We start from the raw sequence: 72,089 nt of genomic DNA, 5'->3' as shown, positions 1-72,089 counted from the left end.
TATGTAGACTGTTGTCTCCTCATTAGGGTCTATATAGACTGTTGTCTCCTCATTAGGGTCTATATAGACTGTTGTCTCCTCATTAGGGTCTATATAGACTGTTGTCTACTCATTAGGGTCTCAATAGACTGTTGTCTCCTCATTAGGGTTTATGTAGACTGTTGTCTCCTCATTAGGGTTTATGTAGACAGTTGTCTCCTCATTAGGGTTTATGTAGACTGTTGTCTCCTCATTATGGTCTATATAGACTGTTGTCTCCTCATTAGGGTTTATGTAGACTGTTGTCTCCTCATTAGGGTCTATATAGACTGTTGTCTCCTCATTAGGGTTTATGTAGACTGTTGTCTCCTCATTAGGGTCTATATAGACTGTTGTCTCCTCATTAGGGTTTATGTAGACTGTTGTCTCCTCATTAGGGTCTATATAGACTATTGTCTCCTCATTATGGTCTATATAGACTGTTGTCTCCTCATTAGGGTTTATCTAGACTGTTGTCTCCTCATTAGGGTTTATGTAGACTGTTGTCTCCTCATTAGGGTTTATGTAGACTGTTGTCTCCTCATTAGGGTCTATATAGACTGTTGTCTCCTCATTAGGGTTTATGTAGACTGTTGTCTCCTCATTATGGTCTATATAGACTGTTGTCTCCTCATTAGGGTTTATGTAGACTGTTGTCTCCTCATTAGGGTTTATGTAGACTGATGTCTCCTCATTATGGTCTATATAGACTGTTGTCTCCTCATTAGGGTTTATGTAGACTGTTGTCTCCTCATTAGGGTTTATGTAGACTGTTGTCTCCTCATTAGGGTCTATATAGACTGTTGTCTCCTCATTAGGGTTTATGTAGACTGTTGTCTCCTCATTATGGTCTATATAGACTGTTGTCTCCTCATTAGGGTTTATGTAGACTGTTGTCTCCTCATTAGGGTTTATGTAGACTGTTGTCTCCTCATTAGGGTCTATATAGACTGTTGTCTCCTCATTAGGGTTTATATAGACTGTTGTCTCCTCATTATGGTCTATATAGACTGTTGTCTCCTTATTAGGGTTTATGTAGACTGTTGTCTCCTCATTAGGGTTTATGTAGACTGTTGTCTCCTCATTAGGGTCTATATAGACTGTTGTCTCCTCAATAGGGTTTATGTAGACTGTTGTCTCCTCATTAGGGTCTATATAGACTGTTGTCTCCTCATTAGGGTTTATATAGACTGTTGTCTCCTCATTATGGTCTATATAGACTGTTGTCTCCTCATTATGGTCTATATATACTGTTGCCTCCTCATTATGGTCTATATAGACTGTTGTCTCCTCATTAGGGTTTATATAGACTGTTGTCTCCTCATTATGTTCTGAATATACTGTTGTCTCCTCACTAGGGTTTATATAGACTGTTGTATCCTCATTATGGTCTATATAGACTGTTGTCTCCTCATTATGGTCTGTATAGACTGTTGTCTCCTCATTATGGTCTATATAGACTGTTGTCTCCTCATTATGGTGTGTATATACTGTTGTCTCCTCACTAGGGATTATATAGACTGTTGTCTCCTCATTATGGTCTATATAGACTGTTGTCTCCTCATTACATTTACATTTACATTTAAGTCATTTGGCAGACGCTCTTATCCAGAGCGACTTACATATTGTTGAATTCACCTTATGACATCCAGTGGAACAGCCACTTTACAATAGTGCATCTAAATCATTTAAGGGGGGGAGGGGTGAGAAGGATTACTTTATCCTATCCTAGGTATTCCTTAAAGAGGTGGGGTTTCAGGTGTCTCCGGAAGGTGGTGATTGACTCCGCTGTCCTGGCGTCGTGAGGGAGTTTGTTCCACCATTGGGGGGCCAGAGCAGCGAACAGTTTTGACTGGGCTGAGCGGGAACTGTACTTCCTCAGTGGTAGGGAGGCGAGCAGGCCAGAGGTGGATGAACGCAGTGCCCTTGTTTGGGTGCAGGGCCTGATCAGAGCCTGGAGGTACTGCGGTGCCGTTCCCCTCACAGCTCCGTAGGCAAGCACCATGGTCTTGTAGCGGATGCGAGCTTCAACTGGAAGCCAGTGGAGAGAGCGGAGGAGCGGGGTGACGTGAGAGAACTTGGGAAGGTTGAACACCAGACGGGCTGCGGCATTCTGGATGAGTTGTAGGGGTTTAATGGCACAGGCAGGGAGCCCAGCCAACAGCGAGTTGCAGTAATCCAGACGGGAGATGACAAGTGCCTGGATTAGGACCTGCGCCGCTTCCTGTGTGAGGCAGGGTCGTACTCTGCGGATGTTGTAGAGCATGAACCTACAGGAACGGGCCACCGCCTTGATGTTAGTTGAGAACGACAGGGTGTTGTCCAGGATCACGCCAAGGTTCTTAGCGCTCTGGGAGGAGGACACAATGGAGTTATCAACCGTGATGGCGAGATCATGGAACGGGCAGTCCTTCCCCGGGAGGAAGAGCAGCTCCGTCTTGCCGAGGTTCAGCTTGAGGTGGTGATCCGTCATCCACACTGATATGTCTGCCAGACATGCAGAGATGCGATTCGCCACCTGGTCATCAGAAGGGGGAAAGGAGAAGATTAATTGTGTGTCGTCTGCATAGCAATGATAGGAGAGACCATGTGAGGTTATGACAGAGCCAAGTGACTTGGTGTATAGCGAGAATAGGAGAGGGCCTAGAACAGAGCCCTGGGGGACACCAGTGGTGAGAGCGCGTGGTGAGGAGACAGATTCTCGCCACGCCACCTGGTAGGAGCGACCTGTCAGGTAGGACGCAATCCAAGCGTGGGCCGCGCCGGAGATGCCCAACTCGGAGAGGGTGGAGAGGAGGATCTGATGGTTCACAGTATCGAAGGCAGCCGATAGGTCTAGAAGGATGAGAGCAGAGGAGAGAGAGTTAGCTTTAGCAGTGCGGAGTGCCTCCGTGATACAGAGAAGAGCAGTCTCAGTTGAATGACTAGCCTTGAAACCTGACTGATTTGGATCAAGAAGGTCATTCTGAGAGAGATAGCGGGAGAGCTGGCCAACGACGGCACATTCAAGAGTTTTGGAGAGAAAAGAAAGAAGGGATACTGGTCTGTAGTTGTTGACATCGGAGGGATCGAGTGTAGGTTTTTTCAGAAGGGGTGCAACTCTCGCTCTCTTGAAGACGGAAGGGACGTAGCCAGCGGTCAGGGATGAGTTGATGAGCGAGGTGAGGTAAGGGAGAAGGTCTCCGGAAATGGTCTGGAGAAGAGAGGAGGGGATAGGGTCAAGCGGGCAGGTTGTTGGGCGGCCGGCCGTCACAAGAAGCGAGATTTCATCTGGAGAGAGAGGGGAGAAAGAGGTCAGAGCACAGGGTAGGGCAGTGTGAGCAGAACCAGTGGTGTCGTTTGACTTAGCAAACGAGGATCGGATGTCTTCGACCTTCTTTTCAAAATGGTTGACGAAGTCATCTGCAGAGAGGGAGGAGGGGGGGGAGGGGGAGGAGGATTCAGGAGGGAGGAGAAGGTGGCAAAGAGCTTCCTAGGGTTAGAGGCAGATGCTTGGAATTTAGAGTGGTAGAAAGTGGCTTTAGCAGCAGAGACAGAGGAGGAAAATGTAGAGAGGAGGGAGTGAAAGGATGCCAGGTCCGCAGGGAGGCGAGTTTTCCTCCATTTCCGCTCGGCTGCCCGGAGCCCTGTTCTGTGAGCTCGCAATGAGTCGTCGAGCCACGGAGCGGGAGGGGAGGACCAAGCCGGCCTGGAGGATAGGGGACATAGAGAGTCAAAGGATGCAGAAAGGGAAGAGAGGAGGGTTGAGGAGGCAGAATCAGGAGATAGGTTGGAGAAGGTTTGAGCAGAGGGAAGAGATGATAGGATGGAAGAGGAGAGAGTAGCGGGGGAGAGAGAGCGAAGGTTGGGACGGCGCGATACCATCCGAGTAGGGGCAGTGTGGGAAGTGTTGGATGAGAGCGAGAGGGAAAAGGATACAAGGTAGTGGTCGGAGACTTGGAGGGGAGTTGCAATGAGGTTAGTGGAAGAACAGCATCTAGTAAAGATGAGGTCGAGCGTATTGCCTGCCTTGTGAGTAGGGGGAAGGTGAGAGGGTGAGGTCAAAAGAGGAGAGGAGTGGAAAGAAGGAGGCAGAGAGGAATGAGTCAAAGGTAGACGTGGGGAGGTTAAAGTCGCCCAGGACTGTGAGAGGTGAGCCGTCCTCAGGAAAGGAGCTTATCAAGGCATCAAGCTCATTGATGAACTCTCCGAGGGAACCTGGAGGGCGATAAATGATAAGGATGTTAAGCTTGAAAGGGCTGGTAACTGTGACAGCATGGAATTCAAAGGAGGCGATAGACAGATGGGTAAGGGGAGAAAGAGAGAATGACCACTTGGGAGAGATGAGGATCCCTGTGCCACCACCCCGCTGACCAGAAGCTCTCGGGGTGTGCGAGAACACGTGGGCGGACGAAGAGAGAGCAGACAGGAGTAGCAGTGTTATCTGTGGTGATCCATGTTTCCGTCAGTGCCAAGAAGTCGAGGGACTGGAGGGAGGCATAGGCTGAGATGAACTCTGCCTTGTTGGCCGCATATCGGCAGTTCCAGAGGCTACCGGAGACCTGGAACTCCACGTGGGTCGTGCGCGCTGGGACCACCAGATTAGGGTGGCCGCGGCCACGCGGTGTGGAGCGTTTGTATGGTCTGTGCAGAGAGGAGAGAACAGGGATAGATAGACACATAGTTGACAGGCTACAGAAGAGGCTACGCTAATGCAAAGGAGATTGGAATGACAAGTGGACTACACGTCTCGAATGTTCAGAAAGTTAAGCTTACGTAGCAAGAATCTTATTGACTAAAATGATTGAAATGATACAGTACTGCTGGAGTAGGCTAGCTGGCAGTGGCTGCGTTGTTGACTTTGTAGGCTAGCTGGCAGTGGCTGCGTTGTTGACACTACACTAATCAAGTTGTTCCGTTGAGTGTAATAGTTTCTACAGTGCTGCTATTCGGGGGCTAGCTGGCTAGCTAGCAGTGTTGATTACGTTATGTTACGTTAAAAGAACGACAATAGCTGGCTAGCTAACCTAGAAAATCGCTCTAGACTACACAATTGTCATTGATACAAAGACGGCTATGTAGCTAGCTAGCTACGATCAAACAAATCAAACCGTTGTACTGTAATGAAGTGAAATGAAAATGTGATACTACCTGTGGAGCGAAGCAGAATGTTGACCGGGTTGTTGACGTTCTATTCGGTAGACGTTGGCTAGCTGTTGGCTAGCTAGCTAGCAGTATCTCCTACGTTAAGGACGACAAATAGCTGGCTAGCTAACCTCGGTAAATTAAGATAATCACTCTAAGTCTACACACTCTAAACTACACAATTATCTTGGATACGAAGACAGCAAAGACAACTATGTAGCTAGCTAACACTACACTAATCAAGTCGTTCAGTTGAGTGTAATAGTTACTACAGTGCTGGTATTCGGTAGACGGTGGACGTTAGCTAGCTGCTGGGCAGATAGCAGTGTAGACTACGTTAGGACGACGAAATACGATAATTACGCAATTATCTTTGATACAAAGACGGCTATGTAGCTAGCTAAGAAGAAATTGCTAAGGTTAGACAAATCAAACCGTTGTACTATGATGAAATGTAATGAAAAGTTATACTACCTGCGGACCGAAGTGTAGATGCGACCGCATCTACACTTTGGTCTATATATACTGTTGTCTCCTCATTAAGGTCTATATAATATAGACTGTTGTCTCCTCATTGGGGTCTATATAGACTGTAGTCTCCTCATTAGGGTCTATATAGACTGTTTTCTCCTCATTAGGGTTTATATAGACTGTTGTCTCCTCATTAGGGTCTATATAGACTGTTGTCTCCTCATTAGGGTCTATATAGACTATTCTCCTCATTCAGGCCTATATAGACTGTTGTCTCCTCATTAGGGTTTATGTAGACTGTTGTCTCCTCATTAGGGTTTGTATAGACTGTTGTCTCCTCATTAAGGTCTCTATCGACTGTTGTCTCCTCATTAGGGTTTATGTAGACTGTTGTCTCCTCATTAGGGTTTATGTAGACTGTTGTCTCCTCATTAGGGTTTATGTAGACTGTTGTCTCCTCATTAGGGTTTATGTAGACTGTTGTCTCCTCACTAGGGTTTATATAGACTGCTGTCTCCTCATTAGGGTCTCTATAGACTGTTGTCTCCTCATTAGGGTTTATATAGACTGCTGTCTCCTCATTAGGGTCTCAATAGACTGTTGTCTCATCATTAGGGTTTATGTAGACTGTTGTCTCCTCATTAGGGTCTCTATAGACTGTTGTCTCCTCATTAGGGTTTATGTAGACTGTTGTATCCTCACTAGGGTTTAAGTACACTGTTGTCTCCTCACTAGGGTATATATAGACTGTTGTCTCCTCATTAGGGTTTATGTAAACTGTTGTCTCCTCATTAGGACCTATATAGACTGTTGTCTTCTCATTAGGGTTTATGTAGACTGTTGTCTCCTCATTAGGGTTTATGTAAACTGTTGTCTCCTCATTAGGACCTATATAGACTGTTGTCTCCTCATTAGGGTTTATGTAGACTGTTGTCTCCTTATTAGGGGTTATATAGACTGTTGTCTCCTCATTAGGGTCTCTATAGACTGTTGTCTCCTCATTAGGGTCTATATAGACTGTTGTCTCCTCATTAGGGTCTATATAGACGGTTGTCTCCTCACTAGGGTTTATATAGACTGTTGTCTCCTCATTATGGTTTATATAGACTGTTGTCTCCTCATTAGGGTCTATATAGACTGTTGTCTCCTCATTATGGTCTGTATATACTGTTGTCTCCTCACTAGGGTTTATATAGACTGTTGTCTCCTCATTATGATCTATATAGACTGTTGTCTCCTCATTATGGTCTATATATACTGTTGTCTCCTCATTATGGTCATTAGGGTTTATATAGACTGTTGTCTCACTCATTAGGGTTTAGGGTTTATAGACTGTTGTCTCCTCTGTTGTCTCCTCACTAGGGTATATATAGACTGTTGTCTCCTCATTAGGGTCTATATAGACTGTTGTCTCCTCATTAGGGTTTATATAGACTGTTGTCTCCTCATTAGGGTCTCTATAGACTGTTGTCTCCTCATTGGGGTTTATGTAGACTGTTGTCTCCTCACTAGGGTTTATATAGACTGTTGTCTCCTCATTAGGGTCTCTATAGACTGTTTTCTCCTCATTAAGGTCTATATAGACTGTTGTCTCCTCATTAGGGTCTATATAGACTGTTGTCTCCTCATTAGGGTCTATATAGACTGTTGTCTCCTCATTGGATATCTAAACATATTGGTCTCTAAATCCCTGCCTCAGCACAGTTAGGAAGACTCACGGCGCCGGACTGAACTAATTGGCTCATGGGTTGACTGACTGGCAACGAACACAACCCAAGAAGTGTCAACTCATATCGCTGTCTGTCTGAAATGGCATCCCTGTACCATATGCTGCACTAGCCGGGCCCTGGTCTAAAGTAGTATACTATACACTGTACTAGTTGGGCCCTGGTCTAAAGTAGTATACTATATACTGTACTAGTTGGGCCCTGGTCTAAAGTAGTATACTATATACTGTACTAGTTGGGCCCTGGTCTAAAGTAGTATACTATATACTGTACTTGTTGGGCCCTGGTCTAAAGTGGTATACTATATACTGTCGTAGTCGGGCCCTGTTCTAAAGTAGTATACTATATACTGTACTATCCGGGCCCTGGTCTAAAGTAGTATACTATATACTGTACTAGCCGGGCCCTGGTCTAAAGTAGTATACTATATACTGTATTAGCAGGGCCCTGGTCTAAAGTAGTATACTATATACTGTACTAGCCGGGCCCTGGTCAACAGTAGTATACTATACACTGTCGTAGTCGGGCCCTGTTCTAAAGTAGTATACTATATACTGTAGTAGTCGGGCCCTTGTCAAAAGTTGTATATTATATACTCTACTAGCCGGGCCCTGGTCTAAAGTAATATACTATATACTGTACTAGCCGGGCCCTGGTCTAAAGTAGTATACTATATACTCTTACTAGTCGGGCCCTGGTCTAAAGTAGTATACTATATACTGTTCTGGCCGGGCCCTGGTCAAAAGTAGTATACTATATACTGTACTAGTTGGGCCCTGGTTTAAAGTTGTATACTATATACTGTACTAGCTGGGCCCTGGTCAAAGTAGTATATTATATACTGTACTAGTTGGGCCCTGGTTTAAAGTAGTATAATATATTCTGTACTAGCCGGGCCCTGATCTAAAGTAGTATGCTATATACTGTACTGGCCGGGCCATGGTCTAAAGTAGTATACTATATACTGTACTAGCCGGGCCCTGGTCTAAAGTAGTATAGTATATACTGTGCTAGCCGGGCCCTTGTCTAAAATAGTATACTTTATACTGTACTTGCCGGGCCCTGATCTAAAGTAGTATGCTATATACTGTACTGGCCGGGCCCTGGTCTAAAGTAGTATACTATATACTGTACTAGTTGGGCCCTGGTCAAAAGTAGTATACTATATACTGTACTAGTTGCGACCTGTTCAAAAGTAGTATACTATATACTGTACTAGTTGGGCCCTGGTTTAAAGTAGTATACTATATACTGTACTAGCTGGGCCCTGGTCAAAGTAGTATACTATATACTGTACTAGTTGTGCCCTGGTCAAAAGTAGTATACTATATACTCTACTAGCCGGGCCTTGGTCAAAAGTAGTATACCATATACTGCACTAGTTGTGCCCTGGTCAAAAGTAGTATACTATATACTGTACTAGCCGGGCCTTCGTCAAATGTAGTATACTATATACTGCACTAGTTGGGCCCTGGTCTAAAGTAGTATACTATATACTGTACGAGCCGGTCCCTGGTCAAACGTACTATACTATATACTGTACGAGCTTGGCCCTTGTCAAAAGTAGTATACTATATACTGTACTAGCCGGGCCTTGGTCAAAAGTACTATACTATATACTGTACTAGTTGGGCCCTGGTCAAAAGTAGTATACTATATACTGTACTAGCCGGGCCTTGGTCAAAAGTACTATACTATATACTGTACTAGTTGGGCCCTGGTCAAAGTACTATACTATATACTGTACTAGTTGGTCCCTGGTCATAGTACTATACTATATACTGTACATGGTTTCAAGGCAGCTTAGTGACCAGTACCAAGTGGTGACAGTTTTGCCTAGTGGTTAGAGCATTTGACTTAACTGAATTTAACTGAAAGGTTGCAAGATCCTATCTCCAAGCTGACAAGGTAGAAATATGTCATTCTGCTCCTGAACAAGACAGTTAACCCACTGTTAGTTAACCCACTGTTCCTAGGCCGTCATTGAAAATCAGATTTTGTTCTTAACTGACTTGCCTAGTTAAATAAAACAAAAACTCACAGCAAGAAATTAGTCACAGAATCATTCCCCTAACATGCTGCATAAATTCTCCTAACCTCCTCCGAAAAAGTCAATTCCGGTTATAGCTTTATCAAAGTGATGTGTTTTTAGGGAATCTCATATGCAAGAATGCATACAGGGTTCTCTGAGACATGATTAGACAGAGAGTGATTTCAGTCATGTACTGCACACATCAAAACCAAGGACAGTGGAATGTTTCGGGTTTGTTTTGTGTTTTAGGAAATAGTAGTGTAGAATGTGAAGTGTATTAACACCCCCAACTCTATTTGGGGTCCATAAATAGGTGGATATTAGACACTTACTCTCCTAATGTAATGGTAATAATAAGCTATTTCACAACTCTAAGACAGGGTTATTTTAAAGTGGATGTATTTATTAACCAATACATATAATTCCAGTATAAAAAACCTGCTCTTCAAACAGAACAGATGAATTAAACATGTCCAATGAGGATAAACAAATCCAACATCCCTGATTTGGGGGACTGGAAATGATGCAGACAATTACATTGACAAAAGAAACAATCTGCAACATTGAAGCTGTTCTAAAATGATGTCATAATAAATACTAAACCTCCACTTCCTTCACGCAGTAATACACCTTCTATCAAATCATTAAACATCTATTATAAACATTGTTCACAGCATATTGTATTGTACACAGCACACATTGTACAGCACACAGTCTCTAACCTTCACCCATCTGTCTGTCTGTCTGTCTGTCTGTCTGTCTGTCTATCTATTCATAACTTCCTTATTCTTTCTTTCTTCCTCAATCCATTTAATATCTTATTTTTATTTCCTCCCCTTCCATCCTTTATGATTAATACTATAATTTAACCCTTATTTTACCAGGTAAGTTGACTGAGAACATTACACATACCCAAAGTCAATCAAACACAAAGCATATGAATAATTGGTTCAATCTTGCTTCATTATGGAAAATCACCGGTGGGTCCTGTTTTGTGAATTAGCTTCATTACTCAATGAGTATCTCCTGCTCTGAGATGGGAAAATCCAGTCTTCTTTCTCTGCTCTTCGTCTTCTTGGTTTACAATACATTGTGCTTCATCCTCCTCAGGAAATTCTGTAGTTTGAGCCTCAGGCCACAATGCCTTGATGGAGAACTAGAGGACATGAGAGAGGGGGGAAATAAACAGGAGGAGAGAGAGAGAGAGAAAGAGAGAGAGAGAGACAGAGACAGAGACAGAGACAGAGACAGAGACAGAGCAGAAAGAGAGACCAGAAGATACAGAACTAAATGTTAGGAAAATCAGAGAACAGAGGAAGGTTTCTCCTAGTTTCTAAATCAGTCTATCAATCCATCCACCTTTGCCTGGGGTACTCACCATGTGTACTGTGTAGTGGTCTGTGTCTGTCTGTTAGCTCCCTTCCACTCTTCCTCCTCTTCCTCCTCCTCCTCTTCCTGTTGTCTGTCTAGTATCTGGTCCCAGATCTCAATGTTAACCCACAGCGACCCCGGCAGGGTGAGGCTGGGCTCGGTGCAGGTGATCCAACGGCACAGGGGGCAGCAGACTGTCAGTAGGCCGCTTTGGAGCCTGGACATCGCCTGCAAGCACAACCCACAGAATGTGTGCTTACAGTGGAGCATCCGAGGGATCTTCTCCCTGCGAGAGTAGAGCTGGAGGCAGACACAGCACTCCATGTCCTCACTCATCAGACCCATGGCTGGCTGGCTGGGGTGTGGATGGACGGATGGATGGATGGCTGGATGGATGGATGGAAGGATGGACGGCTGGAGAGCAGAGGAATTCTGGACGGAGTGTCAGTGTCTTGGCAGGAAGACGTGGGGTTTAAACGCTGGTCTGAGGTCAGTGTTCCCCTTGTGGTTTATTAAGGTCCAGGTTTGGACTTGATGAGGATGAGCTGATCCTAGATCTGTGCTTAGGAGCGTAGGTCAGGAACCTGCACAAGACATTAAGATGTTAAATTAGACTCAGTGACTTCATCACTGGCACTATGTAAACATATCTAATGTGATAACGTATCTTAAATCACCAGGCTGTCAGGTTTTTCTGATAAGCCATGAAGAAAAAAATATCTTGAAAAATATCACACACATTTATAACATCCATAGTTATCAGATATAGACAAAGCTTTTCACTTTTATCATTATCAATGAGAGACAATATTTTACTTACAGATTCTAGAAGATTTTCAGCACAGCGACCAACTATCCTATGACAAAACTTTGTGTGTGAGAGAGAAGAGTGTGTGTGCTCCTATTTTAAGCTTTGGGGGAGGAGACAAAATGTAGTTATTTTCCCAGAAAGGGCGGTCTCTCACCTCCTCAACTCTCAGGTGAGGAAGGAAAGTTCCATGGAACGAGTTAAACACTTCTAGGTCACTTCTATAGCATAGTAGGACACTTCAGGAGAATTGCCAGGGGCGTGTAATAACATTTTCACGGCAGGTGTTCATGTCTACAAAGGGCAAGTACACGGAGTGTACAAAACATTAAGAACACATGCTCTTCCCTTGACATAGACTGAGTGTACAAATGGTGTTCCTAATGTTTGGTACACTCAGTGTAAGTCCAGTTTATGACGGATCGATATTTGTAGGGGAATTTTCACTAGAGAGGGGGAAGCACTTGTACACCCCTCTCTGTGGACTTGTAGAACCCTCTCTGTGGACTTGTAGAACCCTCTCTGTGGACTTGTAGAACCCTCTCTGTGGACTTGTAGAACCCTCTCTGTGGACTTGTAGAACCCTCTCTGTGGACTTGTAGAACCCTCTCTGTGGACTTGTAAAACCCTCTCTGTGGACTTGTAGAACCCTCTCTGTGGACTTGTAGAACCCTCTCTGTGGACTTGTAGAACCCTCTCTGTGGACTTGTAGAACCCTCTCTGTGGACTTGTAGAACCCTCTCTGTGGACTTGTAGAACCCTCTCTGTGGACTTGTAGAACCCTCTCTGTGGACTTGTAGAACCCTCTCTGTGGACTTGTAAAACCCTCTCTGTGGACTTGTAGAACCCTCTCTGTGGACTTGTAAAACCCTCTCTGTGGACTTGTAAAACCCTCTCTGTGGACTTGTAGAACCCTCTCTGTGTACGTGCCTGGTTATTGTTGAACTTCTCCTATGACCCTTTAATGACTCACTTATCTTACAGTATATTGTTTTCCTGTATATTGTGAATGAGGTTTTTTATAGTGTATATGGATCCCAGGACTCCATGGAAATGTCAGGTGGTAATGAGTGAGTGGGCTGTCCAGTTTTTTACCATAAACATTGATGAAGTGATGGATGAATGAAACACCAATCAGGAGAGTTTCAGGCTGCTGTGTTGTTTTAGTTTTAAAGTCACGTGTTTCTAATAAAACCAAGTCACAAATTCAGTGGAAACCTTGAAAACAACCCCCTAACCAGTCAATTAGAAAACAGTCTCCCTGTTGACACCGGGTTGTTTTTAAATTGACAATTTATGACGGCTCTACTTTTTGTTCAACTGGAAATTCCAGGTGAAACACGCTTGTCTATTCACCATGTCAGCTAAGTGCCACGCACGCACAACAGACACACACAAACAAACACTAAGTATAAAGAACCACCAAACATTTGTTCTTTAAAATCGCATGCGAAGCAGGTTAATATATTCCATGAAAGAAACATACAATTTCACGTGAAATAAGCAAGAAATCTGGGTGTAACTCACAAATTAATTCCTATCATTAAAGGGCCAGAACAAGAGACTGAAAGAGCTTTGTCGAAGTCTTCTGCTAGTTTCTAATGGTTATTTTTCTGCTTTTTGGAGTCACGAGTAAGCTGCACACTAAAGCAACGTGAGCTAAATGACAGTAAATGATGAGTAATTCTGTTAGCCAGGAACGGTAACCAGCTCTAACGTCAGCCCTGTTTGGTAACACAGGGACTTTGTCCCAAATGGAACACTATTCCCTACATAGTGCACTGCTTTAAAGGCAAAGGCTCTGCTCAAAAGCAGTGGACTACATTTAGAATAGGGATCCAATTGGGACACACCCAGGGACAATAGAGCTGCCTATTTCTCTGAAAGACACCTCAAGGCTACAATTATCAAGAAAAGTTAAGAAAAACAAACCAAATAGGAGCTGTAAAATATACATATTAAACACAAAGATTATATATAGGGTCTATATAGACTGTTGTCTCCTCACTTGGGTCTATATAGACTGTTGTCTCCTCACAAGGGTCTATATAGACTGTTGTCTCCTCACAAGGGTCTATATAGACTGTTGTCTCCTCATTATGGTCTATATAGACTGTTGTCTCCTCATTATGGTCTATATAGACTGTTGTCTCCTCACAAGGGTCTATATAGACTGTTGTCTCCTCACTAGGGTCTATATAGACTGTTGTCTCCTCATTAGGGTCTATATAGACTGTTGTCTCCTCATTATGGTCTATATAGACTGTTGTCTCCTCACAAGGGTCTATTTAGACTGCTGTCTCCTCACTAGGGTCTACATAGACTGTTGTCTCCTCATTATGGTCTATATAGACGGTTGTCTCCTCATTATGGTCTATTATAGACTATGTCTCCTCTTTAGGGCCGATATAGACTGTTGTCTCCTCATTCGGGCCTATATAGACTGTTGTCTCCTCATTAGACCCTATATAGACTGTTGTCTCCTCACTAGGGTTTATGTAGACTGTTGTCTCCTCATTCGAGCCTATATAGACTGTTGTCTCTTCATTAGACCCTATATAGACTGTTGTCTCCTCACTAGGGCCTATATAGATTGTTGTCTCCTCATTCGAGCCTATATAGACTGCTGTCTCCTCATTAGGGTTTATGTAGACTGTTGTCTCCTCATTCGAGCCTATATAGACTGCTGTCTCCTCATTAAGGTCTGTATAGACTGTTGAGTTGTAGCTATACTAGTTAGCTAAGTCTTTTGGATATCTAAACATATTGGTCTCGAAATCCCTGCCTCAGCACAGTTAGGAAGACTCACGGACTGAACTGATTGTATCATGGGTTGACTGACCGGTTGACTGACTGGCAACGAACACAACCCAAGACGTGTCAATTCATATCGCCGTCTGTCTGAAATGGCATCCCTGTACAGTATGCTGCACTAGCCGGGCCCTGGTCTAAAGTAGTATACTATATACTGTACTAGTTGGGCCCTGGTCTAAAGTAGTATACTATATACTGTACTAGTTGGGCCCTGGTCTAAAGTAGTATACTATATACTGTACTAGTTGGGCCCTGGTTTAAAGTAGTATACTATATACTGTACTAGTTGGGCCCTGGTCTAATGTAGTATACTATATACTGTACTAGTTGGGCCCTGGTCTAAAGTAGTATACTATATACTGTACTAGTTGGGCCCTGGTCTAAAGTAGTATACTATATACTGTACTAGTTGGGCCCTGGTCAAAAGTAGTATACTATATACTGTACTTGCCGGGCCTTGGTCTAAATTAGATATTATATACTGTACTAGCCGGGCCCTAGTCAAAAGTTGTGTACTATATACTGTACTAGTTGGGCCCTGGTTTAAAGTAATATACTATATACTGTACTAGTTGGGCCCTGGTCTAAAGTAGTATACTATATACTGTACTAGCCAGGCTTGGTCTAAAGTAGTAGTCTATATACTGTACTAGCCGGGCCCGAGTCTAAAGTAGTATACTATATACTGTACTAGCCAAGCCCTGGTCTAAAGTAGTATTCTATATACTGTACTAGCCGGGCCCTGGTCTAAAGTAGTATACTATATACTGTACTAGCCAAGCCCTGGTCTAAAGTAGAATTCTATATACTGTAGTAGTCGGGCCCTGGTCTAAAGTAGTATATTATATACTGCACTAGTTGGGCCCTGGTCAATAGTAGTACACTATATACTGTACTTGCCAGGCCTTGGTAAAAAGTATTATACTCTATACTGTACTAGCCGGGCCCTGGTCTAACGTAATATTCTATATACTGTAGCAGTCGGGCCCTGGTCTAAAGTAGTATACTATATACTGCACTAGCTGGGCCCTGGTCTAAAGTAGTATACTATATACTGTACGAGCTGGTCCCTGATCTAAAGTAGTATATTATATACTGTAGTAGTCGGGCCCTTGTCAAAAGTAGTATACTGTATACTGAACTTGCCGGGCCCTGGTCTTAAGGAGTATACTATATACTGTACTAGTTGGGCCTTGGTTTAAAGTAGTAAACTATTCACTGTACTAGTTGGGCCCTGGTCGAAAGTAGTATATTACATACTGTACTAGCCGGGCCCTGGTCAAAAGTAGTATACTATATACTGTACTAGTTGGGCCCTGGTTTAAAGTAGTATACTATATACTGTACTAGCCGGGCCCTGGTTAAAAGTAGTATACTATATAATGTACTAGTTGTGCCCTGGTCTAAAGTAATATACTATATACTGTACTAGCCGGGCTTGGTCAAAAGAAGTATATTATATACTGCACTAGTTGGGCCCTGGTTGTCAGGACCCGGTTACGAACCTGGGTCTCCGGAGTGAGAAACAGTCACTTAACCAACTGAGCCACGAATAGTCAGCAGAACCCAGAAGATGAGGCAGACACAGCAGTACTTAAGACGGTGTATTTAATAAAGTAAAAAGGAGAAGTCCTTAAATACAAAAATGGCAAATCCAAAAGGTGGTAGGAATAGCACAAAAAAGCCTCAAGAGATACTCAAAAACCAAAAACAGAATTCCACAAGAGCATCCACCGGAATCGACAAGAATACACAGAACACTAGGGCTGGGTGCTAACATACAAACACAGAGCACAGAACTGAGGGAAACTAAGGGTTTAAATACAATCAGGGGAAACGAGGCACAGGTGCAAATAATAATGGGGAACAAGGGAAAAAACATAAGGTCAAAAAGCACAATGGGGGCATCTAGTGACCAAAACCCGGAACAACCCTGGCCAAATCCTGACACTGGTGAATAGTAGTATACTATATACTGTCCTAGCCGGGCCTTAGTAAAAAGTAGTATACTATATACTGTACAAGTTGGGCCCTGGTCAAAATTAGTATACTATATACTGTACTAGTTGGGCCCTGGTTTAAAGTAGTATACTATATACTGTACTAGCCGGGCTTGGTCAAAAGAAGTATACTATATACTGCACTAGTTGGGCCCTGGTCAATAGTAGTATACTATATACTGTCCTAGCCGGGCCTTGGTAAAAAGTAGTATACTATATAATGTACTAGTTGTGCCCTGGTCTAAAGTAATATACTGTATACTGTACTAGCCGGGCTTGGTCAAAAGAAGTATACTATATACTGTACTAGTTGGGCCCTGGTCAATAGTAGTATACTATATACTGTACTTGCCTGGCCTTGGTCAAATTTAGTCTGCTATAACTGTACTAGCCGGGCCCTGGTCAAAAGTAGTATACTATAATGAATAGGGTCCATTTCAGACACAATCTGAAGTGTATTAACACCCCCAACTCTATTTGGGGTCCATAACTAGGTGGATATTAGACAGTTACTCTCCTAATGTAATTGTAACAATAAGCAATTTCACAACTCTAAGACAGGGTTATTTTAAAGTGGATGTATTTATTAACCAATACATATAATTCCAGTATTAAAAACCTGCTCTTCAAACAGAACAGATGGGGGACTGGAAATGATGCAGACAATTACATTGATAAAAGAAACAATCTGCAACATTGAAGCTGTTCTAAAATGATGTCATAATAAATACTTAACCTCCACTTCCTTCACGCAGTAATACACCTTTTATCAAATCATTAAACATCTATTATAAACATTGTTCACAGCATATTGTATTGTACACAGCACACATTGTACAGCACACAGTCTCTAACCTACACCCATCTATCTATCTATCTATCTATCTATCTACCTACCTACCTATCTATTCAATTCAAGGGGCTTTATTGGCAGGGGAAACATGTGTTAACATTGCCAAAGCAAGTGAAGTAGATAATATACAAAAGTGAAATAACCAATAAAAAGTTTCAAAACAATAAAGACATTACAAATGTCATATTATACATATGTGTACAGTGTACAGTGTTGTAAAAATGTACAAATGGTTAAAGTACACAAGGGAAAATAAATAAGCATAAATATGTAAATATGTAAATATCTATCTAAACATTGTTCACAGCATATTGTATTGTACACAGCACACATTGTACAGCACACAGTCTCTAACCTTCACCTATCTATCTGTCTGTCTGTCTGTCTGTCTGTCTGTCTGTCTGTCTGTCTATTCATAACTTCCTTATTCTTTCTTTCTTCCTCAATCCATTTATTATCTTATTTTTTATTTCCTCCACCTATCCATCCTTTATGATTAATACTATAATTTAACCCTTATTTTACCAGGTAAGTTGACTGAGAACATTACACATACCCAAAGTCAATCAAACACAAAGCATATGAATAATTGATTCAATCTTGCTTCATTATGGAACATCCCCTGTTGGTCCTGTTTTATGAATTAGCTTCATTACACAATGAGTATCTCCTGCTCTGAAATAGGAAAATACAGTCTTCTTTCTCTGCTCTTCGTCTTCTTGGTTTACAGTACATTGTGCTTCATCCTCCTCAGGAAATTCTGTAGTTTGAGCCTCAGGCCAAAATGCCTTGATGGAGAACTAGAGGACATGAGAGAAGGGTGAAATAAACAGAAGAGAGAGAGAGAGACAGAGAGAGACAGAGAGAGAGAGAGAGAGAGAGTAAGAGAGAGAGAGAGAGAGTAAGAGAGAGAGAGAGAGTAAGAGAGAGAGAGAGAGAGAGAGAGGAGAAAGAGGGACCAAAAGATACAGAACTAAATGTTAGGAAGATCAGAGAACAGAGGAAGGTTTCTCCAGGTTTCTCCTAGTTTCTAAATCAGTCTATCAATCCATCCACCTTTGCCTGGGGTACTCACCATGTGTACTGTGTAGTGGGCTGTGTCTGTCTGTGAGCTCCCTTCCACTCTTCCTCCTCTTCCTCCTCCTTCTCTTCCTGTTGTCTGTCTAGTATCTGGTCCCAGATCTCAGTGTTAACCCACAGCGACCCCGGCAGGGTGAGGCTGGGCTCGGTGCAGGTGATCCAACGGCACAGGGGGCAGCAGACTGTCAGTAGGCCGCTTTGGAGCCTGGACATCGCCTGCAAGCACAACCCACAGAATGTGTGCTTACAGTGGAGCATCCGAGGGATCTTCTCCCTGCGAGAGTAGAGCTGGAGGCAGACACAGCACTCCATGTCCTCACTCATCAGACCCATGGCTGGCTGGCTGGGGTGTGGATGGACGGATGGATGGATGGATGGTAGGAAGGAAGGAAGGAAGGAAGGAAGGAAGGAAGGATGGATGGATGGATGGAAGGAAGGAAGGATGGATGGATGGATGGATGGACGGCTGGAGCGCAGAGGAATTCTGGACGGAGTGTCAGTGTCTTGGCAGGAAGACGTGGGGTTTAAACGCTGGTCTGAGGTCAGTGTTCCCCTTGTGGTTTGTTAATGTCCTGGTTTGGACTTGATGAGGATGAGCTGATCCTAGATCTGTGCTTAGGAGCGTAGGTCAGGAACCTGCACAAGACATTAAGATGTTAAATTAGACTCAGTGACTTCATCACTGGCACTATGTAAACATATCTAATGTGATAACGTATCTTAAATCACCAGGCTGTCAGGTTTTTCTGATAAGCCATGAAGAAAAAAATATCTTGAAAAATATCACACACATTTATAACATCCATAGTTATCAGATATACACAAAGCTTTTCACTTTTATCATTATCAATGAGAGACAAGATTTTACTTACAGGTTCTGGAAGATTTTCAGCACAGCGACCAACTATCCTACGATAAAACTTTGTGTGTGAGAGAGAAGAGTGTGTGTGCTCCTATTTTAAGCTTTGGGGGAGGAGACAAAATTCAGTTATTTTCCCAGAAAGGGCGGTCTCTCACCTCCTCTACTCTCAGGTGAGGAAGGAAAGTTCCATGGAACGAGTTATACACTTCTAGGTCACTTCTATAGCATAGTAGGACACTTCAGGAGAATTGCCTGAATAAAATGTGTGTAATAAAATAAAATAATAAAATTTTCAGGGCAGGTGATCATGTCTGTACGTACACTGAGTGTACAAACATTAAGAACACATGCTCTTTACTTGACATAGACTGAGTGTACAAATGGTGTTCCTAATGTTTGGTACACTCAGTGTAAGTCCTGTTTATGAAGGATCAATATTTGTAGGGGAATTTTCACTAGAGAGGTGGAAGCACTTGTACAACCCTCTCTGTGGACTTGTACAACCCTCTCTGTGGACTTGTAGAACCCTCTCTGTGGACTTGTAGATCCCTCTCTGTGTACTTGTAGAACCCTCTCTGTGGACTTGTAGATCCCTATCTGTGGACTTGTAGATCCCTCTCTGTGGACTTGTAGATCCCTATCTGTGGACTTGTAGATCCCTATCTGTGGACTTGTAGAACCCTCTCTGTGGACATGTAAGTCCTCTCTGTGGACTTGTAGAACCCTCTCTGTGGACTTGTAGGTCCTCTCTGTGGACTTGTAGAACCCTCTCTGTGGACTTGTAGAACCCTCTCTGTGGACTTGTAGGTCCTCTCTGTGGACTTGTAGAACCCTCTCTGTGGACATGTAGGTCCTCTCTGTGGACTTGTAGAACCCTCTCTGTGTACTTGTAGAACCCTCTCTGTGGACTTGTAGAACCCTCTCTGTGGACTTGTAGGTCCTCTCTGTGGACTTGTAGAGCCCTCTCTGTGGACTTGTAGGTCCTCTCTGTGGACTTGTAGAACCCTCTCTGTGGACTTGTAGATCCTATCTGTGGACTTGTAGATCCCATCTGTGGACTTGTAGATCCTCTCTGTGTACTTGTAGAACCCTCTCTGTGTACTTGTAGAACCCTCTCTGTGTACTTGTAGACCCCTCTCTGTGTACTTGTAGACCCCTCTCTGTGTACGTGCCTGGTTATTGTTGAACTTCTCCTATGACCCTTTAATGACTCACTTATCTTACAGTATATTGTTTACCTGTATATTGTGAATGAGGTTTTTTATAGTGTATATGGATCCCAGGACTCCATGGAAATGTCAGGTGGTAATGAGTGAGTGGGTTGTCCAGTTATTTTACCATAAACATTGATGAAGTGATGGATGAATGAAACACCAATCAGGAGAGTTTCAGGCTGCTGTGTTGTTTTAGTTTTAAAGTCACGTGTTTCTAATAAAACCAAGTCACAAATTCAGTGGAAACCTTGTAAACAACCCCCTAACCAGTCAATTAGAAAACAGTCACCAGGTTGTTTTTGAATTGACAATTTATGACGGCTCTACTTTTTGTTCAACTGGAAATTCCAGGTGAAACACGCTTGTCTATTCACCATGTCAGCTAAGTGCCACGCACGCACAACAGACACACACAAACAAACACTAAGTATAAAGAACCACCAAACATTTGTTCTTTAAAATCGCATGCGAAGCAGGTTAATATATTCCATGAAAGAAACATACAATTTCACGTGAAATAAGCAAGAAATCTGGGTGTAACTCACAAATGAATTCCTATCATTAAAGGGCAAGAACAAGAGACTGAAAGAGCTTTGTCGAAGTCTTCTGCTAGTTGCTAATGGTTATTTTTCTGCTTTTTGGAGTCACGAGTAAGCTGCACACTAAAACAACGTGAGCTAAATGACAGTAAATGATGAGTAATTCTGTTAGCCAGGAACGGTAACCAGCTCTAACGTCAGCCCTGTTTGGTAACACAGGGACTTTGTCCCAAATGGAACACTATTCCCTACATAGTGCACTGCTTTAAAGGCAAAGGCTCTGCTCAAAAGCAGTGGACTACATTTAGAATAGGGATCCAATTGGGACACACCCAGGGACAATAGAGCTGCCTATTTCTCTGAAAGACACCTCAAGGCTACAATTATCAAGAAAAATTAAGAAAAACAAACCAAAAAGGAGCCGTAAAATATACATATTAAACACAAAGATTATATATAGGGTCTATATAGACTGTTGTCTCCTCACTTGGGTCTATATAGACTGTTGTCTCCTCACTAGGGTCTATATAGACTGTTGTCTCCTCACAAGGGTCTATATAGACTGTTGTCTCCTCATTATGGTCTATATAGACTGTTGTCTCCTCATTATGGTCTATATAGACTGTTGTCTCCTCACAAGGGTCTATATAGACTGTTGTCTCCTCACTAGGGTCTATATAGACTGTTGTCTCCTCATTAGGGTCTATATAGACTGTTGTCTCCTCATTATGGTCTATATAGACTGTTGTCTCCTCACAAGGGTCTATTTAGACTGTTGTCTCCTCACTAGGGTCTATATAGACTGTTGTCTCCTCATTATGGTCTATATAGACGGTTGTCTCCTCATTATGGTCTATTATAGACTATGTCTCCTCTTTAGGGCCGATATAGACTGTTGTCTCCTCATTCGGGCCTATATAGACTGTTGTCTCCTCATTAGACCCTATATAGACTGTTGTCTCCTCACTAGGGTTTATGTAGACTGTTGTCTCCTCATTCGAGCCTATATAGACTGTTGTCTCTTCATTAGACCCTATATAGACTGTTGTCTCCTCACTAGGGCCTATATAGATTGTTGTCTCCTCATTCGAGCCCATATCGACTGCTGTCTCCTCATTAAGGTTTATGTAGACTGTTGTCTCCTCCTTCGAGCCTATATAGACTGCTGTCTCCTCATTAAGGTCTGTATAGACTGTTGAGTTGTAGCTATACTAGTTAGCTAAGTCTTTTGGATATCTAAACATATTGGTCTCGAAATCCCTGCCTCAGCACAGTTAGGAAGACTCACGGACTGAACTGATTGTATCATGGGTTGACTGACCGGTTGACTGACTGGCAACGAACACAACCCAAGACGTGTCAATTCATATCGCCGTCTGTCTGAAATGGCATCCCTGTACAGTATGCTGCACTAGCCGGGCCCTGGTCTAAAGTAGTATACTATATACTGTACTAGTTGGGCCCTGGTCTAAAGTAGTATACTATATACTGTACTAGTTGGGCCCTGGTCTAAAGTAGTATACTATATACTGTACTAGTTGGGCCCTGGTCTAAAGTAGTATACTATATACTGTACTAGTTGGGCCCTGGTCTAAAGTAGTATACTATATACTGTACTAGTTGGGCCCTGGTCTAATGTAGTATACTATATACTGTACTAGTTGGGCCCTGGTCTAAAGTAGTATACTATATACTGTACTAGTTGGGCCCTGGTTAAAGTAGTATACTATATACTGTACTAGTTGGGCCCTGGTCTAAAGTAGTATACTATATACTGTACTAGCCAGGCCCTGGTCTAAAGTAGTATTCTATATACTGTACTAGTTGGGCCCTGGTCAATAGTAGTATACTATATACTGTACTAGTTGGGCCCTGGTCTAAAGTAGTATACTATATACTGTACTAGTTGGGCCCTGGTTTAAAGTAGTATTCTATATACTGTACTAGTTGGGCCCTGGTCTAAAGTAGTATACTATATACTGTACTAGCCAGGCCCTGGTCTAAAGTAGTATTCTATATACTGTACTAGTTGGGCCCTGGTCAATAGTAGTATACTATATACTGTCCTAGCCGGGCCTTGGTAAAAAGTAGTATACTATATACTGTACTAGTTGGGCCCTGGTTTAAAGTAGTATACTATATACTGTACTAGCCGGGCCCTGGTCTAAAGTAGTATTCTATATACTGTACTAGTTGGGCCCTGGTCAAAAGTAGTATACTATATACTGTACTTGCCGGGCCTTGGTCTAAATTAGATATTATATACTGTACTAGCCGGGCCCTAGTCAAAAGTTGTGTACTATATACTGTACTAGTTGGGCCCTGGTTTAAAGTAATATACTATATATTGTACTAGTTGGGCCCTGGTCTAAAGTAGTATACTATATACTGTACTAGCCAGGCTTGGTCTAAAGTAGTAGTCTATATACTGTACTAGCCGGGCCCTAGTCTAAAGTAGTATACTATATACTGTACTAGCCAAGCCCTGGTCTAAAGTAGTATTCTATATACTGTACTAGCCGGGCCCTGGTCTAAAGTAGTATACTATATACTGTACTAGCCAAGCCCTGGTCTAAAGTAGAATTCTATATACTGTAGTAGTCGGGCCCTGGTCTAAAGTAGTATATTATATACTGCACTAGTTGGGCCCTGGTCAATAGTAGTACACTATATACTGTACTTGCCAGGCCTTGGTAAAAAGTATTATACTCTATACTGTACTAGCCGGGCCCTGGTCTAACGTAATATTCTATATGCTGTAGCAGTCGGGCCCTGGTATAAAGTAGTATACTATATACTGCACTAGCCGGGCCCGGGCGAAAGTAGTATACTATATACTGTACGAGCTGGTCCCTGATCTAAAGTAGTATACTATATACTGTAGTAGTCGGGCCCTTGTCAAAAGTAGTATACTGTATACTGAACTTGCCGGGCCCTGGTCTTAAGGAGTATACTATATACTGTACTAGTTGGGCCTTGGTTTAAAGTAGTAAACTATTCACTGTACTAGTTGGGCCCTGGTCGAAAGTAGTATATTACATACTGTACTAGCCGGGCCCTGGTCAAAAGTAGTATACTATATACTGTACTAGTTGGGCCCTGGTTTAAAGTAGTATACTATATACTGTACTAGTTGTGACCTGGTCTAAAGTAGTATACTATATACTGTACTAGCCGGGCTTGGTCAAAAGTAGTATACCACATACTGCACTAGTTGGGCCCTGGTCAATAGTAGTACACTATATACTGTACTTGCCGGGCCTTGGTAAAAAGTAGTACACTCTATACTGTACGAGCCGGGCACAGGTCTAAAGCAGTATTCTATATACTGTACAAGCCGGGCCCTGTTCTAAAGTAGTATACTATATACTGTACTAGCCGGGCCCTGGTCTAACGTAATATTCTGTGTACTGTAGTAGTCGGGACCTGCTCTAAAGTAATATACTATATACTGTACTAGCCGGGCTTGGTCAAAAGTAGTATACTATATACTGCAATAGTTGGGCCCTGGTCAATAGTAGTATACTATATACTGTCCTAGCCGGGCCTTGGTAAAAAGTAGTATACTATATACTGTACTAGTTGGTTCCTGGTTTAAAGTAGTATACTATATACTGTACTAGCCGGGCCCTGGTCTAAAGTAGTATTCTATATACTGTACTAGTTGGGCCCTGGTCAAAAGTAGTATACTATATACTGTACTTGCCGGGCCTTGGTCTAAATTAGATATTATATACTGTACTAGCCGGGCCCTAGTCAAAAGTTGTGTACTATATACTGTACTAGTTGGGCCCTGGTTTAAAGTAATATACTATATATTGTACTAGTTGGGCCCTGGTCTAAAGTAGTATACTATATACTGTACTAGCCAGGCTTGGTCTAAAGTAGTAGTCTATATACTGTACTAGCCGGGCCCTAGTCTAAAGTAGTATACTATATACTGTACTAGCCAAGCCCTGGTCTAAAGTAGTATTCTATATACTGTACTAGCCGGGCCCTGGTCTAAAGTAGTATACTATATACTGTACTAGCCAAGCCCTGGTCTAAAGTAGAATTCTATATACTGTAGTAGTCGGGCCCTGGTCTAAAGTAGTATATTATATACTGCACTAGTTGGGCCCTGGTCAATAGTAGTACACTATATACTGTACTTGCCAGGCCTTGGTAAAAAGTATTATACTCTATACTGTACTAGCCGGGCCCTGGTCTAACGTAATATTCTATATACTGTAGCAGTCGGGCCCTGGTATAAAGTAGTATACTATATACTGAACTAGCCAGGCCCCGGTCGAAAGTAGTATACTATATACTGTACGAGCTGGTCCCTGATCTAAAGTAGTATACTATATACTGTAGTAGTCGGGCCCTTGTCAAAAGTAGTATAATGTATACTGAACTTGCCGGGCCCTGGTCTTAAGGAGTATACTATATACTGTACTAGTTGGGCCTTGGTTTAAAGTAGTAAACTATTCACTGTACTAGTTGGGCCCTGGTCGAAAGTAGTATATTACATACTGTACTAGCCAGGCCCTGGTCAAAATTAGTATACTATATACTGTACTAGTTGGGCCCTGGTTTAAAGTAGTATACTATATACTGTACTAGTTGTGACCTGGTCTAAAGTAGTATACTATATACTGTACTAGCCGGGCTTGGTCAAAAGTAGTATACCACATACTGCACTAGTTGGGCCCTGGTCAATAGTAGTAAACTATATACTGTACTTGCCGGGCCTTGGTAAAAAGTAGTACACTCTATACTGTACGAGCCGGGCACAGGTCTAAAGCAGTATTCTATATACTGTACAAGCCGGGCCCTGTTCTAAAGTAGTATACTATATACTGTACTTGCCGGGCCCTGGTCTAACGTAATATTCTATGTACTGTAGTAGTCGGGACCTGCTCTAAAGTAATATACTATATACTGTACTAGCCGGGCTTGGTCAAAAGTAGTATACTATATACTGCAATAGTTGGGCCCTGGTCAATAGTAGTATACTATATACTGTCCTAGCCGGGCCTTGGTAAAAAGTAGTATACTATATACTGTACTAGTTGGTTCCTGGTTTAAAGTAGTATACTATATACTGTACTAGCCGGGCCCTGGTCTAAAGTAGTATTCTATATACTGTACTAGTTGGGCCCTGGTCAAAAGTAGTATACTATATACTGTACTTGCCGGGCCTTGGTCAAAAGTAGTATACTATATACTAAACTAGTTGGGCCCTAGTGTAAAGTAGAATACTATATACTGTACCAGCCGGTCCCTCGTCAAAGTACTATACTATAATGTATTAGCCGGGCCTTGGTCAAAAGTAGTATACAATATACTGCACTTGCTTGGCCCTTGTCAAAAGTAGTATACTATATACTGTACTAGCTGGGCCCTGGTCAAAAGTAGTATACTATATACTGTACTAGTTGTGCCCTGGTCTAAAGTAGTATACTATTTCCTGGTCAAAAGTAGTATACTATATACTGTACTAGTTGGGCCCTGGTCAAAAGTAGTATACTATATACTGTACTAGCTGGGCCCTGGTTTAAAGTAGTATACTATATACTGTACTACCCGGGCCCTAGTAAAAAGTAGTATAATATATACTGTACTAGTTGAGCCCTGTTCAAAAGTAGAATACTATATACTGCACTCGCCGTGCCCAGGTCTAACGTAGTATTCTATATACTGTATTAGCCGGGCCCTGGTCTAACGTAATATTTTATATACTGTAGTAGTCGGGCCCTGGTCTAAACTAGTATACTATATACTGTACTAGTTGGGCCCTGGTTTAAAGTAGTATACTATATACTGTACTAGCCGGGCTTGGTCAAAAGAAGTATATTATATACTGCACTAGTTGGGCCCTGGTTGTCAGGACCCGGTTACGAACCTGGGTCTCCGGAGTGAGAAACAGTCACTTAACCAACTGAGCCACGAATAGTCAGCAGAACCCAGAAGATGAGGCAGACACAGCAGTACTTAAGACGGTGTATTTAATAAAGTAAAAAGGAGAAGTCCTTAAATACAAAAATGGCAAATCCAAAAGGTGGTAGGAATAGCACAAAAAAGCCTCAAGAGATACTCAAAAACCAAAAACAGAATTCCACAAGAGCATCCACCGGAATCGACAAGAATACACAGAACACTAGGGCTGGGTGCTAACATACAAACACAGAGCACAGAACTGAGGGAAACTAAGGGTTTAAATATAATCAGGGAGAAACAAGGCACAGGTGCAAATAATAATGGGGAACAAGGGAAAAAACATAAGGTCAAAAAGCACAATGGGGGCATCTAGTGAACAAAACCCGGAACAACCCTGGCCAAATCCTGACAGAATCCCCCTAGGAATGGCTCCTGACGTTCCTACCAGCTCTCTCAGGGTGGAGGGCCCTGAACTGACGAATGAGGTCAGGGTCCAGGATGTCTTTGGCAGGAACCCAGGAGCACTCCTCGGGACCGTAGCCTTCCCAGTCCACCAGATACTGCCAGGACCGCTGCACCCGGCGGGAATCCAGTATCCGATGGACGGTATAAGCCTGCTGGCCTCCAATGACACGAGGCGGAGGGGAGGTCTGTCTGCCGGGACAAGGGGAGAAAAAACAACAGGTTTTAACAATGAAATGTGAAATGTGGGATTAATCTTAAGGGATCTGGGTAAGTGTAGGCGATAAGAAACTGGGTTAACTCTCCTGGCAACCTTGAAGGGACCGATGTATTTTTGGGACAGCTTGCGAGACTCCACCCGTAGAGGTAAGTCTCTTGTGGAGAGCCAGACTCTCTGGCCGGGGCGCAGGGTAGGCCCGGGACGGCAACGTCTGTTGGCTTGTTGTTGGTACCTCTGTGAGGAACGCATAAGATTAAGACGGGTCTTCCTCCATATAAGCCGACAGCGTCTGACGAACTTCAAGGCTGAAGGCACTCTGACTTCTGCCTCCTGGTCCGGGAACAATGGAGGAGCATAGCCAAACTGACACTCGTGCGGGGACATACCAGTGGAGGAGGAACGCAAGGTGTTGTGCGCGTATTCGGCCCAAACAATAAAGGATGACCATGTGGACGGGTTGTCACGAGTCATACATCGGAGGGTGGTTTCCAGCTCTTGATTCATCCTCTCTGTTTGGCCATTGGACTCCGGATGGTACCCTGAAGATAGACTGGCAGAAGCCCCCATGAGTTGGCAGAAGGCCTTCCAAAACCTTGAGGCGAACTGGGGATCTCTGTCAGAAACCATATCTTGAGGAATGCCGAAGACTCGGAACACATGATTAATTACCAACTCAGCCGTTTCCTTGGCAGAAGGTAACTTAGTCAGAGGGACGAACCTGGCCGCCTTTGAAAACCTGTCGATTATGACTAGGATAGTAGTATTGCCATGGGATGGAGGAAGTCCAGTAATAAAGTCCAATGAGATATGGGACCAGGGTCTGTGGGGAACAGGTAAAGGGTGAAGGAGTCCTTGAGGGCGGAGGTGAGAAGATTTGCCCTGGCAGCACACGGGACAGGCATTGACGAAAGTGGCAACGTCTTCTCTTATGGTAGGCCACCAGAACTTACGCTGGATGAACTCCAAGGTGCGACCTACGCCCGGATGACAGGTGAGGCGAGAGGAGTGCCCCCACAGAAGGACCTGAGTCCTCACTGCCTTGGGGACAAACAACCGATTGGCAGGACCTCCTTTCGGGTCCGGTTCGCTAGCTTGAGCACGTCTCACGGTATCCTCAACTTGCCACGAGATCGGAGCCACAATCTTAGCAGCAGGAAGGACAGGCATGTCCGTGTCATCTCGAATGGCAGGAGCGTAGACTCGGGACAGGGCATCCGGTTTGAGATTCTTCGACCCGGGCCGATAGGTGAGGATAAACTGGAATCGATTGAAGAAAAGAGACCATCTAGCTTGTCTAGAGTTCAACCGCTTCGCCTGCTGGATATACTCCAGATTTTTGTGGTCCGTAAGCACTTGAAACGGGTGAGAAGCCCCTCGAGCCAGTGTCTCCATTCCTTCAATGCCATCTTAACCGCTAGGAGTTCACGATCCCCACATCGTAGTTCCTCTCAGTCGGGGTAAGCCGGTGTGAGAAGAAAGCGCACGGATGAAGCTTCTTGTCTTCACCCCTCTGAGACAGGACAGCTCCAACACCAACCTCTGATGCGTCTACCTCCACCACAAATGGTTCATCCGTAGTCGGTAGTATCAGGATGGGAGCAGAGAGAACGCGCTGCTTGAGTCCTTGGAAGGCCGTCTCAGCTTCTCTTCCCCACAAAAACCTTGCATTGCCACCCTTGGTTAAAGCTGAGAGAGGGGCTGCCACCAAGCTGAAGTTCTTGATGAACTTGCGGTAGAAGTTTGTGAAGCCCAGGAAACGCTGAACTTCCTTAACGGATTTGGGGGTGGGCCAATCCGCTACCGCCCCTACCTTCCTGGGGTCCATTTGGACTCGACCGGGTTCCACTACAAATCCCAGGAATTGTACTCGGGATGAATGGAATTCACATTTTTCCGGCTTAACGTACAGATGGCTGTCCAGGAGGCGTACTTGTCTGACATGCTTAGTGTGTTCTTGAAGGGAGCTCGAAAAGATGAGGATGTCATCCAAGTAAACGAACACAAAGATGTTAAGCATATCCCTAAGCACATTGTTTATGAGCGCTTGGAACACCGCTGGGGCCTTGGTCAGGCCGAAGGGCATCATCAAGTATTCATAGTGACCAGTAGGCGTGTTGAAAGCGGTCTTCCACTCGTCACCAGGTCTGATCCGCACAAGATGGTATGCGTTCCGCAGGTCAAGCTTAGTGAAAACAACTGCTTCCTGGAGCAGCTCGAAGGCTGTGGCCATAAGGGGTAGCGGGTAACGGTTACGGACGGTTATGGCATTGAGTCCCCGGTAGTCGATGCAAGGACGTAATCCACCGTCTTTCTTGGCCACAAAGAAAAACCCTGCTCCCGCCGGGGAGGTGGATGGACGCATGAGGCCTGCTTCCAGAGCGTCCTTAATGTAGGTATCCATAGCAGCTCACACTGGTGAATAGTAGTATACTATATACTGTCCTAGCCGGGCTTGGTCAAAGAAGTATACTATATACTGCACTAGTTGGGCCCTGGTCAATAGTAGTATACTATATACTGTCCTAGCCGGGCCTTGGTAAAAAGTAGTATACTATATAATGTACTAGTTGTGCCCTGGTCTAAAGTAATATACTATATACTGTACTAGCCGGGCTTGGTCAAAAGAAGTATACTATATGCTCTACTAGTTGGGCCCTGGTCAATAGTAGTATACTATATACTGTACTTGCCTGGCCTTGGTCAAATGTAGTATGCTATAACTGTACTAGCTGGGCCCTGGTCAAAAGTAGTATACTATAATGAATAGGGTCCATTTCAGACACAATCTGAAGTGTATTAACACCCCCAACTCTATTTGGGGTCCATAACTAGGTGGATATTAGACAGTTACTCTCCTAATGTAATGGTAACAATAAGCAATTTCACAACTCTAAGACAGGGTTATTTTAAAGTGGATGTATTTATTAACCAATACATATAATTCCAGTATAAAAAACCTGCTCTTCAAACAGAACAGATGAATTAAACATGTCCAATGAGGATAAACAAATCCAACATCCCTGATTTGGGGGACTGGAAATGATGCAGACAATGACATTGATAAAATAAACAACCTGCAACATTGAAGCTGTTCTAAAATGATGTCATAATAAATACTAAACCTCCACTTCCTTCACGCAGTAATACACCTTCTATCAAATCATTAAACATCTATTATAAACATTGTTCACAGCATATTGTATTGTACACAGCACACATTGTACAGCACACAGTCTCTAACCTACACCCATCTATCTATCTACCTATCTATCTATCTTTTCAATTCAAGGGGCTTTATTGGCAGGGGAAACATGTGTTAACATTGCCAAAGCAAGTGAAGTAGATAATATACAAAAGTGAAATAACCAATAAAAAGTTTCAAAACAATAAAGACATTACAAATGTCATGGGAAAATAAATAAGCATAAATATGTAAATATGTAAATATCTATCTAAACATTGTTCACAGCATATTGTATTGTACACAGCACACATTGTACAGCACACAGTCTCTAACCTTCACCCGTCTGTCTGTCTGTCTGTCTGTCTGTCTGTCTGTCTGTCTGTCTGTCTGTCTGTCTGTCTGTTCATAACTTCCTTTATCTTTCTTTATTCCTCAATCCATTTATTATCTTATTTTTTATTTCCTCCACCTATCCATCCTTTATGATTAATACTATAATTTAACCCTTATTTTACCAGGTAAGTTGACTGAGAACATTACACATACCCAAAGTCAATCAAACACAAAGCATATGAATAATTGATTCAATCTTGCTTCATTATGGAACATCCCCTGTTGGTCCTGTTTTATGAATTAGCTTCATTACACAATGAGTATCTCCTGCTCTGAGATGGGAAAATCCAGTCTTCTTTCTCTGCTCTTCGTCTTCTCGGTTTACAATACATTGTGCTTCATCCTCCTCAGGAAATTCTGTAGTTTGAGCCTCAGGCCACAATGCCTTGATGGAGAACTAGAGGACATGAGAGAAGGGTGAAATAAACAGAAGAGAGAGAGAAAGAGAGAGAAAGAGAGAGAAAGAGAGAGAAAGAGAGAGAGAGAGAGAGAAAGAGAGAGAGAGAGAGAGAAGAGAGGAGAAAGAAGGACCAAAAGATACAGAACTAAATGTTAGGAAGATCAGAGAACAGAGGAAGGTTTCTCCTAGTTTCTAAATCAGTCTATCAATCCATCCACCTTTGCCTGGGGTACTCACCATGTGTACTGTGTAGTGGGCTGTGTCTGTCTGTGAGCTCCCTTCCACTCTTCCTCCTCTTCCTCCTCCTTCTCTTCCTGTTGTCTGTCTAGTATCTGGTCCCAGATCTCAGTGTTAACCCACAGCGACCCCGGCAGGGTGAGGCTGGGCTCGGTGCAGGTGATCCAACGGCACAGGGGGCAGCAAACTGTCAGTAGGCCGCTTTGGAGCCTGGACATCGCCTGCAAGCACAGCCCACAGAATGTGTGCTTACAGTGGAGCATCCGAGGGATCTTCTCCCTGCGAGAGTAGAGCTGGAGGCAGACACAGCACTCCATGTCCTCACTCATCAGACCCATGGCTGGCTGGCTGGGGTGTGGATGGACGGATGGATGGATGGATGGAAGGAAGGATGGATGGATGGATGGAAGGAAGGAAGGATGGATGGATGGATGGATGGACGGCTGGAGCGCAGAGGAATTCTGGACGGAGTGTCAGTGTCTTGGCAGGAAGACGTGGGGTTTAAACGCTGGTCTGAGGTCAGTGTTCCCCTTGTGGTTTGTTAATGTCCTGGTTTGGACTTGATGAGGATGAGCTGATCCTAGATCTGTGCTTAGGAGCGTAGGTCAGGAACCTGCACAAGACATTAAGATGTTAAATTAAATTAGACTCAGTGACTTCATCACTGGCACTATGTAAACATATCTAATGTGATAACGTATCTTAAATCACCAGGCTGTCAGGTTTTTCTGATAAGCCATGAAGAAAAAAATATCTTGAAAAATATCACACACATTTATAACATCCATAGTTATCAGATATACACAAACCTTTTCACTTTTATCATTATCAATGAGAGACAATATTTTACTTACAGGTTCTGGAAGATTTTCAGCACAGCGACCAACTATCCTACGACAAAACTTTGTGTGTGAGAGAGAAGAGTGTGTGTGCTCCTATTTTAAGCTTTGGGGAGGAGACAAAATGTAGTTATTTTCCCAGAAAGGGCGGTCTCTCACCTCCTCTACTCTCAGGTGAGTTAGGAAAGTTCCATGGAACGAGTTAAACACTTCTAGGTCACTTCTATAGCATAGTAGGACACTTCAGGAGAATTGCCTGAATAAAATGTGTGTAATAAAATAAAATAATAAAATTTTCAGGGCAGGTGATCATGTCTGTACGTACACTGAGTGTACAAAACATTAAGAACACATGCTCTTTACTTGACATAGACTGAGTGTACAAATGGTGTTCCTAATGTTTGGTACACTCAGTGTAAGTCCTGTTTATGACGGATCAATATTTGTGGGGAATTTTCACTAGAGAGGTGGAAGCACTTGTACAACCCTCTCTGTGGACTTGTACAACCCTCTCTGTGGACTTGTAGAACCCTCTCTGTGGACTTGTAGATCCCTCTCTGTGTACTTGTAGAACCCTCTCTGTGGACTTGTAGATCCCTATCTGTGGACTTGTAGATCCCTCTCTGTGGACTTGTAGATCCCTCTCTGTGGACTTGTAGGTCCCTATCTGTGGACTTGTAGGTCCTCTCTGTGGACTTGTAGAACCCTCTCTGTGGACATGTAAGTCCTCTTTGTGGACTTGTAGAACCCTCTCTGTGGACTTGTAGGTCCTCTCTGTGGACTTGTAGAACCCTCTCTGTGGACTTGTAGAACCCTCTCTGTGGACTTGTAGGTCCTCTCTGTGGACTTGTAGAACCCTCTCTGTGGACATGTAGGTCCTCTCTGTGGACTTGTAGAACCCTCTCTGTGTACTTGTAGAACCCTCTCTGTGGACTTGTAGAACCCTCTCTGTGGACTTGTAGGTCCTCTCTGTGGACTTGTAGAGCCCTCTCTGTGGACTTGTAGGTCCTCTCTGTGGACTTGTAGAACCCTCTCTGTGGACTTGTAGATCCTATCTGTGGACTTGTAGAACCCTCTCTGTGGACTTGTAGATCCTATCTGTGGACTTGTAGATCCCATCTGTGGACTTGTAGATCCTCTCTGTGTACTTGTAGAACCCTCTCTGTGTACTTGTAGAACCCTCTCTGTGTACTTGTAGATCCCTCTCTGTGTACTTGTAGACCCCTCTCTGTGTACGTGCCTGGTTATTGTTGAACTTCTCCGATTACCCTTTAATGACTCACTTATCTTACAGTATATTGTTTATCTGTATATTGTGAATGAGGTTTTTTATAGTGTATATGGATCCCAGGACTCCATGGAAATGTCAGGTGGTAATGAGTGAGTGGGCTGTCCAGTTTTTTTACCATAAACATTGATGAAGTGATGGATGAATGAAACACCAATCAGGAGAGTTTCAGGCTGCTGTGTTGTTTTAGTTTTAAAGTCACGTGTTTCTAATAAAACCAAGTCACAAATTCAGTGGAAACCTTGTAAACAACCCCCTAACCAGTCAATTAGAAAACAGTCACCGGGTTGTTTTTGAATTGACAATTTATGACGGCTCTACTTTTTGTTCAACTGGAAATTCCAGGTGAAACACGCTTGTCTATTCACCATGTCAGCTAAGTGCCACGCACGCACAACAGACACACACAAACAAACACTAAGTATAAAGAACCACCAAACATTTGTTCTTTAAAATCGCCTGCGAAGCAGGTTAATATATTCCATGAAAGAAACATACAATTTCACGTGAAATAAGCAAGAAATCTGGGTGTAACTCACAAATTAATTCCTATCATTAAAGGGCCAGAACAAGAGACTGAAAGAGCTTTGTCGAAGTCTTCTGCTAGTTTCTAATGGTTATTTTTCTGCTTTTTGGAGTCACGAGTAAGCTGCACACTAAAGCAACGTGAGCTAAATGACAGTAAATGATGAGTAATTCTGTTAGCCAGGAACGGTAACCAGCTCTAACGTCAGCCCTGTTTGGTAACACAGGGACTTTGTCCCAAATGGAACACTATTCCCTACATAGTGGTATACTATATACTGTAGTAGTCGGGCCCTTGTCAAAAGTAGTATACTGTATACTGAACTTGCCGGGCCTTGGTCTTAAGGAGTATACTATATACTGTACTAGTTGGGCCTTGGTTTAAAGTAGTAAACTATTCACTGTACTAGTTGGGCCCTGGTCGAAAGTAGTATATTACATACTGTACTAGCCGGGCCCTGGTCAAAAGTAGTATACTATATACTGTACTAGTTGGGCCCTGGTTTAAAGTAGTATACTATATACTGTACTAGTTGGAACACAGGGACTTTGTCCCAAATGGAACACTATTCCCTACATAGTGCACTGCTTTAAAGGCAAAGGCTCTGCTCAAAAGCAGTGGACTACATTTAGAATAGGGATCCAATTGGGACACACCCAGGGACAATAGAGCTGCCTATTTCTCTGAAAGACACCTCAAGGCTACAATTATCAAGAAAAATTAAGAAAAACAAACCAAATAGGAGCCGTAAAATATACATATTAAACACAAAGATTATATATAGGGTCTATATAGACTGTTGTCTCCTCACTAGGGTCTATATAGACTGTTGTCTCCTCACTAGGGTCTATATAGACTGTTGTCTCCTCACTAGGGTCTATATAGACTGTTGTCTCCTCATTAGGGTCTATATAGACTGTTGTCTCCTCATTATGGTCTATATAGACTGTTGTCTCCTCACAAGGGTCTATATAGACTGTTGTCTCCTCACTAGGGTCTATAAAGACTGTTGTCTCCTCATTAGGGTCTATATAGACTGTTGTCTCCTCATTATGGTCTATATAGACTGTTGTCTCCTCACAAGGGTCTATTTAGACTGTTGTCTCCTCACTAGGGTCTATATAGACTGTTGTCTCCTCATTATGGTCTATATAGACGGTTGTCTCCTCATTATGGTCTATTATAGACTATGTCTCCTCTTTAGGGCCGATATAGACTGTTGTCTCCTCATTCGGGCCTATATAGACTGTTGTCTCCTCATTAGACCCTATATAGACTGTTGTCTCCTCACTAGGGCCTATATAGATTGTTGTCTCCTCATTCGAGCCTATATAGACTGCTGTCTCCTCATTAGGGTTTATGTAGACTGTTGTCTCCTCATTCGAGCCTATATAGACTGCTGTCTCCTCATTAAGGTCTGTATAGACTGTTGAGTTGTAGCTATACTAGTTAGCTAAGTCTTTTGGATATCTAAACATATTGGTCTCGAAATCCCTGCCTCAGCACAGTTAGGAAGACTCACGGACTGAACTGATTGTATCATGGGTTGACTGACCGGTTGACTGACTGGCAACGAACACAACCCAAGACGTGTCAATTCATATCGCCGTCTGTCTGAAATGGCATCCCTGTACAGTATGCTGCACTAGCCGGGCCCTGGTCTAAAGTAGTATACTATATACTGTACTAGTTGGGCCCTGGTCTAAAGTAGTATACTATATACTGTACTAGTTGGGCCCTGGTCTAAAGTAGTATACTATATACTGTACTAGTTGGGCCCTGGTCTAAAGTAGTATACTATATACTGTACTAGTTGGGCCCTGGTCTAATGTAGTATACTATATACTGTACTAGTTGGGCCCTGGTCTAAAGTAGTATACTATATACTGTACTAGTTGGGCCCTGGTCTAAAGTAGTATACTATATACTGTACTAGCCGGGCCCTAGTCAAAAGCTGTGTACTATATACTGTACTAGTTGGGCCCTGGTTTAAAGTAATATACTATATACTGTACTAGTTGGGCCCTGGTCTAAAGTAGTATACTATATACTGTACTAGCCAGGCTTGGTCTAAAGTAGTAGTCTATATACTGTACTAGCCGGGCCCTAGTCTAAAGTAGTATACTATATACTGTACTAGCCGGGCCCTGGTCTAAAGTAGTATACTATATACTGTACTAGCCAAGCCCTGGTCTAAAGTAGAATTCTATATACTGTAGTAGTCGGGCCCTGGTCTAAAGTAGTATATTATATACTGCACTAGTTGGGCCCTGGTCAATAGTAGTACACTATATACTGTACTTGCCAGGCCTTGGTAAAAAGTATTATACTCTATACTGTACTAGCCGGGCCCTGGTCTAACGTAATATTCTATATACTGTAGCAGTCGGGCCCTTGTCTAAAGTAGTATACTATATACTGCACTAGCCGGGCCCGGTCGAAAGTAGTATACTATATACTGTACGAGCTGGTCCCTGATCTAAAGTAGTATACTATATACTGTAGTAGTCGGGCCCTTGTCAAAAGTAGTATACTGTATACTGAACTTGCCGGGCCCTGGTCTTAAGGAGTATACTATATACTGTACTAGTTGGGCCTTGGTTTAAAGTAGTAAACTATTCACTGTACTAGTTGGGCCCTGGTCGAAAGTAGTATATTACATACTGTACTAGCCGGGCCCTGGTCAAAAGTAGTATACTATATACTGTACTAGTTGGGCCCTGGTTTAAAGTAGTATACTATATACTGTACTAGTTGTGACCTGGTCTAAAGTAGTATACTATATACTGTACTAGCCGGGCTTGGTCAAAAGTAGTATACCACATACTGCACTAGTTGGGCCCTGGTCAATAGTAGTACACTATATACTGTACTTGCCGGGCCTTGGTAAAAAGTAGTACACTCTATACTGTACGAGCCGGGCACAGGTCTAAAGCAGTATTCTATATACTGTACAAGCCGGGCCCTGTTCTAAAGTAGTATACTATATACTGTACTTGCCGGGCCCTGGTCTAACGTAATATTCTATGTACTGTAGTAGTCGGGACCTGCTCTAAAGTAATATACTATATACTGTACTAGCCGGGCTTGGTCAAAAGTAGTATACTATATACTGCAATAGTTGGGCCCTGGTCAATAGTAGTATACTATATACTGTCCTAGCCGGGCCTTGGTAAAAAGTAGTATACTATATACTGTACTTGCCGGGCCTTGGTCAAAAGTAGTATACTATATACTGTACTTGCCGGGCCTTGGTCAAAAGTAGTATACTATATACTGTACTAGTTGGGCCCTGGTCAAAAGTAGTATACTATATACTGTACTTGCCGGGCCTTGGTCAAAAGTAGTATACTATATACTAAACTAGTTGGGCCCTAGTGTAAAGTAGAATACTATATACTGTACCAGCCGGTCCCTCGTCAAAGTACTATACTATAATGTATTAGCCGGGCCTTGGTCAAAAGTAGTATACAATATACTGCACTTGCTTGGCCCTTGTCAAAAGTAGTATACTATATACTGTACTAGCTGGGCCCTGGTTTAAAGTAGTATACTATATACTGTACTACCCGGGCCCTAGTAAAAAGTAGTATAATATATACTGTACTAGTTGAGCCCTGTTCAAAAGTAGAATACTATATACTGCACTCGCCGTGCCCAGGTCTAACGTAGTATTCTATATACTGTACTAGCCGGGCCCTGGTCTAACGTAATATTTTATATACTGTAGTAGTCGGGCCCTGGTCTAAACTAGTATACTATATACTGTACTAGTTGGGCCCTGGTTTAAAGTAGTATACTATATACTGTACTAGCCGGGCCCTGGTTAAAAGTAGTATACTATATAATGTACTAGTTGTGCCCTGGTCTAAAGTAATATACTATATACTGTACTAGCCGGGCTTGGTCAAAAGAAGTATATTATATACTGCACTAGTTGGGCCCTGGTTGTCAGGACCCGGTTACGAACCTGGGTCTCCGGAGTGAGAAACAGTCACTTAACCAACTGAGCCACGAATAGTCAGCAGAACCCAGAAGATGAGGCAGACACAGCAGTACTTAAGACGGTGTATTTAATAAAGTAAAAAGGAGAAGTCCTTAAATACAAAAATGGCAAATCCAAAAGGTGGTAGGAATAGCACAAAAAAGCCTCAAGAGATACTCAAAAACCAAAAACAGAATTCCACAAGAGCATCCACCGGAATCGACAAGAATACACAGAACACTAGGGCTGGGTGCTAACACAAACACAGAGCACAGAACTGAGGGAAACTAAGGGTTTAAATACAATCAGGGGAAACGAGGCACAGGTGCAAATAATAATGGGGAACAAGGAAAAAACATAAGGTCAAAAAGCACAATGGGGGCATCTAGTGCCCAAAACCCGGAACAACCCTGGCCAAATCCTGACACTGGTGAATAGTAGTATACTATATACTGTCCTAGCCGGGCCTTAGTAAAAAGTAGTATACTATATAATGTACTAGTTGTGCCCTGGTCTAAAGTAATATACTATATACTGTACTAGCCGGGCTTGGTCAAAAGAAGTATACTATATGCTCTACTAGTTGGGCCCTGGTCAATAGTAGTATACTATATACTGTACTTGCCTGGCCTTGGTCAAATGTAGTATGCTATAACTGTACTAGCTGGGCCCTGGTCAAAAGTAGTATACTATAATGAATAGGGTCCATTTCAGACACAATCTGAAGTGTATTAACACCCCCAACTCTATTTGGGGTCCATAACTAGGTGGATATTAGACAGTTACTCTCCTAATGTAATGGTAACAATAAGCAATTTCACAACTCTAAGACAGGGTTATTTTAAAGTGGATGTATTTATTAACCAATACATATAATTCCAGTATAAAAAACCTGCTCTTCAAACAGAACAGATGGGGGACTGGAAATGATGCAGACAATTACATTGATAAAAGAAACAATCTGCAACATTGAAGCTGTTCTAAAATGATGTCATAATAAATACTAAACCTTCACTTCCTTCACGCAGTAATACACCTTCTATCAAATCATTAAACATCTATTATAAACATTGTTCACAGCATATTGTATTGTACACAGCACACATTGTACAGCACACAGTCTCTAACCTACACCCATCTATCTATCTATCTACCTATCTATCCAATTCAAGGGGCTTTATTGGCAGGGGAAACATGTGTTAACATTGCCAAAGCAAGTGAAGTAGATAATATACAAAAGTGAAATAACCAATAAAAAGTTTCAAAACAATAAAGACATTACAAATGTCATATTATACATATGTGTACAGTGTACAGTGTTGTAACAATGTACAAATGGTTAAAGTACACAAGGGAAAATAAATAAGCATAAATATGTAAATATCTATCTAAACATTGTTCACAGCATATTGTATTGTACACAGCACACATTGTACAGCACACAGTCTCTAACCTTCACCTATCTATCTATCTGTCTGTCTGTCTGTCTATTCATAACTTCCTTTATCTTTCTTTATTCCTCAATCCATTTATTATCTTATTTTTATTTCCTCCACCTATCCATCCTTTATGATTAATACTATAATATAACCCTTATTTTACCAGGTAAGTTGACTGAGAACATTACACATACCCAAAGTCAATCAAACACAAAGCATATGAATAATTGATTCAATCTTGCTTCATTATGGAACATCCCCTGTTGGTCCTATTTTATGAATTAGCTTCATTACTCAATGAGTATATCCTACTCTGAAATAGGAAAATCCAGTCTTCTTTCTCTGCTCTTCGTCTTCTTGGTTTACAGTACATTGTGCTTCATCCTCCTCAGGAAATTCTGTAGTTTGAGCCTCAGGCCAAAATGCCTTGATGGAGAACTAGAGGACATGAGAGAAGGGTGAAATAAACAGAAGAGAGAGAGAGACAGAGAGAGACAGAGAGAGAGAGAGTAAGAGAGAGAGAGAGAGAGTAAGAGAGAGAGAGAGAGAGGAGAAAGAGGGACCAAAAGATACAGAACTAAATGTTAGGAAGATCAGAGAACAGAGGAAGGTTTCTCCTAGTTTCTAAATCAGTCTATCAATCCATCCACCTTTGCCTGGGGTACTCACCATGTGTACTGTGTAGTGGTCTGTGTCTGTCTGTTAGCTCCTTTCCACTCTTCTTCCTCTTCCTCCTCCTCCTCTTCCTGTTGTCTGTCTAGTATCTGGTCCCAGATCTCAGTGTTAACCCACAGCGACCCCGGCAGGGTGAGGCTGGGCTCGGTGCAGGTGATCCAACGGCACAGGGGGCAGCAGACTGTCAGTAGGCCGCTTTGGAGCCTGGACATCGCCTGCAAGCACAACCCACAGAATGTGTGCTTACAGTGGAGCATCCGAGGGATCTTCTCCCTGCGAGAGTAGAGCTGGAGGCAGACACAGCACTCCATGTCCTCACTCATCAGACCCATGGCTGGCTGGCTGGGGTGTGGATGGATGGATGGATGGCTGGATGGATGGATGGCTGGATGGATGGATGGATGGCTGGAGAGCAGAGGAATTCTGGACAGAGTGTCAGTGTCTTGGCAGGAAGACGTGGGGTTTAAACGCTGGTCTGAGGTCAGTGTTCCCCTTGTGGTTTGTTAATGTCCTGGTTTGGACTTGATGAGGATGAGCTGATCCTAGATCTGTGCTTAGGAGCGTAGGTCAGGAACCTGCACAAGACATTAAGATGTTAAATTAGACTCAGTGACTTCATCACTGGCACTATGTAAACATAACTAATGTGATAACGTATCTTAAATCACCAGGCTGTCAGGTTTTTCTGATAAGCCATGAAGAAAAAAATATCTTGAAAAATATCACACACATTTATAACATCCATAGTTATCAGATATACACAAAGCTTTTCACTTTTATCATTATCAATGAGAGACAATATTTTACTTACAGATTCTAGAAGATTTTCAGCACAGCGACCAACTATCCTATGACAAAACTTTGTGTGTGAGAGAGAAGAGTGTGTGTGCTCCTATTTTAAGCTTTGGGGGAGGAGACAAAATGTAGTTATTTTCCCAGAAAGGGCGGTCTCTCACCTCAACTCTCAGGTGAGGAAGGAAAGTTCCATGGAACGAGTTAAACACTTCTAGGTCACTTCTATAGCATAGTAGGACACTTCAGGAGAATTGCCAGGGGCGTGTAATAACATTTTCAGGGCAGGTGTTCATGTCTACAAAGGGCACGAACACTGAGTGTACAAAACATTAAGAACACATGCTCTTTCCTTGACATACACTGAGTGTACCAAACATTAGGAACACCATTTGTACACTCAGTCTAAGTCCAGTTTATGACGGATCAATATTTGTAGGGGAATTTTCACTAGAGAGGGGGAAGCACTTGTACAACCCTCTCTGTGGACTTGTAGATCCCTCTCTGTGGACTTGTAGATCCCTCTCTGTGGACTTGTAGATCCCTCTCTGTGGACTTGTAGATCCCTCTCTGTGGACTTGTAGATCCCTCTCTGTGTACGTGCCTGGTTTTTGTTGAACTTCTCCTATGACCCTTTAATGACTCACTTATCTTACAGTATATTGTTTTCCTGTATATTGTGAATGAGGTTTTTTATAGTGTATATGGATCCCAGGACTCCATGGAAATGTCAGGTGGTAATGAGTGAGTGGGCTGTCCAGTTATTTTACCATAAACATTGATGAAGTGATGGATGAATGAAACACCAATCAGGAGAGTTTCAGGCTGCTGTGTTGTTTTAGTTTTAAAGTCACGTGTTTCTAATAAAACCAAGTCACAAATTCAGTGGAAACCTTGTAAACAACCCCTAACCAGTCAATTGGAAAACAGTCACCGGGTTGTTTTTGAATTGACAATTTATGACGGCTCTACTTTTTGTTCAACTGGAAATTCCAGGTGAAACACGCTTGTCTATTCACCATGTCAGCTAAGTGCCACGCACGCACAACAGACACACACAAACAAACACTAAGTATAAAGAACCACCAAACATTTGTTCTTTCAAATCGCCTGCGAAGCAGGTTAATATTTTCCATGATACAATTTCACGTGAAATAAGCATGAAATCTGGGTGTAACTCACAAATGAATTCCTATCATTAAAGGGCCAGAACAAGAGATTGAAAGAGCTTTGTCGTAGTGGATAATACATGGAATAGGGATCCAATTGGGACACACCCAGGGACAGGCGACTGTACTAGCTGGGCCCTGGTCTAAAGTAGTATTCTATATACTGTAGTAGTCAGGCCCTGGTCAAAAGTAGTATACTATATACTGAACTACCCGTGCCCTGGTCTAAAGTAGTATACTATATACTGTAGTAGTCGGGCCCTGGTCTAAAGTAGTATACTATATACTGCACTAGCCAGGCCCTGGTTGAAAGTAGTATACTATATACTGTACTAGTTGGGCCTTGGTTTAAAGTAGTATACTATTCACTGTATTAGTTGGGCCCTGGTCGAATATAGTATACCATATACTGTACTAGCCGGGCCCTGGTCTAACGTAATATTCTATATACTGTACTAGCCGGGCCCTGGTCTAAAGTAGTATACTATATACTGAACTAGCCGGCACTGGTCTAAAGTAGTATATTATATGCTGTACTAGCTGGGCCCTGGTCAAAAGTAGTATACTGTATACTGTCCTAGCCAGGCCTTGGTAAAAAGTAGTATACTATATACTGTACTAGTTGGGCACTGGTTTAAAGTAGTATACTATACTTCCCGGGCCTTGGTCTAAAGTAGATACTATATACTGTACTAGCCGGGCCCTGGTCAAAAGTAGTATACTGTCTACTGTACTAGTTGGGCCCTGGTCAATAGTAGTATAATATATACTGTCCTAGCCAGGCCTTGGTAAAAAGTAGTATTCTATACACTGTACTAGTTGGGCTCTGGTTTAATGTAGTATACTATATACTGTACTTGCCGGGCCTTGGTCGCGGCAGGGTAGCCTAGTGGTTAGAGCGTTGGACTAGTAACCGGAAGGTTGCAAGTTCAAACCCCTGAGCTGACACATATATTACTACTGTAGTAGTCGGGCCCTGGTCTAAAGTAGTGTACTATATACTGCACTTGCAGGGCCCTGATCTAAAGTAGTATACTATATACTGTACTAGCCGGGTCCTGGTCTAAAGTATTATACTATATACTGTACTAGCTGGTCCCTGATCTAAAGTAGTATACTATATACTGTAGTCAGGCCCTTGTCAAAAGTAGTATACTATTCACTGTACTAGTTGGGCCCTGGTCGAAAGTAGTATACTATATACTGTAGTAGTCTGGCCCTGGTCTAAAGTAGTATATTATATGCTGCACTAGCCGGGGCCCAGTCTAAAGTAGATACTATATACTTTACCAGCCGGGCCCTGGTCAAAAGTTGTATACTATATACTGTACTAGTTGGGCCCTGGTCAAAAGTAGTATACTATATACTGTACTAGTTGGGCCTTGGTTTAAAGTAGTATACTATTCACTGTACTAGTTGGGCCCTGGTCGAATGTAGTATACTATATACTGTACTTGCCGGGCTTGGTCAAAAGTAGTATACCATATACTGCACTAGTTGGGCACTGGTCAATAGTAGTATACTATATACTGTACTTGCCGGGCCTTGAACCGGGGACACCGTGCTCAAGGCTGGTGCCATGTAAGCCGGCCCAAGGAGACGCACTGGGGACCAGATGCGTAGAGACGGCTTCATGGCACTTGGCTCGATGCTCACTCTAGCCCGGCCAATACGCGGAGCTGGTATGTACCGCACCGGGCTATGCACCCGCACTGGGGACACAGTGCACACCACTGCATAACACGGTGCCTGTCCGGTCTCTCTCGCCCCCCGGTAAGCACAGGAAGTTGGAGCAGGTCTCCTACCTGGCTTCGCCACACTTCCCAAGACATTTTTGGGGCTGACTCTCGGGCTTCCATCCGCGTCGCCGTGCTGCCTCCTCATACCAGCGCCTCTCCGCTTTCGTCGCCTCCAGTTCTGGGGCGGCGATATTCTCCAGGCTGTGCCCAGGGTCCTTCTCCGTCAAGGATCTCCTCCCAAGTCCATTTATCCAAATAGTGCAGCCTCTACCACTGCTGCTGCTGCTGCTTCTGTTGCTGCTGCTGTTGCTCCAGCTGCCCTTCACCACTCCGCTTGGTCCTGTTGTGGTGGGTGATTCTGTAACGGTTTTCTTTATGTGAAGGAGAGTCAGACCAAAATGCGGCGTGGCTATTTCGATTCATGTTTAATAAAACAACTAAACACAAACACTACAAAACAAGAAACGTAACACGAAGACCGAAACAGCCTATACTGGTGCAAACTAACACAGAGACAGGAACAAGGACAATCACCCACGACACACTCAAAGAATATGGCTGCCTAAATATGGTTCCCAATCAGAGACAACGATAAACACCTGCCTCTGATTGAGAACCACTTCAGACAGCCATAGACTTTGCTAGCAAACCCCACTAAGCCACAATCCCAAAACCTATGAAAAACCCCAAAACGAAACACAACACATACCAACACCCATGTCACACCCTGGCCTGACCAAATAAATAAAGAAAACACGAAATACTAAGACCAGGGCGTGACACCTGGTCTAAAGTAGTATACTATATACTGTAGTAGCCGGGCCCTGTTCTAAAGAAGTATACTATATACTGCACGAGCCTGGCCCTGATCTAAAGTAGTATACTATATACTGTACAAGTTGGGCCCTGGTCTAAAGTAGTATACTATATACTGCACGAGCCTGGCCCTGATCTAAACTAGTATACTATATACTGTACAAGTTGGGCCCTGGTCTAAAGTAGTATACTATATACTGTAGTAGTCAGGCCCTGTTCTAAAGTAGTATACTATATACTGTAGTAGTCAGGCCCTGTTCTAAAGTAGTATACTATATACTGTACTAGTTGGGCCCTGGTCTAAAGTAGTATACTATATACTGTACTAGTTGGGCCCTGGTCTGAAGTAGTATACTATATACTGTACTAGTTGGGCCCTGGTCTGAAGTAGTATACTATATAAGGAATAGGTGCCATTTCAGACACAACCTGTCTGTCTATTTGAAGAGCTTTTCATGGTTTCAAGACAGTCTCGTGACCAATTCAATAACTCACATCATGTATGGAAACGTACACAAAATAAAACAGACATGAGATCCACCAAACACAGGCAGTTTGACGTGGTATTTGGAGACAAGGAATGTAGCAGTAAACCAGTTCAGTGTTTTATAGTACACTTAACCACCATCACATTGGTAACCTAATTATACCACTAGTATATATACACAATTATCCTCATTCACCAACCTACCCACAGTGTCTACTAGGTCCATATTTCTCTGTTTAATGGTCCTAATTCACCAACCTACCCACAGTGTCTACTAGGTACATATTTCTCTATATAAAAATAATGTTTGAGTGGGTCAGTAGCGTTGTAATGACAGACAGACAGAGTCAGACAGAGTCAGACAGAACAGAGGCAGACAGAACAGGCAGACATAATCAGACAGACATAATCAGACAGAACAGGCAGGCAGAGACAGGCAGACAGAACAGGCAGACAGAGACAGACAGACAGAACAGGCAGACAGAGACAGGCAGACAGAGACAGGCAGGCAGAGACAGGCAGGCAGAGACAGACAGACAGAACAGGCAGGCAGAGACAGGCTGACAGAGACAGGCAGGCAGACAGAGACAGAACAGCAGAACAGGCAGGCAGAGACAGGCAGACAGAGGCAGACAGAGACAGACAGACAGAACAGGCTGACAGAGACAGGCTGACAGAGACAGGCAGGCTGACAGAGACAGGCAGGCAGAGACAGACAGACAGAACAGGCAGACAGAACAGGCAGACAGAACAGGCAGGCAGAGACAGGCAGACAGAACAGGCAGACAGAACAGGCAGACAGAACAGGCTGACAGAGGCAGGCAGACAGAGCAGGCTGACAGAGCAGGCTGACAGAGGCAGGCTGACAGAACAGGCTGACAGAGGCAGGCAGACAGAACAGGCAGACAGAACAGGCAGACAGAGACAGACAGACAGAGAAACTGTCATGTCTGCTCCCGCTCTTCCCTTCTTGAGGGCGTCAGATTACCCTGCATCACACCTGCCTTCCCTGGTCACCAGCATCAGTGTTATTGGACTCACCTGGACTCGATTTACCTCTCCTATATCTGTCTGTTCCCCAGCTCTGTTCCCCTGGACTCACTCATCACCTGTTATTTCCTCCCCTATATCTGTCTGTTCCCCAGCTCTGTTCCCCTGGACTCACTCATCACCTGTTATTTCCTCTCCTATATCTGTCTGTTCCCCAGCTCTGTTCCCCTGGACTCACTCATCACCTGTTATTTCCTCTCCTATATCTGTCTGTTCAGCTCTGTTCCCCTGGACTCACTCATCACCTGTTATTTCCTCTCCTATATCTGTCTGTTCCCCAGCTCTGTTCCCCTGGACTCACTCATCACCTGTTATTTCCTCTCCTATATCTGTCTGTTCCCCAGCTCTGTTCCCCTGGACTCACTCATCACCTGTTATTTCCTCTCCTATATCTGTCTGTTCCCCAGCTCTGTTCCCCTGGACTCACTCATCACCTGTTATTTCCTCTCCTATATCTGTCTGTTCCCCAGCTCTGTTCTCCGCTGCTGCATTCATTGTTTTTTGTCTTTTGAATTGGTTTCTGACTCTGTTCCTGTATCGTCTCTTATATCTTATAATTCAATGTTTTACTCCACGTTCCGGCGTCGTCTCAACAGCGTCATTCAATGTGACAGAAACAGACAGACAATCAGACAGACAGAGACAGAAATACAGGCAGATAGACAGAGACAGAGAGACGGGCAGACAGAGACAGATACAGGCAGAGAGACAGAGAGAGAGACAGGCAGATAGACAGAGACAGATACAGGCAGAGACAGAGTCAGAGATAGAGAGACAGACAGATAGACAGAGACAGAGAGACGGGCAGACAGAGACAGATACAGGCAGAGAGACAGAGAGAGAGACAGGCAGATAGACAGAGACAGATAGAGACAGAGAGGGCAGACAGAGACAGATACAGGCAGAGACAGAGAGAGAGATAAAGGCAGATAGACAGACAAACAGAGAGACAGGTAGGCAGACAGAGACAAACAGACAGCATGTCCTAAGGGTTAGTGTCTCAGTGTTTTGGGTCTACCATTTGTATGCAAACTTTCCTGTAATTGAATGAGTCATCATACAAACTGTCACATAAAAGCGTAATTTATTTGTTAACCAACAGCTCCCTCCTCTTTTCCAACTAAGAGAGGAAAAAAACAATAGTTAGTCATTAACGGAAGATATGTAGAAAGAGAAAGACCAACTACAACATTCTGATGTACTGTATGTATGGGGGTTAGATTAGATAACAGGGTGGATGGAGCACGGCCCTGATCTAAGTAGTATACTATATAAGGAATGGTATGTATGGGGGTTAGATTAGATAACAGGGTGGATGGAGCACGGCCCTGACAAAAGTAGTATACTATATAAGGAATGGTATGTATGGGGGTTAGATTAGATAACAGGGTGGATGGAGCACGGCCCTGGTCTAAGTAGTATACTATATAAGGAATGGTATGTATGGGGTTAGATTTAGATTAGATAACAGAGTGGATGGAGCACGGCCCTGACAAAAGTAGTATACTATATAAGGAATGGTATGTATGGGGGTTAGATTAGATAACAGGGTGGATGGAGCACGGCCCTGATCAAAAGTAGTATACTATATAAGGAATGGTATGTATGGGGGTTAGATTAGATAACAGAGTGGATGGAGCACGGCCCTGACAAAAGTAGTATACTATATAAGGAATGGTATGTATGGGGGTTAGATTAGATAACAGGGTGGATGGAGCACGGCCCTGACAAAAGTAGTATACTATATAAGGAATGGTATGTATGGGGGTTAGATTAGATAACAGGGTGGATGGAGCACGGCCCTGGTCTAAGTAGTATACTATATACTGTACTAGCCGGGCCCTGGTCTAAGTAGTATACTATATACTGTACTAGCCGGGCCCTGGTCTAAGTAGTATACTATATAAGAAATAGGTGCCATTTCTGAAACTGTCTATTTGTCTGTTTGAAGAGCTTTTCATGGTTTCAAGACAGCCGAGTGACCAATACAATGGGGTGGCCGAAAGGTTATCTATCTATCTATCTATCTATCTATCTATCTATCTATCTATCTATCTATCTATCTATCTATCTATCTATCTATCTATCTGTCTGTCTGTCTGTCTGTCTGTCTGTCTGTCTGTCTGTCTGTCCATCTATTCATAACTTCCTTATTCTTTCTTTCTTCCTCAATCCATTTAATATCTTATTTTTATTTCCTCCACCTATCCATCCTTTATGATTAATACTATAATTTAACCCTTATTTTACCAGGTAAGTTGACTGAGAACATTACACATACCCAAAGTCAATCAAACACAAAGCATATGAATAATTGGTTCAATCTTGCTTCATTATGGAAAATCACCGGTGGGTCCTGTTTTATGAATTAGCTTCATTACTCAATGAGTATCTCCTGCTCTGAGATGGGAAAATCCAGTCTTCTTTCTCTGCTCTTCGTCTTCTCGGTTTACAGTACATTGTGCTTCATCCTCCTCAGGAAATTCTGTAGTTTGAGCCTCAGGCCACAATGCCTTGATGGAGAACTAGAGGACATGAGAGAGGGGGGAAATAAACAGAAGAGAGAGAGAGCGAGAGAGGGAGAGAGAGAGAGAGAGGGAGAGAGAGAGAGAGAGAGAGAGAGAGAGAGAGAGAGAGAGAGAGAGAGGAGAGGGAGAGAGAGAGAGAAGAGAGAGCGCAGCAAAAGAGAGAGTGATAGAGAGAGTGATAGTAGAGAGTGATAGCAGAGAGTGAGAGTAGAGAGTGATAGCAGAGAGAGCAGAAAAGAGACAGAACAAAATGAGAGGAAGATCAGAGAACAGAGGAAGGTTTCTCCAGGTTTCTCCTAGTTTCTAAATCAGTCTATCAATCCATCCACATTTGCCTGGGGTACTCACCATGTGTACTGTGTAGTGGGCTGTGTCTGTCTGTGAGCTCCCTTCCACTCTTCCTCCTCTTCCTCCTCCTTCTCTTCCTGTTGTCTGTCTAGTATCTGGTCCCAGATCTCAGTGTTAACCCACAGCGACCCCGGCAGGGTGAGGCTGGGCTCGGTGCAGGTGATCCAACGGCACAGGGGGCAGCAGACTGTCAGTAGGCCGCTTTGGAGCCTGGACATCGCCTGCAAGCACAGCCCACAGAATGTGTGCTTACAGTGGAGCATCCGAGGGATCTTCTCCCTGCGAGAGTAGAGCTGGAGGCAGACACAGCACTTCATGTCCTCACTCATCAGACCCATGGCTGGCTGGCTGGGGTGTGGATGGATGGATGGATGGATGGATGGATGGATGGATGGATGGATGGCTGGATGGATGGATGGCTGAATGGACGGATGGATGGATGGATGGATGGATGGATGGATGGATGGATGGATGGATGGATGGATGGATGGATGGATGGATGGATGGCTGGCTGGATGGATGGATGGATGGATGGATGGACGGATGGATGGATGGATGGATGGATGGATGGATGGATGGATGGCTGGATGGATGGATGGCTGGATGGATGGATGGCTGAATGGACGGATGGATGGGTGGATGGACGGATGGATGGATGGATGGATGGGTGGATGGACGGATGGATGGGTAGATGGATGGATGGGTGGATGGATGGATGGATGGATGGATGGATGGGTGGATGGACGGATGGATGGATAGATGGATGGATGGCTGGATGGATGGCTGAATGGACGGATGGATGGATGGATGGATGGATGGATGGATGGACGGATGGATGGATGGATGGATGGATGGATGGACGGATGGAGGGACGGATGGATGGATGGATGGACGGCTGGAGCGCAGATAAATTCTGGACGGAGTGTCAGTGTCTTGGCAGGAAGACGTGGGGTTTAAACGCTGGTCTGAGGTCAGTGTTCCCCTTGTGGTTTATTAAGGTCCAGGTTTGGACTTGATGAGGATGAGCTGATCCTAGATCTGTGCTTAGGAGCGTAGGTCAGGAACCTGCACAAGACATTAAGATGTTAAATTAGACTCAGTGACTTCATCACTGGCACTATGTAAACATATCTAATGTGATAACGTATCTTAAATCAACAGGCTGACAGGTTTTTCTGATAAGCCATGAAGAAGATTTTCAGCACAGCGACCAACTATCCTACGACAAAACTTTGTGTGTGAGAGAGAAGAGTGTGTGTGCTCCTATTTTAAGCTTTGGGGGAGGAGACAAAATTCAAAGCTATGATCCCTTATTGATGTCAATCAGTGTAGATGAAGGGGAGGAGACGGGTTAAAGAAGGATTTTTAAGCATTGAGAAAATTGAGACATGGATTGTATACCTGTGCCATTCAGAAGACCAAAGATTTAAGTGCCTTTGAACGGGATATGGTAGTAGGTGCCAGGCGCACCAGTTTGGGTCAAGAACTGCAATGCCACCGGATTTTTCACGCTCAACAGTTTCCCGTGTGTATCATGAATGGTCCATCACCAGCCAAAGGACATCCAGCCAACTGGACACAACTTTGGGAAGCATCGGCATGAACGTGGGCAAGGATCCTTGTGGAACGCTTTAATAGAACCCTCTCTGTGGACTTGTAGAACCCTCTCTGTGGACATGTAGAACCCTCTCTGTGGACTTGTAGAACCCTCTCTGTTGACTTGTAGAACCCTCTCTGTGTACTTGTAGAACCCTCTCTGTGTACTTGTAGAACCCTCTCTGTTGACTTGTAGAACCCTCTCTGTGTACTTGTAGAACCCTCTCTGTGTACTTGTAGAACCCTCTCTGTGGACTTGTAGAACCCTCTCTGTGGACTTGTAGAACCCTCTCTGTGGACTTGTAGATCCTCTCTGTGGACTTGTAGATCCTCTCTGTGGACTTGTAGATCCTCTCTGTGGACTTGTAGAACCCTCTCTGTGTACTTGTAGAACCCTCTCTGTGTACTTGTAGAACCCTCTCTGTGTACTTGTAGAACCCTCTCTGTGTACTTGTAGAACCCTCTCTGTGTACTTGTAGATCCTCTCTGTGGACTTGTAGATCCTCTCTGTGGACTTGTAGATCCTCTCTGTGGACTTGTAGAACCCTCTCTGTGTACTTGTAGAACCCTCTCTGTGTACTTGTAGAACCCTCTCTGTGGACTTGTAGAACCCTCTCTGTGGACTTGTAGAACCCTCTCTGTGGACTTGTAGAACCCTCTCTGTGGACTTGTAGAACCCTCTCTGTGGACTTGTAGAACCCTCTCTGTGGACTTGTAGAACCCTCTCTGTGGACTTGTAGAACCCTCTCTGTGGACTTGTAGATCCTCTCTGTGGACTTGTAGAACCCTCTCTGTGGACTTGTAGAACCCTCTCTGTTGTACTTGTAGAACCCTCTCTGTGTACTTGTAGAACCCTCTCTGTGTACTTGTAGAACCCTCTCTGTGTACTTGTAGAACCCTCTCTGTGTAGAACCCTCTCTGTGTACGTGCCTGGTTATTGTAGTGTTTATGTACAGAATCAGTTGAATGGAAGCATTATCTCTTCTAGATAAGAGGCACAGTTCAAGTACTTTACACTACCATTGTTGACAAATGACAACTGACCTGGCAGATTACTGTTGATGAGCTCTTCCCTTACCATTTTAAACCATTTCACGTCACGGGCCATAGACCAGTGACCCGCGGTTTAGCATAATCCAATCCACCCATCGGTGCACGAGCTCTTCCTATATTTACCTTACAGAGTTTAGCAGCTGATTTTGGCAGAGAGGAAGAGGCGAAGGTAGAGGATTTACTCAACCCAAAACCTTGTTTTTGTACGGAGGTCTATGAGAGAGTGTCGAATAATTTGAGGCTTATTTGATCGAATAGCTGTTTCATAATGTTTAGGCTGTAATGTGTTGACGAAAGGGCATGGACAGATGGATGGATGGATAGATGGATGGATGGATGGATGACGAAAGGGCATGGACAGATGGATGGATGGATGGATGGATGGATGGATGGATGGATGACGAAAGGGCATGGACAGATGGATGGATGGATGGATGGATGGATGGATGGATGGATGGATGGATGACGAAAGGGCATGGACAGATGGATGGATGGATGGATGGATGGATGGATGGATGACGAAAGGGCATGGACAGATGGATGGATGGATGGATGGATGGATGGATGACGAAAGGGCATGGACAGATGGATGGATGGATGGATGGATGGATGGATGACGAAAGCATGGACAAGTTATGGATGGATGGATGGATGGATGGATGGATGGATGGATGACGAAAGGGCATGGACAGATGGATGGATGGATGGATGACAGGCATACAACGTGGCATTCGACAACTTTGAGTAAAGGATTTTAGTTGTGCCTCTCGTTCACACACTATCTGCCCTCTCATTGGCCAGAATGGTCCATCGGTTCCTTACTAGAGCGGTTCTTGTCAATATAATAGGTATCATTTGCCTTTTGTGTGGGCACTTTAGCTAACCCTAGCCAAGTTATTAACCATTTTCCTAACTGTAACCTAATTATCCTATGGTACAGGTACATCTACATTATGGTACAGGTATTACAGGTATATCTACATTATGGTACAGGTATTACAGGTATATCTACATTATGGTACAGCTATATCTACATTATGGTACAGGTATTACAGGTATATCTACATTATGGTACAGGTATATCTACATTATGGTACAGGTACATCTACATTATGGTACAGGTATATCTACATTATGGTACAGGTATTACAGGTATATCTACATTATGGTACAGGTATATCTACATTATGGTACAGGTACATCTACATTATGGTACAGGTATATCTACATTATACAGGTATTACAGGTATATCTACATTATGGTACAGGTATTACAGGTATATCTACATTATGGTACAGGTATATCTACATTATGGTACAGGTATATCTACATTATGGTACAGGTATTACAGGTATATCTACATTATGGTACAGGTATATCTACATTATGGTACAGGTATATCTACATTATGGTACAGGTATATCTGACATTATGGTACAGGTATATCTACATTATGGTACAGGTATTACAGGTATATCTACATTATGGTACAGGTATTACAGGTATATCTACATTATGGTACAGGTATATCTACATTATGGTACAGGTATATCTACATTATGGTACAGGTATATCTACATTATGGTACAGGTATATCTGACATTATGGTACAGATATATCTACATTATGGTACAGTGTTTTACATTTACATTTACATTTAAGTCATTTAGCAGACGCTCGTATTACAGGTATATCTACATTATGGTACAGGTATATCTACATTATGGTACAGGTATATCTACATTATGGTACAGGTATATCTGACATTATGGTCCAGGTAAAGCTAACATTTTGACTGACAGTCTTGGTGTTTATACAGGTGAATCACATATAAAAAGTAAATTATCCAAGGTGGTTTTGAGAATCTGAGACTTGTAAATGATCCAGGTGTTTATTCCACTACAGTCTTGGTATAATGAGTCCAGGTGGTTATTCCACTACAGTCTTGGTATAATGAGTCCAGGTGGTTATTCCACAACAGTCTTGGTATAATGAGTCCAGGTGGTTATTCCACAACAGTCTTGGTATAATGAGTCCAGGTGGTTATTCCACAACAGTCTTGGTATAATGAGTCCAGTTATTCCACTACAGTCTTGGTTATTCCACTACAGTCTTGGTATAATGAGTCCAGGTGGTTATTCCACTACAGTCTTGGTATAATGAGTCCAGGTGGTTATTCCACTACAGTCTTGGTATAATGAGTCCAGGTGGTTATTCCACTACAGTCTTGGTATAATGAGTCCAGGTGGTTATTCCACTACAGTCTTGGTATAATGAGTCCAGGTGGTTATTCCACTACAGTCTTGGTATAATGAGTCCAGGTGGTTATTCCACTACAGTCTTGGTATAATGAGTCCAGGTGGTTATTCCACTACAGTCTTGGTATAATGAGTCCAGGTGGTTATTCCACTACAGTCTTGGTATAATGAGTCCAGGTGTTTATTCCACTACAGTCTTGGTATAATGAGTCCAGGTGGTTATTCCACTACAGTCTTGGTATAATGAGTCCAGGTGTTTATTCCACTACAGTCTTGGTATAATGAGTCCAGGTGTTTATTCCACTACAGTCTTGGTATAATGAGTCCAGGTGGTTATTCCACTACAGTCTTGGTATAATGAGTCCAGGTGGTTATTCCACTACAGTCTTGGTATAATGAGTCCAGGTGGTTATTCCACTACAGTCTTGGTATAATGAGTTCTATGTTTTCTTCCTCAGGGCTCTAGAGATTATCCTGGGCTTGCCGTTCTGCGAGGCTATAGACATGTGGTCTCTGGGCTGTGTTATAGCTGAGCTGTTCCTGGGCTGGCCCCTCTATCCCGGTGCATCAGAGTACGACCAGGTTAGTACTGCTACAGACACACAAACAAACACATTGTTATTTCATCCTCAACTGTTATGATGGTAATATACCAAGCCATATCAAACTGTTGATAGTCTATTGTGTAATTCCTTCCTTGCTTCCTTTCCTCCTCCACTAGATCCGGTACATCTCCCACACCCAGGGCCTGCCTGCAGAGTACCTGCTGAGTGCCGGCACCAAGACAAGCCGCTTCTTTAAGAGAGGACCTGACTCCAGCTACCCCCATTGGAGAATCAAGGTATTACACCCCTCCTCACTGCTCTGCTGCAACAATCTAGTAATTGGTTAGGCATAAACCTAACCAATAAGAATTTGTTCTTAACTGACTTGCAAAGTTTAGTAAAGGTTAAATAAAGTTTAATAAAGGTACAAATTGAGCCTTGTGAATATGAGGAGTGTAACAAAAATCATTTCTGTGTTTAATAGACTCCATCAGAGCACGAGGCCAGGAAATACATCTTCAACTGTCTGGACGACATGGTGCAGGGAGGTAGGCTACATGGTGCTGGTTGGTAGAATACATGGTGCAGGTAGGTAGGCTACATGGTGCTGGTTGGTAGAATACATGGTGCTGCTAGGTAGGCTACATGGTGCAGGTAGGTAGGCTACACGGTGCAGGTTGGTAGGATACATGGTGCTGCTAGGTAGGCTACATGGTGCTGCTAGGTAGGCTACATGGTGCAGGTAGGAAGGCTACATGGTGCAGGGAGGTAGGCTACATGGTGCAGGGAGGTAGGATACATGGTGCTGCTAGGTAGGCTACATGATGCAGGTAGGTAGGCTACATGGTGCAGGGAGGTAGGCTACATGGTGCAGGGAGGTAGGATACATGGTGCTGCTAGGTAGGCTACATGGTGCAGGTAGGAAGGCTACATGGTGCAGGGAGGTAGGCTACATGGTGCAGGTAGGAAGGCTACATGGTGCAGGGAGGTAGGCTACATGGTGCAGGTAGGAAGGCTACATGGTGCAGGTAGGTAGGCTACATGGTGCAGGTAGGAAGGCTACATGGTGCAGGGAGGTAGGCTACATGGTGCAGGTAGGTAGGCTACATGGTGCAGGTAGGAAGGCTACATGGTGCAGGGAGGTAGGCTACATGGTGCAGGTAGGTAGGCTACATGGTGCTGCTAGGTAGGCTACACGGTGCAGGTAGGTAGGCTACACGGTGCAGGTAGGTAGGCTACACGGTGCTGCTAGGTAGGCTACATGGTGCAGGTAGGTAGCCTACATGGTGCAGGTAGGAAGGCTACATGGTGCAGGTAGGAAGGCTACATGGTGCAGGGAGGTAGGCTACATGGTGCAGGCAGGAAGGCTACAAGGTGCAGGTAGGAAGGGTACATGGTGCAGGTAGGTAGGCTACATGGTGCTGCTAGGTAGGCTACATGGTGCAGGTAGGTAGGCTACACGGTGCTGCTAGGTAGGCTACACGGTGCAGGTAGGTAGGCTACATTGTGCAGGTAGGAAGGCTACATGGTGCAGGGAGGTAGGCTACATGGTGCAGGGAGGTAGGCTACATGGTGCAGGTAGGTAGGCTACATGGTGCTGATAGGTAGGCTACATGGTGCTGCTAGGTAGGCTACATGGTGCTGCTAGGTAGGCTACGTGGTGATGCTAGGTAGGCTACATGGCGCACGTAGGTAGGATACATGGTGCTGCTAGGTAGGCTACATGGTGCTGATAGGTAGGCTACATGGTGCTGATAGGTAGGCTACATGTTCCAGCTTGGTAGGCTACATGGTGTTGCTAGGTAGGCTACATGGTGCTACTAGGTAGGCTACATGGTAGGATACATGGTGCTGCTAGGTAGGCTACATGGTGCTGATAGGTAGGCTACATGGTGCTGATAGGTAGGCTACATGTTCCAGCTTGGTAGGCTACATGGTGCTGCTAGGTAGGCTACATGGTGCTGCTAGGTAGGCTACATGGTGCTGCTAAGTAGGCTACATGGTGCTGCTAAGTAGGCTACATGGTGCTACTAGGTAGGCTACATGTTCCAGCTTGGTAGGCTACATGGCGCTGCTAGGTAGGCTACATGGTGCTGCTAGGTAGACTACATGGTGCAGGTAGGTAGGCTACATGGTGCTGCTAGGTAGGCTACATGGTGCTGCTAGGTAGGCTACATGGTGCTACTAGGTAGGCTACATGTTCCAGCTTGGTAGGCTACATGGTGCTGCTAGGTAGGCTACATGGTGATGCTAGGTAGGCTACATGGCACACGTAGGTAGGATACATGGTGCTGCTAGGTAGGCTACATGGTGCTGCTAGGTAGGCTACATGGTGCTGCTAGGTAGGCTACATGGTGCTGCTAGGTAGGCTACATGGTGCTGATAGGTAGGCAGGTGGCTAGGTGGCAGACACTGCCCGAAGTGGCAGACCCGGCCCGAAGTGGCAGACCGAACAGACCTCAGCTCAGTGTCTTTAGCAATATCTTCACCCTTCATTCAACCTCACCACTTCCATCCTGTTGCATCACTTGTTCCTTCCACCTCCAGATGCAGGTCAACCTCTCGTCTCACCTGGAGGGGACAGACATGCTGGCGGAGAAAGCTGATAGGAGGGAGTTCATCGACTTGCTGAAGCGGATGCTCCGATTGGACGCTGACAAGAGGATCACGCCCACCCCTTCGTCACCATGAGTCACCTGCTGGACTTCCCTCACAGCTCTCAGTACGTACACATGTCACTGTGTGTGGAAGGAGGTACTTGTGGGCGTCTCAGGGTGGGGTGTTATTACATTTGACTTTGAGATTTGATTGGTTGATTGGTTAAATGATTTGATTGGTTGATTGATTAAATAATTAGATTGGTTGATTGGTTAAATGATTTAATTGGTTGATTGGTTAAATGGTTTGATTGGTTGATTGGTTAAATTGTTTAATTGGTTGATTGGTTAAATGATTTGATTGGTTGATTGGTTAAATGATTTGATTGTCTCGCACCTTTGCAGTATGAAGTCTTGCTTTCAGAACATGGAGCTCTGTAAACGTAGGAGCTCATCGTTCGACAACAACAACAACAACAACAAAACTCTCTTCTCCACCAACACTCTTCCTAGTGCTGCCACCGGCAACCTCACAGTCACCTTCAGCAACCAGCTCAGCCAGACACACACACACTGTTACCTTCAGCAACCAGCTCAGCCAGACACACACACACTGTTACCTTCAGCAACCAGCTCAGCCAGACACACACACACACTGTTACCTTCAGCAACCATCTCAGCCAGACACACACACACTGTTACCTTCAGCAACCAGCTCAGCCAGACACACACACACTGTTACCTTCAGCAACCAGCTCAGCCAGACACACACACACACTGTTACCTTCAGCAACCTCAGCCAGACACACACACACTGTTACCTTCAGCAACCAGCTCAGCCAGACACACACACACTGTTACCTTCAGCAACCAGCTCAGCCAGACACACACACACTGTTACCTTCAGCAACCATCTCAGCCAGACACACACACACACACACACTGTTACCTTCAGCAATCAGCTCAGCCAGACACACACACACTGTTACCTTCAGCAACCAGCTCAGCCAGACACACACACACTGTTACCTTCAGCAACCAGCTCAGCCAGACACACACACACACTGTTACCTTCAGCAACCATCTCAGCCAGACACACACCTTCAGCAACCATCTCAGCCAGACACACACACACTGTTACCTTCAGCAACCAGCTCAGCCAGACACACACACACTGTTACCTTCAGCAACCAGCTCAGCCAGACACACACACACTGTTACCTTCAGCAACCAGCTCAGCCAGACACACACACACTGTTACCTTCAGCAACCATCTCAGCCAGACACACACACACACTGTTACCTTCAGCAACCATCTCAGCCAGACACACACACACTGTTACCTTCAGCAACCAGTTACCTTCAGCCAGCCAGACACACACACACTGTTACCTTCAGTAACCAGCTCAGCCAGACACACACACACACTGTTACCTTCAGCAACCAGCTCAGCCAGACACACACACACTGTTACCTTCAGCAACCAGCTCAGCCAGACACACACACACTGTTACCTTCAGCAACCAGCTCAGCCAGACACACACACACACACACACACTGTTACCTTCAGCAATCAGCTCAGCCAGACACACACACACACTGTTACCTTCAGCAACCAGCTCAGCCAGACACACACACACACTGTTACCTTCAGCAACCAGCTCAGCCAGACACACACACACACTGTTACCTTCAGCAACCAGCTCAGCCAGACACACACACACACTGTTACCTTCAGCAACCAGCTCAGCCAGACACACACACACACACTGTTACCTTCAGCAACCAGCTCAGCCAGACACACACACACACTGTTACCTTCAGCAACCAGCTCAGCCAGACACACACACACACTGTTACCTTCAGCAACCAGCTCAGCCAGACACACACACACACACTGTTACCTTCAGCAACCAGCTCAGCCAGACACACACACACACTGTTACCTTCAGCAACCAGCTCAGCCAGACACACACACACTGTTACCTTCAGCAACCAGCTCAGCCAGACACACACACACACTGTTACCTTCAGCAACCAGCTCAGCCAGACACACACACACACTGTTACCTTCAGCAACCAGCTCAGCCAGACACACACACACACTGTTACCTTCAGCAACCAGCTCAGCCAGACACACACACACACACTGTTACCTTCAGCAACCAGCTCAGCCAGACACACACACACACACTGTTACCTTCAGCAACCAGCTCAGCCAGACACACACACACACAACTGTTACCTTCAGCAACCAGCTCAGCCAGACACACACACACACACACTGTTACCTTCAGCAACCAGCTCAGCCAGACACACACACACACACTGTTACCTTCAGCAACCAGCTCAGCCAGACACACACACACACACACTGTTACCTTCAGCAACCAGCTCAGCCACACACACACACACTGTTACCTTCAGCAACCAGCTCAGCCAGACACACACACACACACTGTTACCTTCAGCAACCATCTCAGCCAGACACACACACACACTTATACCTTCAGCAACCAGCTCAGCCAGACACACACACACACACTGTTACCTTCAGCAATCACCATCTCAGCCACACACACACACACACACTGTCACCTTCAGCAACCAGCTCAGCCAGATGCACACACACACACACACACACACACACACACACACACACACACAAGTTAAGACCACTGTATACTTTCAGCAACGTCATACAGTGGACGTTTGATTGAGTATGAAAATGTCTTTGGCAGTTCCAGTTCCAACCAATGAGATCAGAGAACTACAAACTTGTTATATAGGTTGCTGAAAATGACTGTCCATATTTTTTGATGAGTCATGTTCAGGATTCCTGCTCATGTACGTAATGGAGTTTAGTAGGAGTTTCCCATTTTGCTCTCCTCTAAACTGTCAATAGACGACATGACATCATAAAATGATACAAAACAATATGTTGTAATCACTGAATACATTTAAATGGAATTTCCCTTTAAACAGAACAGAATTGTATTCATCACTATGAACTAACTAACTGTGACCAGTATTCTAACTGCTGTACAACCAGGTGCCGTCAGCAGGGGGAGCTGTTCCTATCCTGAACTACCAGCCAGCCCTCTACCAGCAGGCCACCATCAACATCCCTGGTCTGGCCCAGCAGAGTGTTCCCCTGCAGGCACGACCCAACGGCCTGGCCTGCCAGACTGAGCCCTTCCAGCAGACTCTCATCGTCTGCCCACCACACCCCATAGAGGGTAAAAACACTTTAGGAACGGTTTCCAAGACACAGATTTTTTATTTAACTAGGGAAAGGTCAGTTAAGAACAAATTCTTATTTTCAATGACGGCCTAGGAACAGTGGGTTAACTGCCTGTTCAGGGGCAGAACTTGCAACCTTTCGGTTACTAGTCTAACGCTCTAACAACTAGGCTACCCTGCCTACCCTGCCTACCCTGCCTACCCTGCCTACCCTGCCACCACAGATTAAGCCTAGGAACTGTACAGAAACGCATGTTCAATAGAGAATGTCCCTTTTTAGACCACCGCTGCTAACCAGAGTCAGGTTTATTAGGGAATTTCAACAGGAAACGTTTTAAACCAGAAAATGTTAGTTGCTAAGAAATTGCATGGTTCAATGTAACAACACAGTAATTACCAATGAATGGCTTTGTATATTTTCGAGGGGAGGGAGTAGCATTATTGTAGAGGTTGACACAGGAGTGAAAATCCATTCCTGCCCTGTCTCTTTTTTCTCTGTCCAAATCCTGCAACAGTTCTTATAACCCCAGAAACTTCCTGTCCCGATAAAAAGAAAATGACTAACGCCCCGCCCCGCCCTGCCCTGCCCCGCCCGCCCCGCCCCGCGTGTAGGTAGCCAATCACAGACGGGCAATAATCTTTCAAATAACTTAAAAAACATAAGAGCCTTCAGAAAGTATTCATACCACTTGACTCATTCCACATGGTGCTACAGCCTGAATTCAAAACGGATTCAAAAGATTTGTTTTCTCTCTCACCCATCAATGCCCCACAATGCCTCATAATGACAAAGTGAAAACCTGTTTTTAGAAAATTGTGCCAATCACACCCTGAGTCAATAGGTTGTAGAAGCTCCTTAGGCAGCGATTAAAACATTGAGTCATCTTGGGCTTGTCTGTATCAGCTTGTGCACCTCTGGATTTGGGGATTTTCTCCCACACTTCCTTGGAGATTTTCTCCAGCTTTGGCAGGGCCACTCAAGGACTTTCACATCTTTGTTCTGAAGCCTGTCCAGCGTTGCTTTGGCTGTATGCTTGGGGTCATTGTCCCTGTCGAAACGTAAATCTTCGCCCCCAGTCTAAGTTCGTTTGCACTCTGAAGCAGGTTTTCATCAAGGAGTTGCCTGTATTTAATGAGCTGTGCGTGGTTTTCGCCAGACATAGTGCTCCGCATTCAAGCCAAAGAGTTACATTTGTATCTCATCAGACCACAGAATCTTTTGCCTTATGCTCTGTCTTTCAGGTGCCTTTTTTGCAAACTCTAGTCGTGTTGTCATGTGCCTTTTTGTCAGGAGTGTCTTCTGTCTGGCCAATCCCATGAAGCCCAGAGTGGTGAAGTCCTGTAGAGACTGTTGTCCTTCTGCCAGGTTCTCCCATCTCGGCCAAGGAACTCTGTCACGGCTTCTGTCTGGCCAATCCCATGAAGCCCAGATTGGTGAAGTCCTGTAGAGACTGTTGTCCTTCTGCCAGGTTCTCCCATCTCGGCCAAGGAACTCTGTAGTTCTGTCAATGTGTTCATTGGTTTCTTGGTCACCTCCCTGACCAAGGTCCTTCATGCCTGGATGCTCAGTTTGGGCAGATGGCTAGGCAGTCTGGGTAGTTCCATATTGTTTCCATTTCACAATAATGGAGACCACTGCGCTCTTGGAAACGTTTAGCACTCTAGATAATTGTTTTATCCCCAAATACCGGCTATGTCTCTAATTCTTACTCAGAGATCTACAGACAGTTTCTTGTTATAGTTTCTGCACTGTTAACTGTCGGAACACTTATATAGACAGGCATGGATCTTTCTAAATCATGTCCAAACAAATGAATTGTCCACAGGTTGGACTCCAATGAAGTTGCAGTGACATCTCAAGGATGGTCAAAGGAAATGGGTGTGAGTGTCATAGCAAAGGGGTGTGAATACGTATGTGAAGGAGATTTCTGTATTTTCAAAACATTTACAAACATTAAAATAAATAATTCATTAAAAATGTCGTTATGGGGTATTGTGTGTCATCCATTTTGAATTCAGGCTGTAACACAACATGTGGAATACGTCGAGGCTGTCTAATTCACGTGGAATAAGTCGAGGCTGTCTAATTCATCTGGAATACGTCGAGGCTGTCTAATTCATGTCTAATTCATGTGGAGTCGAGGCTGTCCAATTCATGTGGAATACGTCGAGGCTGTCTAATTGAGGCTGTCTAATTCATGTGGAATAAGTCGAGGCTGTCTAATTCATGTGGAATAAGTCGAGGCTGTCTAATTCATCTGGAATACGTCGAGGCTGTCTAATTCATGGAATAAGTGGGCTGTCTAATTCATGTGGAATACGTCGAGGCTGTCTAATTCATGTGGAATAAGTCGAGGCTGTCTAATTCATGTGGAATAGTCGAGGCTGTCTAATTCAGGCTGTCTAATTCATGTGGAATAAGTCGAGGCTGTCTAATTCTAATTGTCATGTGGAATACGTCGAGGCTGTCTAATTCATGTGGAATACGTCGAGGCTGTCTAATTCATGTGGAATAAGTCGAGGCTGTCTAATTCATGTGGATTCATCTGGTACGTCGAGGCTGTCTAATTCATGTGGAATAAGTCGAGGCTGTCTAATTCATCTGGAATACGTCTGTCTAATTCATTGGAATACGTCGAGGCTGTCTAATTCATGTGGAATACGTCGAGGCTGTCTAATTCATGTGGAATAAGTCGAGGCTGTCTAATTCAGAGGCTGTCTAATTCATGTGGAATAATTCATGTGGAATAAGTCGAGGCTGTCTAATTCATGTGGAATACGTCGAGGCTGTCTAATTCAGTCGAGGCTGTGGAATACAGTCGAGGCTGTCTAATTCATGTGGAATTCTGTCTAATCATCTGGAATAACGAATAAGTCGAGGCTGTCTAATTCATGTGGAATAAGTCGAGGCTGTCTAATTCAGGCTGTCTAATTCATGTGGAATAGTCGAGGCTGTCTAATTCATGTGGAGGCTGTCTAATTCATGTGGAATAAGTCGAGGCTGTCTAATTCATGTCGAGGAATTCACGTCGAGGCTGTCTAATTCATGTGGAATAAGTCGAGGCTGTCTAATTCATGTGGAATACGTCGAGGCTGTCTAATTCATGTGGAATACGTCGAGGCTGTCTAATTCATGTGGAATGGAAAGTCGAGGCTGTCTAATCATCATGTCGAGGGAATGGAAGTCGAGGCTGTCTAATTCATGTCGAGGCTGTCTAATTCATGTGGAAATACTGTCTAATTCGAGGCGAGGCTGTCTAATTCATGTGGAATAAGTCGAGGCTGTCTAATTCATGTGGAATACGTCGAGGCTGTCTAATTCATGTGGAATAAGTCGAGGCTGTCTAATTCATGTGGAATAAGTCGAGGCTGTCTAATTCATGTGGAATAAGTCGAGGCTGTCTAATTCATGTGGAATAGGCTGTCTAATTCATCTGGAGGCTGTCTAATTCATGTGGAATGTCGAGGCTGATTCATAGTCGAGGCTGTCTAATTCATCTGGCTCGAGGCTGTCTAATTCATGTGGAATAAGGCTGTCTAATTCATGTTAAAGTCGAGGCTGTCTAATTCATGTGGAGGCTGTCTAATTCATGTGGAATACGTCGAGGCTGTCTAATTCATGTGGAATACGTCGAGGCTGTCTAATTCATGTGGAATACGTCGAGGCTGTCTAATTCATGTGGAATAGGCTGTCTAATTCATGTGGAATAAGTCGAGGCTGTCTAATTCATGTGGAATAAGTCGAGGCTGTCTAATTCATGTGGAATACGTCGAGGCTGTCTAATTCATGTGGAATAGTCGAGGCTGTCTAATTCATGTGGAATAAGAGGCTGTCTAATTCAGGCTGTCTAATTCATGTGGAATAATTCATGTGGAATAAGTCGAGGCTGTCTAATTCATGTGGAATAAGTCGAGGCTGTCTAATTCATCTGGAATAAAGGCTGTCTAATTCAGGCTGTCTAATTCATGTGGAATAAGGCTGTCTAATTCGAGGCTGTCTAATTCATGTGGAATCATGTGGAATACGTCGAGGCTGTCTAATTCATGTGGAATAAGTCGAGGCTGTCTAATTCATCTGGAATACGTCGAGGCTGTCTAATTCATGTGGAATAAGTCGAGGCTGTCTAATTCATCTGAATACGTCGAGGCTGAATTCATGTGGAATAAGTCGAGGCTGTCTAATTCATGTGGCGAGGCTGTCTAATTGTCTAATTCATGTGGAATAAGTCGAGGCTGTCTAATTCATGTGGAATACGTCGAGGCTGTCTAATTCATGTGGAATAAGTCGAGGCTGTCTAATTCATCTGGAATACGTCGAGGCTGTCTAATTCATGTGGAATAAGTCGAGGCTGTCTAATTCATGTTGAATACGTCGAGGCTGTCTAATTCATGTGGAATACGTCGAGGCTGTCTAATTCATGTGGAATAAGTCGAGGCTGTCTAATTCATGTGGAATACGTCGAGGCTGTCTAATTCATGTGGAATAATTCTAATTCATGTGGAATAAGTCGAGGCTGTCTAATTCATCGAGGCTGTCTAATTCATGTGGAATACGTCGAGGCTGTCTAATTCATGTGGAATAAGTCGAGGCTGTCTAATTCATGTCTAATTCATGGAAATCGAGGCTGTCTAATTCATGTGGAATAAGTCGAGGCTGTCTAATTCATCTGGAATACGTCGAGGCTGTCTAATTCATGTGGAATAAGTCGAGGCTGTCTAATTCATGTTGAATACGTCGAGGCTGTCTAATTCATGTGGAATACGTCGAGGAGTCGAGGCTGTCTAATTCATGTGGAATAAGTCGAGGCTGTCTAATTCATCTGGAATAAGTCGAGGCTGTCTAATTCATGTTGAATACGTCGAGGCTGTCTAATTCATGTGGAATACGTCGAGGCTGTCTAATTCATGTGGAATAAGTCGAGGCTGTCTAATTCATGTGGAATACGTCGAGGCTGTCTAATTCATGTGGAATACGTCGAGGCTGTCTAATTCATGTGGAATAAGTCGAGGCTGTCTAATTCATCTGGAATACGTCGAGGCTGTCTAATTCATGTGGAATAAGTCGAGGCTGTCTAATTCATGTGGAATACGTCGAGGCTGTCTAATTCATGTGGAATAAGTCGAGGCTGTCTAATTCATCTGGAATACGTCGAGGCTGTCTAATTCATGTTGAATAAGTCGAGGCTGTCTAATTCATGTGGAATAAGTCGAGGCTGTCTAATTCACGTGGAATAGTCGAGGCTGTCTAATTCAGAGGATGTCTAATTCATGTGGAATAAGTCAGGCTGTCTAATTCATGTGAGAATAATTCATCTGGAATCGAGGCTGTCTAATTCATGTGGAATAAGTAAGGCTGTCTAATTCATGTGGAATAACGAGGCTGTCTAATTCATGTGGAATCGTCGAGGCTGTCTAATTCATGTGGAATAAGTCGAGGCTGTCTGGAATAAGGCTGTCTAATTCATGTGGAATAAAGGCTGTCTAATTCATGTGGAATACGTCGAGGCTGTCTAATTCATGTTCGAGGCTGTCTAATTCATGGAAATAATTCATGTGGAATCGAGGCTGTCTAATTCATGTGGAATACGTCGAGGCTGTCTAATTCATGTGGAAACGTCGAGGCTGTCTAATTCATATGAATAAGTCATGTCTAATTCATCTGGAATACGTCGAGGCTGTCTAATTCAGAGAGGCTGTCTAATCTGTGGAATAAGTCGAGGCTGTCTAATTCATGTGGAATTACTAAGGCTGTCTAATTCATTTGGAATCCGAGGCTGTCTAATTCATGTGGTAAGTAGGCTGTCTAATTCATAAAATAGCTGTCTAATTCATGTGTCTAATTCATGTGGAATAAGTCGAGGCTGTCTAATTCATGTGGAATACGTCGACGTCGAGGCTGATTCATGTGAGAAGGGAGGCTGTCTAATTCATGTGGAATAACGAGGCTGTCTAATTCATGTGGAATAAGTCGAGGCTGTCTAATTCATGGAAGGCTGTCTAATTCATCATGTGGAATACGTCGAGGCTGTGCGTCGAGGCTGTCTAATTCATGTGGAATAAGTCGAGGCGTCGAGGCTGTCTAATTCTAAAGTCGAGGCTGTCATTGTGTGAATACGTCGAGGTGTCTAATTCTAATTCATGTGGAATACGTCGAGGCTGTCTAATTCATGTGGAATACGTCGAGGCTGTCTAATTCATGTGGAATAATTCTAATGTTTTAACTTCTAATAGTAACTGTCATCTAAAAGTCAACATTTTTATTAGCGGTATTTCTGCCTGCCAGTAGTAATCATCTCTGATTGCTTGAGAGATTCAAGGAGCTACCATCGTTAAGTAACAGTCGATTCAACGCATTTTAATATTTCCGTTCATGAACTTCAAAATGAATGTTATAAGTTTTAATATGATGTCAGATTAATCAGAGATATGAAGGATGTCAGATGTAAAAGCGATAGTCAGAGAGACGACAGAGATTATCTGAGGAGAATCCTTTTTCTTTTACTAACTTTGGTCCGGATGTACCAGTCTGGGTAAGTGTAATTTTATAAAATAGTTTAATATCTGTGTTTAACGGGGCGATAGTGAGAGGGTGGCGTCCTTAACCTCTTTAAATAAATAGTTTAATATGTGTTTATCAGAGATACGGGGCGATAGTGAGAAGGTGGCGTCCTTAACCTTTTTTTAATTAAAAGCTAAATTAGTGCTGTATTCATATCTCTTTCAAATGAACCTTTGTGAACTGCTGCGTTAATCATTTCATATATTATGGATACATTATAGATACATTATGGAAACATTATGGAAACATTATGGAAACATTATGGATACATTATGGATACATTATGGATACATTATGGATACATTATGGGATACATCATGGAAACATTATGGGATACATTATGGATGCATTATGGATACATTATAGATACATTATGGATACATTATGGATACTGTAACGGCGTTCTTTGTTTGTTGAAAGAGAGTCGAACCGAAATGCAGCGTGTTGGTTACTCATGTTTTTAATGAATGAATCGCGGTACATGAAATAACTGATATAAATAAATAACAACAAAAACGGAAATGGAAACCTAATTACAGCCTATCTGGTGAAACTACACAGAGACAGGAACAATCACCCACGAAATACACAGTGAAACCCAGGCTACCTAAATACGGTTCCCTATCAGAGACAACAAGAATCACCTGACTCTGATTGAGAACCGCCTCAGGCAGCCAAACCTAAACTAAACACACCCCTAATCAACCACAATCCCAATGCCTACAAAAAACCCAATACGACAACACAATAACATAAACCCATGTCACACCCTGGCCTGACCAACTAATTAACTAAAACACAAAATACTAAGACCAAGGCGTGACAGATACATTATGGATACATTATAGATACATTATGGAAACATTATGGATACATTATGGGATACATTATACATATTCTTCATTTTAGGGTTATCACGTCACAGTGTACGATGTTACCAAATTTTTCCATAATAGTCTAACCTGGGGGGGGTTCTAAGTTCTAAGTTATATGGAATTATTTATTTTAATTATTTTTATACAAAAGATCATTTGCTATTTTATTTTAAGACCCTTATTAGCCACATTAACACATGGAACAACATGCTGGATCCCCCCCCCCAAAAAACGAAAGACTGTTCTGGAGTGTCTGTCCTGTATCTTGTTGAAATGGGAAGTTTACATACACCTTACCAAATACATTTAAACTCAGTTTTCCACAATTCCTGACATTCAATCGGGGCGGCAGGGTAGCCTAGTGGTTAGAGCGTTGGACTAGTAACCAGAAGGTTGCAAGTTCAAACCCCTGAGCTGACAAGGTACAAATCTGTCGTTCTGCCCCTGAACAGGCAGTTAACCTACTGTTCCTAGGCCATCATTGAAAATAAGATAACTGACTTGCCTGGTTAAATAAAGGTAAAATAAAAAAGCTGTAATATTCATATGTGTAAACATACTGAATTGTAATTGGATGCATTTTACCGCCATATCATACTGTGCTATGATTGGTTAAGACCACCCAAATGGTTTGCTCATGGGCAGTTTGATCCTGGTTGGCATCACGTGAACAAGCAGTCAGGCAGACATCAAAGCACACCCCTGGTGCACAAAGAGCGTTTTAGAATGGAGAGAGACATAACTCCAAAACAGAGCGACACAGACTCAAAACGCCCCAAAACATGTGGATATTGTGGATATGTGTATGGCGAACAAGGAAATTGCCCAGCTAAAGGCGGACAGTGTACTAAATGTGGAAAATGGATTCACTTTGCAAAAGTGTGCAGAGCTTACCGTGGAAAAACAGTACACACAGTGAGTGAAGATGAAATGTCAATCAAAGAGTCAAACGCTGATGAACTGTTTATTGATTCAGTGACACAGAAAAGTCAAATATCAGAGAAAGAGCAAGCCTTTGCTGACATTGAGATAGGAACACAAAGCACAAAGTTAAAGTTCAAACTAGACACTGGTGCACAAGTAAACATTATTCCTCTGAATAAGTACCGCAGCTTGACATCTGAGTAGGAGCCATAGCCCACCACGCGCAGACTGACTGGTTATGATGGTGAACAGCTCTCAGTAAAAGGCACATGCAAATACAAGGAAAGTGACATGATGTTGGACTTTTATGTTGTTGACACTAGAGCACCTGCAGTGCTCGGTCTTAAAGCATGTTTAAACATGGACCTCATCAAGCTAGTTTGATCAGTGACAGCACCAGTAGAGACAGAAAATGGAGGAGTTTGCTGATGTTTCTACAGGAATAGGATTATTCCCAGGAGAATGTACCATTTACTTTGACCCAGACACAACCCCTGTGGTCTATCCACCGAGAAAGATTCCCCTTGCTCTCTGTGCCCGTCTGAAGAAAGAGTTGGAGAGCATGGAGCAACCTGACATAGTCACCAAGGTTACAGAACCGACTGACTGGGTTAGTGGTGGTGGAGAAACCACGCACAGGCAAGCTCCGAGTATGTCTCTACCCAAGAGACTTGAACAAGGCTATCAAACACCCCCATTATCCTTTACCGACGCTAGATGGCGTCACACACAAGCTAGCGGGAGCACACTACTTCAGTGTCATGGACGCTAGATCAGGCTACTGGGCTATCAAGCTCACAGAAGAGTAATCTAAGCTCAACATTCAACACACCGTTTGGACGCTACAGGTCCCGTCGCCTGCCTTCTGGGATTATCTCAGCCCAAGACGAGTTTCAGCGAAAGATCGATGTACGACGGAGTTGTGGCAATTGTGGATGACATCCTTGTCTATGGTTGAACCAAAGAGGAGCACGACCGAAACCTCCGCACGATGCTGCAAAGGTCCCGAGAGAGAGGAGTCCGGCTCAACCCCGAGAGGAACACAGCCGGCGCTACAGAGGTCAGCTACTGGACATCTTCTCACAGCGACTGGAATCAAGCAGATCCACAGAAGATCTTAACCATAAAAGAAATGGAGCCACCAAAGAACCGAGCAGAGCTAGAAACAGTGCTTGGCATGGTCAACTACTTAGCCAAGTTCGCACCCAGCCTCTCCAATGCTAATGCACCCCTGCGTCAACTGCTAAAGCAGTCCAGTGAGTTTCTCTGGGACAAGCAACACGACATTGCTTTCCAGAATGTGAAAAACTTGATCACGAGAGAACCAGGACCAATCCTTGCCTACTACGACCCCGACAAAGAGCTCAGATTCCAAGTGGACACGTCCAAGTATGGACTAGGTGCAGTGCTACTGCAAGAAGGAAAGCCCATCGGCTACGCTTCCAAATCTCTCACAGACTGTGAAATCAACTACCCTCAAATCGAAAAGGAGCTCTACGCCATTCTGTTCTGATGTAAACATTTCCATCAGTACATATATGGACGACAAGTCATTGGGGAATCTGACCACAAGCCCCTTGAGTCAATCATGGGGAAACCACTAGCCGCAGCCCCGCCAAGGCTACAGAGAATGATCCTTCAACTACAAAAATACGACTTCACAATCACTCAACGTCCAGGCAAAGACATCCCTGTCGCAGACACACTCTCAGGAAGAGTCTTACCTATAAGGACAGCAGCCTCAGTGAAGGCATGGACATGTAAGTGTACACTGTGTACAGCAACTTACCAGTTAGTGACACAAAACTGAAGGAGATCCAAGCAGAAACAGAAAAAGATTCACAACTCACACAGCTGAGGAAAGTCATACAGGATGGATGCATGGCCTGAGGAGAGGAGAAAATGCCCTCAGAGCGTCTCAGAATTCTGGAATCATTTTGATGAACTATCACAGATCAACAGAATAATTTTCAAAGGAGAGAAAATCATTATTCCTTCCAGTCTCAGAGAAGAGATTTTGACAAAGATCCATGCTGGACACATGGGCATGGAAAAGTGCAAACACAGAGCACGGGACATTTTGTTTTGGCCGGGAATGTGCAAACAAATAGAGGACATTGTTTGTAAATGCGCCATATGTCTTGAATGACGCCACTCAAACACCAAAGAGCCAATGTTACCTCACTGTATCCCAGACCGACCCTGGCAGGTCGTGGCAACCAATCTGTTCACCTGGAACAACGAGGACTACATCGTAACAGTGGACTACTACAGCAGATACTTCGAACTCGACAAGCTTCACAGCACCACATCTGCAGCTGTGATACACAAGCTGAAAGCAGCCTTCGCCAGGCATGGCATTGTAGAGACTTTAATATCTGACAATGGGCCCTGTTACAAATCAAATGAGTTTGAATCCTTCACAAAAGCATGGGAATTCACACATGTCACCACAAGCCCACATTACCCTCAAAGTAATGGCCTTGCTGAAAAATCTGTGCAGATTGCTAAATCACTCATGGACGAAGCAAAAGCAGACAAGAGAGACCCCCATCTCAGTCTCCTTGAATACCGCAACACTCCAGTTGACAACTTCAAATCACCAGCCCAGCTGTTGATGAATCCTTCCCAGCATTCACCAGCAACTGCAACCTGAGGTTGTCAGCTACAAGGAAGTGCATGGAAAATGTGCACAGAGACAACAACAAAAGAGATACTACGACAGGTCAGCTAGACCACTGCCACCACTGATCGACAGAGAGTCAGTTAGAATCCAGGAGCATGGCCTCTGGAAGCCAGCAGTCGTCATCCAGCCAGCTGACACTGATCGACAGAGAGTCAGTTAGAATCCAGGAGCATGGCATCTGGAAGCCAGCAGTCGTCATCCAGCAAGCTGACACTGAACTACAGAGAATCAGTTAGAATCCAGGAGCATGGCATCTGGAAGCCAGCAGTCGTCATCCAGCCAGCTGACACTGAACGACAGAGAGTCAGTTAGAATCCAGGAGCATGGCATCTGGAAGCCA

At 43.8% G+C, this 72,089-nt stretch overlaps 2 protein-coding genes and 2 long non-coding RNA genes across 6 annotated transcripts; all 4 read right to left on the bottom strand.

The window, feature by feature from the left end:
- Positions 1-10,213: 10,213 nt before the first annotated feature.
- LOC135528164 (uncharacterized) lies at positions 10,214-11,612 on the bottom strand. The gene is made up of 3 exons (XR_010453512.1): positions 11,564-11,612; positions 10,751-11,327; positions 10,214-10,528 (listed from the first exon to the last, which is right to left on the bottom strand). It is a non-coding gene; the product is annotated as an uncharacterized LOC135528164 (long non-coding RNA).
- A 5,316-nt stretch (positions 11,613-16,928) lies between these two features.
- Positions 16,929-19,244, bottom strand: LOC135528156 (E3 ubiquitin-protein ligase RNF186-like). Its single transcript, XM_064957036.1, has 3 exons — positions 19,171-19,244; positions 18,294-18,934; positions 16,929-18,018 (listed from the first exon to the last, which is right to left on the bottom strand). The coding sequence occupies exons 2-3, from the start codon at positions 18,629-18,631 to the stop codon at positions 17,943-17,945; spliced, it is 414 nt and encodes a 137-aa protein (XP_064813108.1). The 5' UTR covers positions 18,632-18,934; positions 19,171-19,244; the 3' UTR covers positions 16,929-17,942.
- A 10,945-nt stretch (positions 19,245-30,189) lies between these two features.
- On the bottom strand, positions 30,190-32,638 carry LOC135540430 (uncharacterized). Its single transcript, XR_010455748.1, has 3 exons — positions 32,586-32,638; positions 31,732-32,344; positions 30,190-31,491 (listed from the first exon to the last, which is right to left on the bottom strand). It is a non-coding gene; the product is annotated as an uncharacterized LOC135540430 (long non-coding RNA).
- A 6,289-nt stretch (positions 32,639-38,927) lies between these two features.
- On the bottom strand, positions 38,928-49,856 carry LOC135540429 (E3 ubiquitin-protein ligase RNF186-like). 3 transcript variants are annotated; one of them, XR_010455747.1, is made up of 3 exons: positions 41,295-41,378; positions 40,478-41,058; positions 38,928-40,246 (listed from the first exon to the last, which is right to left on the bottom strand). XR_010455747.1 is itself a non-coding variant. In XM_064967057.1 (2 exons), the coding sequence occupies exons 1-2, from the start codon at positions 49,748-49,750 to the stop codon at positions 40,171-40,173; spliced, it is 414 nt and encodes a 137-aa protein (XP_064823129.1). In that variant the 5' UTR covers positions 49,751-49,856; the 3' UTR covers positions 38,928-40,170. The 3 variants fall into 3 exon arrangements, 2 of the variants coding, with proteins under 2 accessions (XP_064823129.1, XP_064823128.1); XM_064967057.1 differs by lacking the exons at positions 40,478-41,058; positions 41,295-41,378 and adding an exon at positions 49,413-49,856; XM_064967056.1 differs by lacking the exons at positions 38,928-40,246; positions 40,478-41,058; positions 41,295-41,378 and adding exons at positions 48,551-49,061; positions 49,413-49,856.
- Between the last annotated feature and the right edge of the window lie 22,233 nt (positions 49,857-72,089).

The sequence above is a fragment of the Oncorhynchus masou genome, chromosome 5, assembly GCF_036934945.1.
Source record: "Oncorhynchus masou masou isolate Uvic2021 chromosome 5, UVic_Omas_1.1, whole genome shotgun sequence".
Taxonomy (NCBI): Eukaryota; Metazoa; Chordata; class Actinopteri; order Salmoniformes; family Salmonidae; genus Oncorhynchus; species Oncorhynchus masou.
Note: the sequence above shows the minus strand (reverse complement) of the source record. Positions and strands in the feature narration are given on the sequence as shown.

What these genes read in the sequence shown, in the direction of transcription:
- LOC135528156 (XM_064957036.1), bottom strand. Translation starts at nt 18,631, where the DNA reads ATGGGTCTGATGAGTGAGGACATGGAGTGCTGTGTCTGCCTCCAGCTC. An exon ending in CCCACTACACAGTACACATG is followed by an intron (nt 18,019 to 18,293) that starts GTGAGTACCCCA and finishes CATGTCCTCTAG; the next exon opens with TTCTCCATCAAGGCATTTTG.
- LOC135540429 (XM_064967057.1), bottom strand. Translation starts at nt 49,750, where the DNA reads ATGGGTCTGATGAGTGAGGACATGAAGTGCTGTGTCTGCCTCCAGCTC. An exon ending in CCCACTACACAGTACACATG is followed by an intron (nt 40,247 to 49,412) that starts GTGAGTACCCCA and finishes CATGTCCTCTAG; the next exon opens with TTCTCCATCAAGGCATTTTG.